This window comes from Acomys minous (genome assembly GCF_964271855.1).
Source record: "Acomys minous genome assembly, chromosome: 3".
NCBI classification, from domain to species: Eukaryota; Metazoa; Chordata; class Mammalia; order Rodentia; family Muridae; genus Acomys; species Acomys minous.
Genome location: NC_140485.1, coordinates 64,758,118 through 64,829,693, shown reverse-complemented (window position 1 = coordinate 64,829,693; position 71,576 = coordinate 64,758,118). Strand labels below are relative to the sequence as shown.

The window sequence follows — 71,576 nt, the reverse complement described above, 5'->3', positions numbered from 1 at the left end:
TGTGCTTTGTAATCCCAGGACTCTGGAGGCAAAGGCAAATGGATCTCTGTGAGTTCGAGGCCAGCCTGGTCTACAAAGTGAGTACAGGACAGCCAAGGATACACAGAGAGACCTTGTCTCGAAAGAAAAAAAAAAAGAAAGAAAGAAAAGAAAAGAAAAGAAAAGGCAAATGGTGCCCCAGTTCACCAAAATAACCCTGCTTATGAAATACCCCCCTCCCCCCCAGGCATTTCTTTTTTCTTTAGATAGGGTCTCACTCTGTTGGTCAGGCTGGCTTGGAAGTTCCTATGTGGCCAAGGCTGGGCTTGAACCTTAAATTCTCCTACCTAGGTTTTCTGAGAACTAGGATTACAAGCACTGGCTTCCATCTCCCCCTGCTTTGAAGGCTCTCCCTATACACCCCAGGAAGACCTCTAACTCACCCTGCCTCTGCCTCCAGGAGGCTGCACCCTGTAGCTTCTACACCCTTTTTGGAAATTCTGTGGATCTTGGGGCTCACAGATAGCTGAGAAGCACAGCACCCCCCACAGAACATTGTATCTAGGAGAATAGTTCAATCAAATCCATGCTTTCTGTTCCTGGGACTTGCCCTTCCTCTACATTCTCTCCTTCCCTAGGTAAATCTTCTCAGCGAGAGGTCTGTGGAGGTGGTTTGTTTTGTTTTGTTTCTCATCTCACTAATTTTCTAGGACTCTAGTAATTTTCTTTGTATCTTAGGTATGTAGAATTTAAAATTTCTGGAAATATTTAGCTCGCTCTCTCTCTCTCTCTCTCTCTCTCTCTCTCTCTCTCTCTTTTTCCCTGTAGGTAGTCAATGGGAATTACAACAACAATAACAAAAAAAAAAAAAAGAAAAAAAGAAAAAAAGAAAAAGAAAGAAAGAAAAAAAACCTCACCCACACGTAATAGGAAGTAAACACTCAGCCTTAGACACAGTTAAAAGCATTTGGTCTCAGCTGGGTGTGTCATCTGTGCTCCCAAGGCACGAGGGCAAGGATCTGTGCAAGTTCAAAGCCAGCCTGGTGTACATAGCGAGTTTCCAGGCTGTCCTGGCCTCAGCAGTGACACTGGTCTTTAGAAACAAACAAAGCAATCAGTCTCATAGAAGTGACTTAAACTCCGAATCCCTAAGGCTGTCTATGATCTCTGTAGAACATTCTATTTGGCTGAGGGGTATAAGTCAGTAGCTAGGAGAGCACGTGCTAGCATGCCAGAGGGCCTGGGGTTTGGTCTCCTGCATTGCAAAAACAGAACCAAAGGACACTATGCATGCAGAGCTCCTCACTGTGTGATTTTTTTTTTATTTATGTAGGTCTATATTATACATATATACATACATGTCACACACGTGAGTAAATACATACACAAAATACATATTCACACACAATGCATATAACATTTATGTTGGTTTTTGTTGTTGTTGTTGTTTTGGTTTGGTTTGGTTTTCTCGAGACAGGGTTTCTCTGTGTAGCCTTGGCTGTCCTGGACTCACTTTGTAGACCAGGCTGGCCTCGAACTCACTGTGATCCGCCTGCCTCTGCCTCCTGAGTGCTGGGATTACAGACGTGCGCCACCACGCCCAGCTACCTTTATGTTTTAATACACATATCCAGGGAAGTTATGAAGGAAGCTGATTTGGTATCCGACACACTAAAAGCACCTCGGTTTTGAGTAGGAAACCATACAATTTTGTTGATTCCAGCTCTTTAATTACATAAGAAGATTCTGGGGGCCGAGAGAAGCTGTCTGATTTGCCCCGGGGTTTTGGAGACTTCCCCCTTGGCCTGGGCATGCCATATAATTTTGCACTTAACCTCAAGGGCTTCTGTGTCCTCATTGTAAGACAGGCACCCAGGGAGCCTGGGACCTGAAGACAGTGAAATGTGCAGAGGTTTGAAAGCAAAGATTAGAGCAAATAAAAGGAGCATTTAGGATTGCAAACGGCTGGTGGAGACTAGAACGTGTGACCAGTGGATCAGTGTGTTTAGGCTCTGGACAGTCTTTAAGTGTCTTTCACTCTAAGGCTGAGCTATGGAAGATGAGGTTTCCTTCCCTATGGGCTCTGCACACTTTTCACCAGCCCCCCAATCTCAAGAGAATCTGATTTGACCTGCTTCCTTTCACCAGAGTGGTAGCAGGCACACACTACTCTGTTCCCAACTGCCAGCACCGTGAGCACTTCCTGCTTCCTCCAGCCCCCTCGGCTCAACCTCATATAGTTCCGGCTCTGCCAGAGTGCGGCTGTCCTCATTTTTGGAATTTCCTCTTCACTACTTATCATTTCAGGCTGTGCTGCGTTAGTGACTTATCCAGCAAAGGTTATTAAAATTGACTGCAGTTGCTGGGCGTGGTGGCGGACGCCTTTAATCCCAGCACTCGGGAGGCAGAGGCAGGCGGATCACTGTGAGTTCGAGGCCAGCCTGGTCTACAAAGTGAGTCCAGAATGGCCAAGGCTACACAGAGAAACCCTGTCTCGAAAAACCAAAAAAAAAAAAAAAAAAAAAAAAAAAAAAAAAAAAAATTGACTGCAGTCTCCAAAGAAAGGATAGTTTGTCAAACCTATGTCTTAAGATTAATTGGGGGCCGGGCGTGGTGGCGCACACCTTTAATCCCAGCACTTGGGAGGCAGAGGCAGGCGGATCGCTGTGAGTTCGAGGCCAGCCTGGTCTACAAAGTGAGTCCAGGACAGCCAAGGCTACACAGAGAAACCCTGTCTCGAAAAACCAAAAAAAAAAAAAAGACTAATTGGATACATTTTGAATGAATTTTGATTAATGCAAGATAATTTCAAAGGATCACATCTGACTGATCTTGGAAGAGGGAACTTTACAAGCACATTACAAACTTGCTGAGAACCAGGGTCCCACACACAGATCAATGGTTTCAGGTAGTTCTTAAGGAAGCAGACAGATTGTGCAATATTTTAATTCAGAAATAGTTGCCTATTCTGTGGATCCTATTTAAAAAAAAAAAAAAAGGAAGGCAGAGGCAGGTGGATCGCTGTGAGTTCAATGCCAGCTTGGTCTACAAAGTGAGTCCAGGACAGCCAAGGCTACACAGAGAAACCCTGTCTCAAAAAAACAAAAACAAAACAGAGCCCAGGAAGGGAATCTGTAAAATACAGCCTGCTGTTCCAACATATTCTTCCTTCCTCCTCCTCCTCCTCCCCCTCTTTCTCCTCCATTTTGTTTTTGTTTTTGTTTTTGAGACAAGATTTCTCTGTGTAGCCTTGGCTGTCCTGCACTCACTTTGTAGACCAGGCTGGCCTCGAACTCAGAGATCTGCCTGCCTCTGCCTCCCGAGTGTTTGGTGCCAAGCCTGATGGCCTGAGTTTGGTCCTCAGGACCCCCATGGTAGAAGGAAAAAACCAAGCTGTCCTCTGACCTCCACACAGACACAGTGGCACACATATGTTCTCACACATATACCACAGACACATATACTGCTAATAAATAAAAATTAAAACAACAAAAACCCCCAACTCATCCGTGAGGCTGCATCGAAGCCCTGGAATACTTAGGAAGCAAACGGAGGTGAAACAGGTCCTTCTCTCAGCCGTGTTTCTGTGAGTCTAAAAGCCACTGCACTTGTAGCTTTGAGAGAGTGTAGAGTGAGTGGCTGGTGCTTTGCCCATCAGGCCAGAGGGGCTACAGATGGTCTTCAACAGAAAGCAAGCAGCTGTCACTCAAAGACTCTAGCTCCTCGCCACCTAAGTGGCGGGGTAGATTGACTCAAGTAATACACACACATGTAAACTGCCGGGACTAAAAGAGCAGCGGAGCAAAGTACAGCAATTGCTTCCCTGAAGTCACGGGCAAAGGAACTCAACGCAACACCATTGATGAAGGAGTATTTTCAGTCTTCTGCTTCACGTATTAGGAAAGCCTCCTTCGGAAAGGAACAGGTTATTAATGAATGTCCAAACTACAAAAGGAGGTGGAGCCCGGAGCCTGGCCCTCCCAAGGCTTTAGAACCTCAAGGAACAATTGGGGGAAAACAATGTCTTTTCTAGAACGTACAGCGATGTTAGGCCCGGGACCTTGCCCATAAATGCCTCCCGTGCGTCAGAAGAATCCCAGTTAAAATTACACACACGGGTTGGAGAGATGGTTCCTGCTCTTCCAAAGGACCCGGGTTCAATTCCCAGCACCCACATGGCAACTCACAACTGTCATTAACTCCAAGATCTGACACTCTCATACTAAGGCACATTAAAATTAAATAAAATAAAAAATAAAATTACACACACACACACACAGAGAGAGAGAGAGAGAGAGAGAGTCCTGTAGTTGGAGGTGGCAGGAATGGGGGGCACGTCTCTTCGTAAGAGTGAGCATGGAGAAGAATTGACACAGCAGGACGCTGAGCCTCAAGCATTTTCCTCACAATCCCTTGACAGTATTTACTGCCAATCAGGTATGTGACTGCACTGGGCTTTAAGTTAAATCCCAGTGAGTTTGGTTTTCAAAACAGGATTTCTCTGTATAGCCCTGGCTGTCCTGGAATTCATTCTGTAGGCCAGGCTGGCCTCAAACTCAGAGATCCACATGCCTCTGCCTCTCCATTGCTGGGGTCAGAGGTGAGTGCCACCACGGCCCAGCACAATTTCATTGTTTTTGTTCTTAGAGACAGGCTCTCACTGTATCCTGGAACTCAAACCATAGACTTACTGGCCTAGACAATCAGAACTACCTGACTCTGTCTCCACAGTACAGCAGCATGCACCACCAAATCCAACACACCACACATAATTAAAAATAAGTATTAAAGAGTCTGGAGCCAGGTGTGGTGGTTCATGCCTTTAATCTCAGCACTTGGGAGGCAAAGGCAGGTGGATCTTTGTGAGTTCGAGGTCAGCCTGGTCTATAAAGTGAGTTCAGGACAGCCAAGGCTACACAAAGAAACCCTGTCTCGAAAAACGGAAGAAAAAAAAAAGTCTGGAGAGATGGCTCAAGGCTTAGGAGTGCTTGTAGAGGGCCTGGGTTGGATTCCCAGCACCCACTTGATGGCTCACAGCCATCTGTAACACCAGTTCCGGTGGACCAGGCGCCCTCTTCTGGCCTCTGTGGGCACTGCATGAGCATGGTGCGCCTAACCAAGCAGTCGAAACACCCACATACATAACGTCTATTTTTGTTTGTTTGTTTGTTTGTTTGTTTGTTTGAGAGAGACAGGGTTTCTCTGTGTCACCCTAACTGTCCTGGGCTCACTCTGTAGACCAGGCTGCCCTCGAACTCACAGTGTTCTGCCTGCCTCTGCCTCCTGAGTGCTGGGATTAAAGGTTTATGGCACGATGCTTGGCCCAAATTTAAATATTTTTAATAAAAACTTCACCCACACTTGCATCCCTTTCTGCTTCTATTTTTAAACTTGATACTATCGTCGTCATCATTGTTGTTGTTGGCTTTTGTGAGACAGGGCCATATTACATAGCTCTGATTGTGGACTCACGGTATAGCTAGGTGGCTATGAGTCTGTTCGCATGCGGGTGAGCCTTGAGTAAGGACATCCTGATTTTGCAAGGCCAGGTATTAAGTACCCTCATGGTTTTCTGCAGAGGACGCTTAATGCCTACTACATTGAGCAACAAGAAGGTAAAAAAAGCAGGGGGTTTGTTTTTTGCTTGTTTGTTTGTTTTGTGTTTGAACGGCATCTCTAGGTAGCCCTGGCTGGGTTATGACTAAACCAGCCTGGCTTTGAAGTCATTGGCAACCCTCTGCCTCTGCCTCTGCCTCCGCCTCCGCCTCCGCCTCAGGTGTGCTGGGTCTAAAGGCATGCGCCACCACACCCTGTCCTCCTTATTTTCTTTTTGAAATTGAATGTATTGGTTGATTGTATGTGTGGGGGGAGTGGGCGTGGAACTCTGAGAGTAACTTGTAGGAGTCACCTTCCACCACGTGGGATCCAGGGATAGAATTCTTCTTTGGGCCTGGCAGTTTGTGCCTTCAGGCACTGAGCCATTTTGCTGGCCTCTGTTACCGGTTTTTTTTTTGTTGTTGTTGTTGTTTGTTTGTTTGTTTTTTGTTTATTTTTTTCAATTCTTGCCAGCCATCTTTCTTAATTTTACTGGACTTCTCAAACAACCAGAGATTGCTTTTCTCGGTCAAAAGTACTGGTTGACTGTGTCACACTCTTTAGATTTTTAAATCGATAAATCCTATGCTCCTATTTATAGTTTCTATATAATAGGCGTATCTCTATGGCTTGGATTCCTACCCAACAACGCCCGATGGGGTAAAGGGGAGGGGAGGGGAGGGGAGGGGAGGGGCTGGGAAGAGGTGTTGGGGGGGCGGGTAGAGGTGAAGGGAGTCACTTCACAATCGCCTTCACTAGCGCCCTTTTCGTTTACACGAAGACCATATATAGATCTGACCTGAATAATTAAAAACATGAAGAAACGTCTTAAGATCCGGGAGTGCGCTCCGCTCGCGGTCGTCCTCACCCTGGGCCCAGGGCGCCGGACCGGGATGTGGAGGAGTCTAAGGATGCGGGAGCCGCAGGAAGAAACGCAAAGCCTAGGTCAGGCCGTCAGGGTCTTAGATGTTTTCTGCACTTTTTGCTCCCCCACCCACGGGTTTCCCCCGAGTGTGCAAGGCTGTCACGCTGCAACGCGCAGCCGCAGCACAGCGAGCAAGCGGTGTGGAGGGAGGGGACGGACCGGAGAGAGTTGTGAAGGAGGTTGGGGGGCGGGGGAGGGGGGGAGGCACCACGTGATTTTCTGGAACGCAGCCTCCTGGCTTCTTTATTTCGATATGGCAGTAAACTAATTTCCTCTCTCCAGAACGAGTTGGGTGAATGGAAGAACTAGTCGCGTTCCTCTGGAAAGGATCACTTTTGAGTTTCATGAAGGAATTTTAAGTTTTTTTATTTCCTTCCTCTCTCTGAAGAATCGCTCCGTGTTCAAATCAAACGATTTGTTTCTTTGTCTGAGAAACACTTTCAAGACGGGGATTTCCCTTTCAAAAGAAAGACTTCTTCAAAGTATTTTGTTTGTTTTTTGACTTTTGTTTTTGTTTTGTGTTTTGTTTTGTTTTGGTTTTTGTTTGTTTGTTTTTCCAGCAAAGCTTTTCTGAATGGTGTAAGGACCAGAGAGCTTGAAAAGTCACTTTACACAGGCTATCCCTAGAGGTTGTGGCGTGATAGCCAGACCACGATGGAATCCCAGGACCAGCAGATGCTACAGGAGGTGCTGAGCCTGAGCTCAATAGTCTACAACGGAGATAGCCAGGCTCCTGGCGTTCATTCAGAGAAATAAAGACGCTTCTATGGGACTGGTGATAGCTATTTTAAGTTCACTTTTGTTTGTTTTTTGACTTCTACAGAGGCCGTTGTGCTAGCCTATGCCTGAGAGGCTGAGTTAGGAGTGTTGAAAGTTCCAAGTCATCTTCAGCTACATAGTGAGTTTGAAAGCCGGCTTGGGCTACATGCGACACATATTCAATAAATAAGTAAAAACATATGTATTACATAATACATACAACCATGCAAGCCGGTGGTGGTGTATTTCCTGGTATGGCTGGCCAGGACACTCTCGGTTCATGGAGTTTCAGTTTAGCTCCACGAGGCAGCAGGGACGTGGGACCAGTCCCAACTCTTGACCAACCCTCCCACAGTTGGTCAAGATAGCAACAACTCAGAGCTCTCAGTGCTGAATGTGGTGTCTGAGGGGATCCTTAGCTTGTTTCAGAAGTGCCTGTCCAAACGGCTCTGGGGCTTCTCATGTAAAGCAGAGATAATAACACTTTAAGCTGTGTCGGTATTAGTTTTCAGCACTTAAAGGCAACAGTTTTTATTTCAAATGTTTAATGTGGCTTAGAATCCGAGCACTCTCCTTCCTCACAAATGTTATTGTTCTACTAGATCTGTTTGCTTTGTCAAGTGATGTCAAAGAAATTCCTTTCTTTGCACAAAGTGGTTTTTTGTTTGTTTGTTTTTGTTTTTTGTGGGGTTTTTAACTGTGGTTTTTTATTTTTTCTCCAAGACAGGGTCTCTCTGTGTAGCCTTGGCTGTCCTGGACTCACTTTGTAGACCAGGCTGGCCTCGAACTCACAGTGATCCATCTGCCTCTGGCTCCCAAGTGCTGGGATTAAAGGCGTGCACCACCACCGCCCAGCTCAGAGTGTTTTATTAAAGCAAGAGAAGGGATTGTAGGGCCGAAAGGAATCTTGTTTCAATGATTTTGAAAGGAAGGGAAAGGGTTGAACGAGTGAACAAGAACTGCCACATTTTGTACCATATTCATTCATAAATGAGTTAGGTGAAAGGGAACGAACAGTTTCATGGTCTTTTTGTTCATTTGTTTTCTTTGTTTTTATGAGACAGGCTTTCTCTTTGCAGGCCTGGCTGTCCTGGAACTGAGAGATCTGCCTGCCTCTGCCTCCTGAGCACTGACACCATGCCTGGTCTTTTCTTTAATAATAATAATGATAATAATAATAATAATAATAATAATAATAATAATAATAATAATAATAATAATAATAGCTTTTCGAGACAGGGTTTCTCTTGAAGTCCTAGCTGTCCTAGACTTGCTTTGTAGGCCAGGCAGGCTTCGAACTCACAGAGATACACCTGCCTCTGCCGCCCAAGTGCTAGAATTAAGGGCCTGTGCCACCATGCCCAGCATAAATTATTATTTTTTTTACTATTAAAATTTATTTAATTTAATCCGGGATTGGTGGCAGATGCCTTTAATCCCAGCACTCAGGAAGCAGAAGCAGGTGGATTGCTGTGAGTTCAAGGCTAGTCTGGTCTACAAAGTGAGTTCTAGGACATCCAAAGCTACACAGAGAAACCCTGTCTCAAACAAACAAACAAAAGCTTACCTTCTATTGCCGGGCGTGGTGGCGTACGCCTTTAATTCCAGCACTCGGGAGCCAGAGGCAGGCAGATCGCTGTGAGTTCGAGGCCAGCCTGGTCTTCAAAGTGAGTCCAGGACAGTCAACAGTCAAGGCTACACAGAGAAACCCTGTTTCGAAAAACCAAAAAAAAAGCTTACCTTCTATTTATATGCATCTTCGCATGTGTGTGAATACATATATGTCCCAGCAGGTATGTTAATAGTGCTGCGTCCTCTGGAACTGGAGTTACAAAGGGTTGAAGTTATCCTTTTATTACATATATATATTCCGCTGCCCCAGAGTCTCATATCAAACAAGCTGGCCTTGACCTCACTATGTAGCAGCTGGATGTCCTGCCTCTATTTCCTGAACACTGGGATTACAGATGTGCACCTCTCTGCCTGGTTATTGTGTTGCTGAGATGGACCCTGTGCAGGCAGTGCACCAACTGAGCAACATCCCCTACCCAAGAAAAGAAATATATTATATTTTACTTTTTCATGCTCTAGACTCTTTTGAGAGGCAGGAAAATGTGCCTTACCTTGCCCACTGTTGTAGCTCAGCATCCGTTTGATTGTTGGGAATGACAAAGGCAGAACTGTGGTCTGCATTTCGTTGATATGCAAGATAAAGTTAACCAGGAAGTCGGCAGGCTTGATAAATAAAACCTACAGAACATTTTAGCAGGGTGTGGTGTCATACACCTTAGTCCCAGCACTTGAGAGGCAGATGTAGGTGGGTCTCTGTGAATTTAAGGCCAGCCTGGTTTAAATAGGGAGTTCAAGACAGTCAGGGCTACACAGTGAGACCTTATTTAAACTAGCCAGCCAACTAACCAAACATCACAGTCAGTATATGGGTGTAGCCAGACTGTGCTTACAGCTGCCTTATACAATATGTATTTCTTTTTCTTTTATTTATCATCACCACCACTATCATTTTGTTTTCAAAACAGGGCTGTTCTATGTAGCCTTGGCCAACCTGAAACGTCCTCTGCAGACCATGCTAGCGTCGAATTCACAGAGCTCCACCTGCCTCCAACTCCCTAGTACTGGCATTAAAAGCGTGAGCCACCACAGCTGGCTGTGTGAAGGAAGGATTTTTATCTCCACTAGGTCAGAAACAGCTCATTTGTAGTCCTAGCCCTTAGGAGGCAGAGGCAGGAGGACCAGCACTTGTAGGCTATCCTCGACTTCATAGAAAGTTGGAGGCCTGCCTGGACTATAGGAGATCCTGTCTGAAAAGCAAGCAAGCAAGCAAACAAACAAACCAAAAACCTCAAAAAACACAAGCAGGGGGCTGGAGAGATGGCTCGCTCAGCAGGTCAGGAGTTCTTTTTGCTCTTGCCAGAGGACACAGGTTCAATTCCCAGCACTCACAGGGTGCTGTCCTCATGCCCTTCTGTGACACAAGTTCCAGGGGACACAAAGCCTCTTTCTGAACTCCATGGGTGTGAGGCACATGGATGGGGCATGCACACATGTACCTGCAGGCAAAATATTCATATACATGACATAAGTGACAAATCTTTTAAATATCTACGTTAACAGTGGTCAGAGTACTCCTCAGGCGTGTATGAGGAGTTCAGTCTCTGGCACCAGAAAACCCCAAGCAAACTAGACCAGTGGTTGAGGCATAATAGTAACTTGAAATTTCTTAGCTGAGGGCCAGAAAGACACCTCGGCAGCTAAGTTTGCCTCCCAAGCCTAATTGTCTTTGGAGGTCACATGAAACGAAAGGCAGGCTGGGTGTGGTGACGCACACCTGTGATCCCAGAGCTAGGGGAGGCAAAGGTAAGCAGATCACTGTGAGTTCGAGGCCAGCCTGATCTACACCGTGAGTCCAGGACAGCCAGGGCTCTGTTACACAGAGAAACCTTGTCTAGAAAAACCAAGACCAAAAGCAAAAAAAAAAAAAAAAAAAAAAAAAGGCAAGGTAGGCAGGGGTAGGGTGAGGGTGGGGCCACAGGCCCACAAGGTTGTCCTGTTACTCCCACATCTGGGCTGTGGCACATTCATGCTCAAGCGTATATGCTAACGATGCATTGTTAAAAAGCCGAGGTGAAATGAATGACGCAACCCGTATCGCTCCCCTCCTTTGCAGCCTGGTCCAGGGAGAAACTGAGACAGCTGAATAATTCAGATTCAAGATCACTTTCTTGAATGCTGTGTGTCTGCGGGACAGCAGCTTTGGCTGTGTCCGCCACTGTTCTCACAAAGCTTTGGACAGTGCTTGGCCTCAGGCATCCCTAGGGTACGGCGTGGTAATTGGTGTCTCTCCAAAGCCCCAGACGATGTCTCCTCTATCCATCCAAGCGATCAGGTACCTCCTTGAAAAGCTGGGGCATGCATTGCTTCCTGTCACGGACTGTTCAAACAATATTTTAAAGTGTGTCTCTGGTCTAGTGTGTGTAACGTCACAGCGAGCAGCTTGCCTAGCACTCCCTGGCTTGGCTCCTTACGAAGTGCAAAACACAAAAATGCAGATGTCTCAAGTAGAGTCCGGGTTTATGAGATTTTGACATGGGTGGGGCTTTGTGACAAAGAACTGATCTGTGTCCTTAGGTGGAACATAAGCTCGATAGCCAGGCATGGTGGCTTACGTCTAGGAGCCCAGATGCTCAGGAGCTGGAAACTGGAGGGTCCGCGACTCAGAGACCTGAGATCCTCTCTCAGAAACCAAAAAGGGCTAAACGAAACAGCTGGATTCACCGTTGACTTCTGAGTGCTGACAGTGGACCTGCCAAGACCTTAGCGTGAATGAATGCAGTGACCGTGCTTGTGGGGCATCGGGTGGAGGTAGGCATGACCTCCGGCTCTGTTCACATCAAAGAGTTCCCTTCGCTGTTGCAGGATCTTGCAGTTTTTTGTTTTGATTTTGGTTTTTTTGAGATGGGAGTTTCTCTGTTAGGCCTTGGCTGTCCTGGACTTGCTTTGTAAACCAGGCCAGCCTCGAACTCACAGAAATCTACCTGCTTCTGCCTCCAGAGTAGCTGGGATTAAAGGCGTGCGCCACCACTGCCCGGCTCGTTCATTGCAGGCTTTTGTAAACCAGTCTCTGTCGTGCCCTTCATCTGGGAGGCTGAAGTCCAGTTTCGTACAGAGAACCACACTCTGCAGTGGGGCGTGATGGGAGCAGCTCAGAGAACCTTTGCTCTCTACCTCCACTGAACTACTGTCATTAAAGCTTTTCAGATTTAGAGTCTGAAGCCTTGAGTCTGAGGATCTGCGGTTAATCCTTGCCTTCTCCTCACTGCTGTGTGACTTTGAACAACTTTGTTGACTACTCTGGGCTTTCATTTTCTCAGCTGTAAAATAAGCAAGCACGTGGGGCTTTAGGAGTTCTTGTAAAATTTTTTTTAATACTTAATTTTATGTTTGTCTATTGGTGCTTTGCCTGCATGTATGTATGTATGTATGTATGTATGTATGTATGTATGTGTGCCTGCTGCTCATGGAGGTCAGAAAAGGGCACTGGGCCTGGCATAGTGGCATACACCTTTAATCCCAGCACTCAGGAGGCAGAGGCAGATGGATCGCTGTGAGTTCGAGGCCAGCCTGGTCTACAAAGTGAGTCTAGGACAGCCAAGGCTACACAGAGAAACCCTGTCTCGAGAAACCAAAACCAACCAAACAAACAAACCAGAAGAGGGCACTGGATGCCCTGCAGTCGGAGTTATGAATGGTTATAAACTACCATGTCCATGCTGGGTATTGAATCTCCCAATCTCCGGGGCCCTTCGCAAAAGCAACAAGTGCTTGTTTTGTTTTCTTTTGCTTTGCTGAGGCAGGTGCCACCATGCCTTGGTACAGCAAGTGTTCTTAAACACTGAGACATCCCTCCAGATCAGTTCTTGTAGTATTTTTCAAAAATTATTTGAGTTTTTATTAGGTGCATGTGGGTATGTCTGTGGGAGGGCATGTGTACACATGGGTGCAGTACCCTCAGAGGCCAGGAGAGGGTGTGCGATTCCCTGCTTGAGTCTCCTGGACCTGGAGCTAGGCTGGGATCCTCTTGTCCACACTTCTCACAACACGAGTTCTGGTGCAGAAGCCACAGCTGATGTTTTAACATGGGTACTGGGGATTTGAACTCGGTCCTCAAGCTTGCATTTGCTCACCAAGACCTCTCCCCAGCTTGCTGTTGGCTTTTTTTTTTTTTCGAGACAGGGTTTCTCTGTGTAGCCTTGGCTGTCCTAGACTTGCTTTGTAGGCTCGGCTGGCCTTGAATTCACAACAATTGCCTGCCTCTGCCTCCCAAGTGCTAGGATTAAAGGTGTGATCCACTATACCTAGCTGCTGTTGGCTTTTTGAGATAAGGTTCAGCTGTGTAGACCAGGCTGGCCTCAACCTTGTGCCTTCAGAGTGCTAGAATTACTAACAGGTGCCACCACACCCAACCTGCTCTGGGGCTGTCTTAATGCAATCTACTCTAGACTGCCATCAACATAAGGGACTGATGTTTGTAAAGAACTCATTGTTACAGGTTATGGACTTTGGACCCAAAATTCGTATGCTGAAATCTAATCTCCAATGCGATGGTGCCTGTAGATAGAAGGCAATAGAGCAGCCAAGAGTGGGGTCCTCTTCAAAGGGTCTAACGTCCCCTCCTAGGCAGACAGACTGATGGTGCTGACCCCGGGCTGCAATCCCAGCAGCTGAGGAGGTAGATGCGGAAGAACCAAGAGTTCAACACCCTACTCAGCTACACAGTGAGTCTGAGGCCAGCCTGGGCTATATGAGGCCCTATCTTAGGTAGACAGTGATGATAAGGAAGGAAGCGGGGGAGGGGAAGATGGGGGAGAGTAGACCTAACTTGCTTTCTTTTTTCTTTCTTTCTTCTTCTTTTTTTTTTTTTTTTCTCCCTGAGACAGAGTTTCTCTGTGTGTCCTTGGCTGTCCTGGACTCCCTTTGTAGAACAGGTTGGCCTTGAACTCAGTGATCCGCTTGCCTCTGCCACCACGCCTAGCCCTAACTTGCTTTCTTTCTAGCCTACAGGGTTAGGGTTAGGGTTAGGGTTAGGGTTAGGGTTAGGGTTAGTGTCAGCTGGGTGCAACCTGGAAGAGGGTCCTTGAAGACCTTGTGTTTCCAGCCTCCATGGTGGTAAGAAAGAAATGCTGTTATAACGCTGTTATTAGCCCCCCCCCCCCTGTGGTAATGTATCAGTTTGAATCAAGGCTGGACTGTTTTATGACTGGTTCCCACTTCAATCACCACTCCCAGAATCCATCAAGATAGGGTGAATTCAGTCCGGAAATAGACCTCGCCCAATAATAAAGAAGGTTCACTTTAAAAGACAGCATGCCCCTTGCAAATCTCCTCTCCCCTTCTTCCCTTCCTCCTTCCCCCCTCCCCTCAGTCCTATCCCTCTGACTTTTCCTTTATTCAGCAATCTTTACACACTCCTGCCCAGGAGACAGCGGGAAAGGAATAAAAGAACAGCTGCGGATTAGCAGGCATAGGACCTGGGTTGGGCTCCCAGTGCCCGTATGGCAGGCAGCACACACCGATCTGTAAATGCCAGTCCCGGAGGTTCTAACATCTCTACGGCCTCTGTGGGCATCAGACATACATGTGGTTCACACACATACATGCAGGCAAGATATTCATCACATAAAAATAAACCATATATATGTTTTTAAAAATCACTATGTTTATTTGGGTCTATGAGGCAGGTTGCTCATTATAGCACATACGTGAAGGTCAGAGGTCAACTTGCAGGAGTCAGTTTTCTCCTTCTGTCATGTGGGTTTTGGGGGAAGAGTCCAGCTCAGGACCTCGGGTTTGGCAGCAAGTCCCTTTCCTTCTGAGCCTCTTTGCCGCTCCTCCTTTTCCACTCAGTCTCGCGGTTATTGTAGATGTGGCTTCAGAAGTGAGTCACACAAAACAGAAGACCGAATGAGTAGCTCAAGCCAAGGAAAGAAAAGGCAATTTTAAAAAAATGCATTGTACTGCTTTGCCCTGTAACAAGCAGGGTGGCTGGCATAGACAGCACATCCTCAGCGTGGTGGCTGTTAACAGTGAGAAGTTGTCCACCCTCAGGAAACCTCAGCCGGGCTGTCTCTCAGAGTGGAGTCACTGCAGTAGTGGAGTTGTGAGAATTATTATTCAGTTCTTTTTTTTTCAAGACAGGGTTTCTCTGTGTAGCCTTGGCTGTCCTAGACTCACTTTGTAGACCAAGCTAGCATCAAACTCATGGAGATCCACCTGCCTCTGCCTCCCGAGTGCTGGGATTAAAGGCTTGTGCCACCATGCCCAGCCCTATAATTCAGTTCTATTAATAAAATGTTTTTCAGTCACTCTGTGAATTCAAGTTGTTTCTGGGCTTTGAGAGGTTTTTGTTTAAAAAGAACAAAGCTAGCTTGGTGTGGTGGCGCACGCCTTTAATCCCAGCACTCAGGAGGCAGAGGCAGGAGGATCTCTGTGAGTTTGCGGCCAGCCTGGTCTACAAAGGGAGTACAGGACAGCCAAGGCCACACAGAGAACCCTTGTCTCGACAAAACCAAAGCAACAACAACAACAAAAACAAAACAAAAACCCAAAAGAAACAAAACAGAAAACCCAATAGAGTTGAACTTTATTTATTTATTTATAATTTTTTTGGTTTTTCTTTTCTTTTTTGTTTTTGTTTTCCGAGACAGGGTTTCTCTGTGTAGCCTTGGATATCCCGGACTCACTTTTGTAGACCAGGCTAGCCTCGAACTCACAGTGATCTGCTTGCCTCTGCCTCCCAAGTGCAGGGATTAAAAGTGTGCGCCACCACCACCCCCTGGCCTCAGAATTGAACTTTAAAGGTACATTACAATCCCCTGAGAGTCTATCTCCTACAGTATGTCTCCAAATATGTTTCTTAGAGTTTATTTATTTTTGTTTATTATTTATCTATTTTGGCTTGGTAGGCCATACATAGCTAGTTGATAGGGTCTACATAGTCAGTTCTAGGCCCATAAGTGTATACAGTGGGACCCTGTTTGAAAAAATAATTTAAAAATAAAGATTTTTAACTTTTCTGCTGTAGTAGGACACACCTTCAGTCCCAGACTGAGGAGACAAAGGAGGCAGACCTCTGTGTGTTTGAGTTTAGCCTTGTCTACATCATGAGTTCCAGTTCTGCCAAAGCTATACACTGAGACCCTGTCTCAAAATAGCACCCCCAAATTAAAAAGATATTAAATGTAGTGTATGCCTTTAATACCAGGACTGGGGAGGCAGAAGCAGGTGGATCCTTGTGAGTTTGAGGCCAGCCTAGTCTATAATGCGAGTGTAGGAAAGCCAAGGCTACACAGAGAAATCCTGTCTTGAAAAACAAACAAAACAAAAAAATATTAAATGTGTTTTTATGTGCATGTGTGTTTTGCCTGCAGGAATATTTGTGCATCTGTTGCTCAGGATGGCCAGAAGAGTGTGTCAGATCCCCTAGAACTGGACTCACAAGTGGCTGGGAGCCGGTGCTGGGACCTGGTTACAGGTGGCTGGGAGCTGGTGCTGGGACCTGAACCCAGGTCTTCTGCAAGGGCAGCCAGGGCTCTGCAACCAGCAAGCCACCTCTCCAGTATCTGCACAATTCTATTAATGGGGTGATTAGATGGCACCTTTAATCCCAGCACTTGGGAGGCAGAGGCAGGCAGATCACTGTGAGTTCGAGGCCAGCCTAGTCTACAAAGCAAGTCCAGGACAGCCAAGGCTACACAGAGAGACCCTGTCTCGGGGAAAAAACAAACAAAAACAAAAAACAAAACCAAAGCCCAAACCTTTAAATAAAAAAAAATAAAGAAAGAAAGAAAAGGAAAACAGTTGTGGAGCAGTGTGGGCTCCAGAGACAGCTCAGGCAGTAAAGGCACCTGTGCTACCATGTCTGCCACCTGATCTGACTGTGATCCCCACGAGAAGGAGAGGGCAGCCTGCTGAAGGTTGGCCTCTGATTTGCATCGCTCCCAACACACACACACACACACACACACACACACACACACACACACACACGTGAAACCTGTCTCAAATTATTTAATTATCATTCGTATTTTCTGTGTGTAGTGTGTGTGTGTGTGTGTGTGTGTGTGTGTGTGTGTGTGCGCACATGAGTGCCATATTTATTAGTTGAGAGCTCCAGGTGTGGAGGTGCACAGATACCTGTAATCCCAAGTACTGGAGAATGGAAGAATTAGGACTTTCGAGGGTAGCCCTGCTTTTTCTTTTTTCTTTTTCTTTTTCTTTTTTTCTTTTTTTTTAGTTTTTTGAAGACAGGGTTTCTCTGGGTAGCTTTGGCTTTCCTGGACTCGCTTTGTAGACCAGGCTGGTCTCAAACTCATAGTGATCTACCTGCCTCTGCCTCCCAAGTGCTGGCTTTAAAGGCGTGTGCACCAAGCTGGGCAGTAGCCCTGCTTTATAGCAAGGTTGAGGCCAACCTGAACACACACACACACACATACACACACACACACACATACACACACACACACACACACACACACACACACACACACACCCCAAATTGGATGAAGTAATGTCATGTGGCAGAACTGAACTGAAGCACACTACAGCTTTATCAGTCAGTGAATTTAATGAGAAAGAATTATTCAGGGGCAATTAATCGGTAAACTGTAGTATAAGTACATGCTTTATAATAACCTCAGGCTCTCCAAAATCCGGGACAGCAAGCCGAGGACTACCTGCACCTCCCATCAGGTTTTGTTCATCTTAGGTGGTGTTTAAACAGCCTGAAAGTAGTGGTCAGGCTTTCTAAGGCAAACCCTTACAGGGAAGCGCCACTTTCTGCCTTTCCTTGATAAAAACGTGCGCTCCGTGAAGGGCTTTGGTGAGACCAACAGCCTGCCCAGGCGCACTGCCTTGCCGGGGCTGGCCTGGCTCTCCGCCCCTTTACCTGTTTGGCCCCAGTAGGTGTTTAGAGTCGCCACAACCTTTTCAACCTGGAAACGCGCGCACTGCAGGTCTCTCTGTGGCAGCCTATTTCTCCCTTCTAGGTTTTTTTTGTTTGTTTGTTTTGGTTTTTTTTGTTTTTTTAAGACCTGATAGCTCGTACTTTGTTCTTCATGTTCAGAAAACCATGCAGGAGAGGTGGTGGCCAGGGACACTGAAATCCTGGCTCTGGAGCACGTGGGGTGGGGGAAGGGAAGAGTGACAGCCAGGAAGAGCAGGGGATTAGGGAACGACAGAAACAACGGGCGCCCAAAACATTTTTATGTTCTTTTCAGGGGGAAAGGATCTTGATTCTACTGCTTTTATTATTATTTTTTTTTTAAGTTGTCCCTTTCTATGTATAATTAGACTTCAGGATGTAGCTTGCTGCTGTCAGAGTAGCAGACAGTTTTAGACATGGCAGATTCTCTCTGAGATAAACACATTGCTTAGTTTCCTGAATAAGCGCAACCGCCCAGCGTCTAGCGCGACTCGAAGGTGGCCTGACCGGCCTTGCGGTATTTTCTTCTCCAACAGTAGGTGTTGGTACCAGCGTCTGCTTTTTCCCACAGCAATGCTACCAAACTCTGAATTTTGCTTTTATGAAGAGTGCAGCCCCCTTCCCGTTATTATTTAGTTTGCTTGTATGCTAGACTGCTGCTCTGCATTCTGATTTGAATGGAACTGTGCAGGAAAAAATGCAAATCCCTCTATTCAAATCCAAAAGAAAATAAATGGATTTTTTTTTAATGGCCTAAAGGATCTATTCATTACCAAATCATTTATCTTTTCAGGAAACACGGTTGATGTGTCCCATAAGCTGGAGTGCTGTCTTTATTTTCTTCATTTCTTCCCCTCCCTCCTTTGATACATTTGCTTGTTCTTTCAAATCTGCCTGAATCTCTGCAGATGGATACACCCCAGCTGGTTGTGTGCTAGGGTACCTGTATCCGGCAGAACAAGAATGTAATTAATATCATTGAACAGAAAGCAAAGCTTGTATAAAAGGCTTGGCCATACTCACAGTAAAAACACAATAATAGACAGACCTAAAATTTGGTAAGGTGACTTTACTTCTTTTTTCTTTCTTTTTTACAACAAGTGCAGCTTTGTTGTTGTTGTTGCTTTTTGGTTTGGTTTTGGTGTTTCTTTTGTTCTTTCTTTTCTTTTCTTTTCTTTTCTTTTTTTTTTTTTTGTTGTTTTTTCCAAGACAAGGTATCTCTGTTTAGCCTTGGCTGTCCTGATCTCGCTTTGTAGACCAGGCTGGCCTCTAACTCACAGCGATCTGCCTGCCTCTGCCGCCCTAGTGCTGGGATTAAAAGCCTGCGCCACCACGCTCAGCTTTCTTTTTTTTCTTTTTTTTTTTTTGTTTGTTTGTTTGTTTCTTCAAGACAGGGTCTCTTTGTGTTAGCCTTGGCTATCCTGGACTCACTTTGTAGACCAGGCTGGCCTCAAACTCAGTGATCTGCCTGCCTCTGCCTCCCAAGTGCTGGGATTAAAGGTGTGCGCCGCCGCCGCCGCCGCCGCCGCCGCCGCCGCCGCCGCCCCCCCCCCCCCTCCCCCCGGCTAGACAAGCATTCTCAAGCTCCAAGCTCCAAGCCGTTTCCCCAGAACCTCTTTGTCTTTTGAGACAGGGTCTCGCTGTCCTCCCACTCCAGGCAGCCGTCCTTTCCCAGCCTTCTGGGTGCCAGGATCCCAGGCATGAGCTATCATGGCCGCCTTCTTGCCAAAGCAAGATGGCTTTGGAGTGAAAAACAGTAATGGGGAGTACATGGTACTCGCTTTTGTATTTTCAGACATTCGCCACTCTCCATCAGAGTACATTTTAAAAATCATATGATTGCGTGGGAGTTACTCGTGTTTATGTGTAGTCACTGGGATTTCGGAGCAAAGTGAATGCATGCCTTTGTTCTCACGGGATTAAGCCCTGATGGGTAATCTGGTGTGGCTATGGCTGCGTTGTTTAAATCTCGCTAATTACAGCGCAATGTAGTCCGGTGGCAGGGAGGACAATTTAAATGCTCCCTGGAAGAAGGAGGAAATAGATGAAGCTAAGAAGTGTACAGTTTCTCAAACCTGTCCCCTAGGGCCACTTTAAAGGCTGCTTTGCAAAGGAGCTGTTTACACTGAAAACCTTAAACACCAGGCTTGTTTCTACACAGCAGCTGTTTTGGGGGGGGGAGAGGGGGAGAGATGTGGGGGGGGGGCAGGGAGGGGGCTATCCCGAGCTTCCTCCTATCAAGATCTGGTGTGATTGCTGCTCCAGATCACTCAGGAGGGAAGGGTCCGGAAGCAAGCAGACCCATCCTCAGCTTCTGGTTTGGAGGCGTCTGAGATAAAAGAAAGACAAAGAGAGGTCTGGAAAGAGTGGGGTAGGGGGTAGGAAGGAGAGGAGCTGAGAGGAGGAGGAGGAGGAGGAGGAGGAGGAGGAGGAGGAGGAGGGCTGACACATCCGTGTAGCACAAGGACCTGTGCTCAGATCCTTAGCATCAATGTAGGAAGCTGAGGAGTCAGTGTGTGCCTGCAGTGTGCTCCCCCAGAGCTGCTGGGGGCGGTGGAGACAGGAGGATGGCTGGGGCTCCCTGGCTAGGTGGTGGTCTAGCTTAGCTGGGTGAGCGCCAGTGTCAGTGAGTGACTTCAGCTCAAAACGCGGAGAGTAGAGTGATAGAGAAAGACACCTGGCATTGACTTCCGTACAACACACACACACACACACACACACACACACACACACACACACACACACACACCCGTACCCAGCAGGCCAGGCCACAGAACAAAAGTCAGAAATAAATCAGCATTTAATGAGGTGCCTTGTGAAGCGCTGTACTTCCTGTAAAGAGACCCTCTGGGATTAGACTAGAAGGGAAAACAGGGCCCTGATAAACAGTGTTTACCTCCACTGCTTCCTTTGCATTCTAGGGGTTGGCTCTGAACTTGTAATTGTCCTACACATCGTGATTTATTTGGGGGGAAATTCCTGGCTGGGGGTAGAGGGCACATCTAGGGCTTAGCATTGGGAGCCCAACAAACAGTAAGGACGTTGGGGTGTATTTAACGGAGGATGCTTTTGTAGCACCATAAATAAGATTGAGAAGAACTAAAAATAAATGAAAATCCCAGGACACTAAGCCTAAGGTTCGGATTGTTAGGAGGAAGCACAGATTCCCCCCCCCCAAATCATCTGTCATGTGGTTAAGTGGCATTACTAGGCTGTGGGGGTCAAAGGCAGCACCTCTGGAGGAAGGAAAGAGGTGACAGGAGAGTCAAGTGGCCAGTGCCAAGGGTGACTTGCTCATTTAATATGACAAAACAGCAATGCAGAAAACAGATTTTTTTTTTTAAATGGGAATGTGGTGAGAGCTGACTTTCACTTGTCTCCATGTTTCCAGGAAAATGTCCTGGCCTCCAAGCTCCTGTGGCTTTAAGCGAGAGGAGACATCCGAGAGGAAAATTGTGTTCCTTAGCTGTTAGGCTGGCGTGCAAATCCCAGGCAAACGAATTAAGCCTTTGGTGTTGCACCTCTGCTGTCTAGGCTGGAAGATGGGTTTACTAACCATTCAGTCTGGCTGCCTGCTGGGGGGATTAAAGTTGGTAAGGCTGGCTGAGCAACAACTGCACGTAGTGTAAGGCCGGAGATATCTGAGGCTAGAGGTGAAAAGTACTTGCCTAGTTTAGGCATCAGGACCTGGACTTAATTCCTAGCACTGCACACACACACACACACACACACACACACACACGCACACGCACGCGCACGCACACGCACACGCACATGCACACGCACACAGATCTGACATGACATCAAAGTTATATTTTAAATTATTCCTAGCAGGATATAGCGGCACATGCCTCTGATCCTAGCGCTTTGGAGCTGGAGACAGGAGGATCAGGAACTCAGTGTCATCACTGTTGTAGGCCAAGCTGGACTACATGACACCATTCAAAAAACCAAAACCAACAAACAAAATTCTTCTGTAACCTTCTATTTTGATTAGTTGTCTTTTTTGTTTTGTTTTGTTTTTGTTTGAGACAGGGCTTCTCTGTTTTTTTTTTTTAAATATTTTTATTTAGTTTTTAAATTTATGTACATTTGTGTGAGGGTGGTAGATCTTGGATTTACAGACAGTTGTGAGCTGCCATGTGGGTGCTGGGAATTGAACCGGGGACCTTTGGAAGAGCAGATGGTGCTCTTAACTACTGAGCCAACTCTCCAGCCCCAGTTTCTGTTTTAGTTCTGGCTGTCCTGGAACTCATTCTGTAGACCAGGCTGGCCTTGAACTCACATATATCTGCCTGCCTCTGCCTCCCAAGTGCTGGGATTAAAGGTGTGCATCACCACGCCTGGCTATTAATTGACTTTTTGCATGCTTGTTAGTAATGGCTTTCCTGTAAATTCACTCACGTGGAAGAAGTTTCTATGCTTTGGAAAACTCGGTATTTGGAATTTAATTCCTGTGAGCTGTGTGTGTGTGTCTGTGTATAGTCAGAGAACAAGTGTGAGGAGCTGGTTCTTTCCTTCCATGTGTGAGACCCAGGCATCAAACTCAGATTTTCAGGCTTGGCTCTGCCCAGCTTGTCTATAGGGGCTGGGGAATCCCCCATAGAACCTTATGCTGGCATGGAAAGCATGTTATCAATTGCCTCATCTCTCTGGCCCCGGGCTACTTAGTTTAATATTTATTTTTAATATTTTATTATTATTTAATAATATATTAAATGATATTTAAATTTAAATTATATTTTAAAATTAAAAATATTATTTAATACTATAACAAATTATAAGATATGATTTAATATATTATGTTATTATTTTATGTGTATGAGTATCTTGCTTGAATGTATGTCTTTGCACCATGTGTGTACCTCATGCCTGCAGTGGTCAGAGAGGGTCTCAGATTGCCTTGAACTGGAGTTGCAGTTGATTGTGAGCTGCCATGTGGGTGCTGGGAATTGAACTTGGGGTCCTTTGCAAGAACAAGCGCTCTTAACTGCTGAGCCTTTCTTCAGTCCCGGTTTACAGACTTGAGGCGAATACTTTAAGGCTGGTATTTGAGTTGACTGTGAAGACGACTCTTCTGGGTAAATCTTAGAACGCACAGGCTGAGGCTACTCTAGCCAGAGCCAGGCAGTAATAGGCATTTGACGCCTGTGCTTACCGACTTGGCAGGAATCCAGATCATCCTAGGTAAGAAGAAAAGGGAGGGGCTGGAGAGATGGCTCAGCCATTAAGAGCACTGGCTGCTTTTCCAGAGGTCCTGAGTTCAATTCCCCAGCAACCACGTAGTAGCTCACATCCATCTACAACGAGATCTGATGCCCTCTTCTGGCGTGCAGATGTACATGCAGATAGAGCATTCATATACATGAAATAAATAAATAAATAAATAGTAAAAAGAAAAGGGAGGCTGGAGAGATGGCTCAGCAGTTAAAAACAAGTATTTCGAGGTGGGTGGTGGTGTGGCATGTCTTTGACCCAGCAGAGGCAGATATATAGGGTGAGTTCCAGGACAGCCAGAGTTACACAGAGAAACTCTGTCTCAAAAAAAAAAAATGTGTGTGTGTATATATATATATTACGTATATCTTCACTGGAGCCACTGTAGACAATGACCATACCACTGTCTGTCTCTGTAGATATGCTCTGCACAGTTCATACTGCTGAAGCCACACAATGCATAGTTTGGGTGCGGCTTTATGTACCCACTGTGCTGTCTCAAAGACTTACTGCTGCTGTGCAGGCGGGACGGCCCAGTGGGGGAAGTGTGCTTCCAACCCAGCCCGATAACCTGAGTTTGGTCCTTGGTTTCCACATAATGGTGGAAGGAGAGACTCCTGCTTGCGTCTTCTGACCTCTGCAAGCAAACTGCGGCATCCCTCCCTGCACAGCCAAGAAAGAAATGCAATCGAGGAAGGGTGGATTTGTAGGCCCTCCTTCGGCAGCCTGACCTCATGCCAGTCCCTTTATCTCTGTGCCTCAGTGTCCTTCTTTCAGTAGGGACTAACAATGGTGTGTGTGTGTGTATGTGTGTGTGTGTGTGTGTGTGTGTGTGTCCCACCACATAAAATTATGTAGAACCTTCTAGAGCGCCTTTGCTGTTACTGAAGGAACTATTGTGCCGGCGAGGTATGTAGCTAACAGTGGGCTAGTGTTTCCTGTGTTTAAGGACTTTGCCCAGAGACTCTGGGGGTTTTGTCTTAAATTAAAAATTAGTCCCCCTCCCCCAGCAAAAGAGGCTTATTCCTTCCATAGCGACTGTCCATACTTCATCCCTTTATTGCCAAATAATCTCATTTCTTGTGTGCGCTTGTCCATGGGGGGGGGGACACCAGGGGGAGGGGGGGGACCAGGGGGAGGGCAGGGGGGGGCACGGGGGGGGACCAGGGGGAGGGCAAGGGGGGGGGCTATCTGGGCTCAGCTCAGGGCTCTTGCTTGTAAGGATTGAGGAGTCCAGGCTTTTGACTCTGTGGTGAGGAGTGCTGGTCAGGGAAGTTATAGACAAAACCCTGATTGTGGTAAAGTGAATGGAGACTTGAGGGACAACTTGGTGCTTCCCTGTTTGTGCCGTGGGAGAGAGGAGCTCAGAGGTGCAGGAGGGCACTGTGCCTGCTTCATTGTCTTGCCCAGCTTTGTACTAACACGGCTTTAACTCATCTCCTGGGTTTCAGATCTCCCTTAAGCATAGAAACGGTCACACTTATCCTCTCTTGCTCTCCGCCCTCCCATCCCCCACCTTCCCACCTTCCTACTCTTCCACCCTCCCGTGCCCTCTTCTTGTGTTTTTTGTTTTTGTTTTTTTTCGAGACAGGGCTTCCCTGTGTAGCCTTGGCTGTCCTGGACTCACTTTGTAGACCAGGCTGGCCTCGAACTCACAGCGATCTGCCTGCCTCTGCCTCCCGAGTCCTGGGATTAAAGGTGTGCGCCACCACCCGGCTACTATGCCCCCTTCTTACCCTCCCGTCCTCCCCTCCCCTGCTGGACCCAAGGCCTTGAGCATATCAGCCAAGCTCTGTGGGCGATCAACACCTCTGCTCAAGTGTCTCTTTTCCCTGTAAGAGTTGCATGTAACTTTCGCTCCCTTCCTTCCCCTCCCTCCCCTCTTCCTCCTTTCCTTCTTTTCTTTCTTCCTTCCTCCCTCCTTGGTTTTTTTGCTTTGTTTAGTTGGTTTATTTTGAATCAGTCTGTGTTTGCAGCACTGTCCACCCTGAAACTCACAGCCTAGGATTAAGGGTGTGCACCACCATTTTGGTTTGTTATGTTTTTTTTTTCAATCGTGAAAACCAAAACAAAACTTTATTTATATGTTCATGTGCATGTGGTGGTGGTTTAGGAGCATGGGATCTTCCTCCCTAAGTCTGACAGGAACCGCACTCCTGCATGGTCCGAGCCAGGCTAGCCAAAGTGCTTGAGATAGGAGTTTCCTCTGCTTTCTGTTTGTCTATCTGGATGGAGCGGCTCCCCTCTGCCTCTGTTCACCATGAGGTAAAGTCTTCTCTGTCATACGCTCACACATCCTGATGTTCTGTGCCTGCTCTCTGGGTTAAACAGCCCCAGACAGAACCCTCTCAACCGAACTGTGACTAACTACATGGCTGAAATGAAGAACTAGACCAGGAAAAAGCATTGGGTCCACAAAGAGATTTTTAACCATTAGTAGAGATTTCTCAAAAGATGAATCTGGCTGGGCATGGTGGTGCATGTCTTTAATCCCAGCATTTGGGAAGCAGAGGCAGGCGGATCACTGTGAGTTCGAGGCCAGCCTGGTCTACATAGGCTCAAAGCTGTCTCAAAAAAAAAAAAAAGAGAGAGAGATGAAACCAATGAAAGTTCTGACAAAGGTGGCTCTTTGATCAAAAGCACTTACTACTCAAGCCTGATTCTTTTTTTTTTTTTTTCTCCTTTGGTTTTTCGAGACAGAGTCTCTCTGTGTAGCCTTGGCTGTCCTGGACTCACTTTGTAGACCAGGCTGGCCTCAAACTCACAGCGATCCGCCTGCCTCTGCCTCCCAAGTGCTGGGATTAAAGGCGTGCGCTACCACGCCCAGCCCTCAAGCCTGATTCTTATGGTAGCAGGAAAGAACCAATTCCTGAGGGTTGGCCTCTGACCTCCACCTGTGATGTGCCTGCACATACACACAGGCTTTAAAAGATTTATTTTTTTGTTTTGTTTTGTTTTTTCGAGACAGGGTTTCTCTATGTAACCTTGACTATCCTGGACTCTTTGCAGACTAGGCTGTCCCCAGACCCACAGAGAATCTCCTGCCTCTGCCTCTCAAGTGCTGGGATTAAAGGTGTGAGCCACCAATGTCAGGCAAAAAAAAAAAAGGCCTTCTGTCTTTTTTTTTTTTTCAAGAGAGTCTGATATTCACAGCTGACAAGACTGTTTCGAAAATCAAAGTTCTGGCTGGGCAGTGGTAGAGCACGCCTGTAATCCCAACACTTGGGAGGCAGAGGCAGGCAGATTGCTGGGAGTTCGAGGTCAGCCAGGACAACCAAGTCTAAACAGAGAAACCCTATCTCAAAAAACAAACAAACAATAACAACAACAACAAATCCAAAATAAATAAAAAGGATAACTGAAGAATAGCCAGGTATGACCAAGATTGACCAAGATTTCTGTAATAGAAGGGGATCTGGGGCTTCCAGTTGTTTCCTGAAGTGACATGGAGACCACCTGGTTCTGGCAGGCTTGGGACTTCCCTGGTTTTAGCATTGAAATTCTCACATCCTAGGGAAAACCCCGAGCACTCAGCAAACTAGGCTTTTTGGTCACCTTACCAGGTTACCCTGAATGATCGACTGGGAATTCCAGAAAATTCTGATTTTTTTAAAAAAGAAAATTTATTTATTTATTTATTTTTAAAGTATGGAAAAGATTTTTACTGTAGACATAAGGAAAAAAGTAGACAAAGAGAAGAGTCCAGGCTGAACATGGGCAGCAAACTAAGCCAGACTGTGAGAGGAGAGACAAGGGGGAAGAGCAAGAGGGGAACAGCTGACCAACAGAAGCCAAGAGCAAGTTCTTTTTTTTTTTTTTTTTTTTTTTTTTTTTTTGGTTTTTCGAGACAGGGTTTCTCTGTGTAGCCTTGACTGTCCTGGACTCACTTTGTAGACCAGGCTGGCCTCGAACTCACAGTGATCCGCCTGCCTCTGCCTCCCCGAGTGCTGGGATTAAAGGCGTGCGCCACCTCGCCCGGCTCCCAAGAGCAAATTCTTATTGATTGACTCAGAGGTTTGTGTTGCCCAGACAGGGCTCAAAGTGGGTGGAGTCAGTTCTCTCCTTTCTGAAGGTTGATCTCATCAGGTTTAGTAGCAAACACTTTTACTTGGAGCCATCTTGACAGCCCTATGATTTATTGATTTACTTTCAATCATCTATCAATCTATCATCTATCTATCTATTTATCTATCTTATCTATCATCTATCTATCATCTCTCCACTCGTCTATCTGTCTATCTGAGATAAGGTCTCCCCTGGCTCCCCTAGCCTTGAACTTGATACAGAGTTGAGTATGGCTTTGAACTCCTGACCCTCTTGCTTCCCCCTGCAGCACGCACTGCCATGCCCCAGCTCTTCAAACTGTGTTTTTCAACCTTTCTTGGTACTCAAGCCAAAACCAGTTCCTTTTCCGGGTGTAGTTCTATTTAGAGACTTGAGGGTACACGGAGTAATTGCCCACACTCTAAGCTCGCCCAAGTTGGGCAAACTCTATTGCTTCATTTCTTTCCTGAAGGGTGTGTTTATTTGGGTTTTCAAATTCCTGACCAGATCACAACTAAAGACTCACTTTCTCTCTCATTATCAGCAGGTAGGGCCCAACATTAGATACTCAGCCCTTTGTTTTAGGGCACACTTTGTAAGCTTTTCTAAGATTACAGTTTAAGTGTAATCAATGGAGGGTAAAATTCTTTAGGGTGCTCAAAATATTTCAAGAATCTTAAATATTCTGTTTCCAGATGGGAGAACACAAGTTTCAATTCCAGGAGCCCAACCCTGCTGCTGCAGAGTGTACAACTTCCGGTAAAAGAAGGAACCGCGCCCTGCTTGCACTTTGCGTGTTCTTGAGCTGGGGCTTGCTTTCTTTGGGTTCTGAGGAGCTGTCAGTACTTTTCCCCTAAACTGCTCTGATGTGGGAGATGTGCTTCTACGGAACCAGCCATTCTGCTCCAGGAATGTGCTTGCTAGATACTGACCCCCTTCCTGGGTGAGAGTCCAGATTGGGTTTCTTCTGGGGAGGAGGACAGACTGTGTGTCTTTTACAAATTCCCCATCCTAAGCAGGCGGTGATAACCCTCATTGTGAGTGACCTATAGGCGCGTTTTCCCACTTGGTACCATAAATTACAGCCACGTCACTTCTGACCACAGAGGTGCAGTTCACAAGAACAGAATGTGGCTGTTTGAGGAGGGGAGGAGGGAGGGGGGAGAGAGGAGGGGGGAGGGGGAGGGCTGGGGGGGGATCACATTACACGCTCTTAACTTTTGACCAAGTCCCAGGCAGGGGAAGTTGACAAACCAACTCAGGGGTGTAGGGGGGTGCCTCTATTGTGTGTGCTAATTTTTTAAAAAGCAGGAACTATTTTGTATTTTATCTTTTAAAGCATAATATTAGGCATAAGAATGGGTTTTTATCGTGACATTTTCATACACGTATATAGTCACTGAAATGCCCATTTGCCCTCCGACCCCGACTCCTGGTAATGACTCCCTTCTTAACTAGTTCTCTTTTGCCTTCATGGGTTTTTTTGTTTGTTTGCTTTGTTTTTTAAGTATTTTTAGTGACTCAGTGCCTTCCATGGGGGTTACTTATAGGAGCACAAGTGAGGGATATATATATATATATATATATATGTATATATATATATATATATATATATATATATATATATATAGAGAGAGAGAGAGAGAGAGAGAGAGAGAGAGAGAGACAGGGTTTCTCTGTGTAGCCTTGCCTGTCCTGCACTCCCTTTGTAGATCAGGCTGGCCTCGAACTCACAGCGATCCGTCTGCCTCTGTCTCCCGAGTGCTGGGATTAAAGGCGTGCACCACCATGCCTGGCTACAAGTGAGGGTTATTACAGCGACATTCTAAATCACCGAAGACATTTTCCTTCATCCTCCTCGTTCCACGCCCAGCAACCATCCTCAGGAGATTTGTAGCCAAGCCGAACCTCTCCCCTCCTTGCTACTGACAACTGTGTATAAATCCCCAGGGAGGGGTGGAGCCTCATTAGCCCCTCCTCCACTGCGGTGTCTTTGAAGGTAGAGCTGGGACAAGATGAGTGACAGTTGGGGCAGGAGAGATGGCTCAGAGGTTAAGAGCACTAGCTGTCCTTCCAGAGGTCCTGAGTTCAATTCCCAGCCACCACATGGTGGCTCACAACCACCTATAATGAGATCTGGCACCTTCTTCTGGCATGCAGGTGTACATGCAGGAAGAACACTGTATACACAATAAATAAATAAATCTTAAAAAAAAAAAAGAGTGACAGTTGTTTTGAGCCAGTGTAAGAGACTCTGGTTCCTTACTTTGGCTAAAGCCAGGAGGCCCCGGTCCTTGGCACACTGGTCTCTCGCTGTTCTTCCTTGGAGAGTTGCATTTCATTATATCCAGGCTGCCTGTCTCTGTCACTACACCCCAAACGCTCTGCTCATTTTGTGAAGTAGCAGAACCCCTTATACTGTTTCGGAATTCATAGTCAACCTGACATTGTTCAGAGGCAAGAGCCCAGCATCCCAGGACCTCAGATGGTTTTTGTATTAAGTGTATCGTATAGCACACACTCTACACCTCTCCTTGCTACCTCCCTGCTCTGAAATGACCTTCTTCAAAAGTCATCATCACAGGTACTAGGGCAGTGATTTCCAGAAAGTGTTCTTGTCATGTTGATGTCAACCTAATGACATGTCATGAGTGTCTTTGTTCTCCAAAGATGGGTGCTCCCCAGGACTTGTGGGCAGAGAGCTGAAAGCGGGTTAGGACCTCTAGTTGGAGTCCATGGGAAGGTCTAGTTTTCCAGGGAGGAACGCTTTCTGATTCCGTGGTGCCCGCTCAGTGTTTTTGGTCTGGAATGCTCTGGTCCCCACTGCAGCACAAGCAGATGTCTGCAGTGCATCTCTGAGGTATTTATGATGCCGAGGGCGGGGGTGGAGGGGTGGGGGGGGGGGTTGTTTACAATCTCTTCATCTGGTTCTTCTGTGGCTCTGGAGCCAGGTACAGTGGCATAGACTTGCAATCTTGGCAACTGAGGAGCTGAGGCAGGAAGCTGGCTTACTTTAAACCGGTTTTCTGACAGCCCGCCTTTTTTTTTTTTTTTTAAATCTAGTTCATGCCATCCTGTCTCTTCAGCACTCTCCAGTGCCCAGAAAAGCATGTGGCAACTGGCTGCGTGAGGTGGGTTCCGTTGGGAGGATGCTTTACCTCCTCCGACCCACAGAGCCCTGCACCCCATCCCCAACCCTGCACAAATGGAGCCTGGTGTCACCCACGAGGCACTCTGAAGGCAGCGGGGGTTAGGAGTTCAAGGTCATCGTTGGTTCAGATTGTCTGAAGTCAACCTGGACCACATGAGACCCTGACACTTCGGTCCCTGCACCCCTGTCAAAAAAAAAAAAAAAAAAAAAAAAAAAAAGTAAAAACCCAGTGAAACAAAAGTCTGAATTAACACCACTGAGTCCTTCATTTCACTGATTCACCCTCGGTGTGGAGCCTCTTTAAAAGTTATGGCTGGGGTTGAGAGTTGAGAAACAGCTCCTTGGGTAAGAAGCACTTGCTGCTCTTTTGGAGGACCAGAGGGCAGTGAGTTACAGGTGAGACCTTGTCTCAAACCTATCAACAAGAGAGGAAGTGACAGTGGACTAGAAAACTGATGGTTACACAAAGGAGCTCTTGGAGATGGCCCAATGGTTTAGAGAATGCCCTGTTTTTGCAGAAGACCCAAGTTTAGTTCCCAGATTCCATAGGCAGCTCATAACCACCTGCAAACTCCACTCTGACACCCTCTTCTGGCCTCCTTGGGTACTGCACACACACGCACACATATACACACAGACACATGTATACATATACATATATATTTTTTGAGACTGTGTAACCCTGTCCTAGAACTCATTCTGTAAAACAGGATGTCCTCAAGCTCAGAGATCTGCTTGCCTCTGCCTCCTTAGTGCTGGGTTTAAAGTTGTGTGTTGCCAACTACCTGGCAGTGTACATGCAGACACACCTTCACCCATGATTAAAACAATTTTAAAAAGAAAGAAAAACAAGACACACCCTGTTGAGATATTTAACACAGGATAGCAATGTAGTTATGTGTTATAGTTATTGTCAGTCATTAGTAACTAGTATGTTGCCAGCTGCCATATGGTCATGATGTTATCAGGACCCTGGCTGGCTGAGAAAAATGAAGATGTGCATGCTGCATGAACTCTGACCTACAACACTGACAGTATATTTTCTAGAGCAATCTCGAAGCAGTCTTCCTCCAATGCAGCACCTTCTGTCACCCTCCAACCCTGGGTTCAGCTTCTCTATTAATTACTTTTTTTTTTTTTTATAGAAGGCCCCTCTTTGTAGTCCAGGCTGCCTTTGAACTTGCAGCTCTCCTCCTCCTCCAGCCTCCTGAGTGCTGGGACTACAGTTATGTACCACCACACCCATCTTGGACTTGGCTAAGAGTTATTGGCATCTTACATGTTCAATATTGATTTGTGTGCTAACTCTCTCCAACTATTGGTTTCAGGAGGATGGCGACTTGGCCATGGAGCTACTAGCCCATGCCTAGAAATAGTACCTGGCACACAGTAGGTGTTCACTAAAACCACACTGACCAACTGAACTATTGGCCCCGCTACCTCTCCTTTTCCACTCTTACTTACTCAGCCAGATCCACAGCTTGGGGACATAACCCCGGAAGTAGCAGGCAGTCCTGTCCCAGAGCCCTTTGGGTGGATGCCAGCCCCGTGCGAGAGCCACATACTTTCCAGGTGTTTGGAATGGCGGAACAGTGCAGGTGGCTGACTCACCGACTTCCAGCTCTGCCTTTCTGAGGATTTTGCCTGACACATGACCCCAATCCCCGAGGTCCAGAGCCAGCTCTGACTCATGCATGTTAAGGAAGGGCCCGGAAGGTCTCAGTGAGGACAGTGTGTGACCGTACAACCTTGTTTCAAAACAAACCAACCCCACCGGTTTGCTGGTGATGGCTTAGTGGCTTAGTGAGAAAATGTTGCCTTGTGCTGTCTGCTGGGTCAGCTGATTGCTGGTTTTGTCCTTCACACACTTCCCTGGAGACCTCAGTCTAGCTCTCTGCTTTTTGTTTTTGTTTTTGTTTTTGTTTTTGTCTCACCTTCTTTCTTCCCTTCCTATCCCTCCTCTGAATGCCAGCCTTTCTCCCTGCCCTCCCCAAGGGTGTGACAGTGACTGTCAATCAAGACAGTTCAGACAGCCTATTTAGGCACTTAGCAAAACTTGCATGCCTCCATAATAGGAAAATGAGCCCCTGAGCCCTTTCCTCAACCACTGGGGGTGCTGTGTCTGAGGTCAGAGGGTCTAAGATGACCACCCTGTGCGACTCAGGAGCGGGTGGCTATGCACTCTCATTTATGCAGGCTGGACATGAATTATTCATTTGAGCGCATCCCAGCTGTTGAGCTTGGATACCTTGCTGAACTGTGCTGGGGCCGGGGCATTATTCTCATTTCTAGGTTAAAGCAGCTAGGTCTATAGCAACAAACTCAGAAAGTGTGTCACAAGCCCAGCAACTATTCGCATGAATTTGCAGGGAGAGAGCGCAAGGGTCCTGGCTGTCACCGTATAGATTCTGACAGGCTCGGGTTGGCTGTGCAGGCTCCTCTGCGCACCGAGACAGACCACTTGATAAAAAGCGGCTAAAGGGAGGAAGTGTTTATTCCAGATTCCAGTCATGTGGATACGGCTGGTCATGGCAGGGCAGGCATGACAGTGGGGATAGCTGACGGCTGTGCCGGCGGGAGGGTGAAGCTACCAATTCACATTTCTGTAGATTAAGAAGCTAAGTTGAAACCCACATGGTGGCAGGAGAGAATTCACCAGAGAGAGCTGTCCTCTGACCTCCACACAAGGGCCTTGACCCAGGCATACCTACAGACATACACACATTCACAGATACACAGACACAGACACACACATACACACACACACACACACACACACACACACACACACACACACACACGCATGCACGCACATACACACGCACACTTAATTAATGTAGTAAAAATCTTTTAAAGGAGGTTGGAGAGATGGCTCAGCTGTTAAGAGCACTGTCTGCTCTTCCAGGGGTCCTGAGTTCAATTTCCAGCAACCACATGGTGGCTCACAACCGTCTATAATGAGATCTGATGCCCTCTTCTGGCCTGCAAGTGTACGTGCAGATAGTGCATTCATAAAATAAATCTTTTTAAAAGATTTATTTATTTATTTATTTATTTATTATGTATACAGTGCTCTCTAAAATAACTCCTTTTTTAAAAAGTCTTTTTAAAATGTGAAATTTGCTATAATATCAGGTGATACAAAAGGGCATTGGTTCTTCCCCTCAAAGTGACAATATGCTTCCCTGGCGGGAACTGATGCTTAGCGTTTGTCATATGCATTTCCAGGTTTATTCCACAGCCATGGGGGCCACCTCTGTGACGTGGGCTTGCTTCTATCTCCCACTGACGTCTCAAGAAGCCTGCTATGCTTGAATGCAGCCTCGTTCATTTTATTGCATCACAGTGCCCCTTTTAATTAATTAATCTGTGAGCTGGTGTCTCATGAGTGAATGTTTAAGATCACCTTAGATTGCCCGGCAGTGGTGGCGCACACCTTTAACCCCAGCACTCGGGAGGCAGAGGCAGGCGGATCACTGTGAGTTCGAGGCCAGCCTGGTCAACAATGGGAGTCCAGGATAGCCAAGGCTACACAGAGAAACCCTGTCTTGAAAAAGAAAAAACAAAACAAAACAAAACACAAAAAATAAACAAAAAGCACCTTAGATAAATGTGGACAGTAACTTTCCTTGGCCATTCTATCCTGTGTGCTGGAGCTGGGGGAAAGTAACACTGGGGAACACTGTATTTGTTCCTCTCCATAGCTGTGACCAAAGCATTTGACAGAGGCTTATTTTGGCTCCTGGTTTCATCATGGCTTCAAATAGCGCACACTGAGTGCCTCTCCAGCCCCGCCCCACCCCCACGTTTGCATGCTTGAGTCAGTGAACTGAAGCCAGCAGTAGAAGCCCTCTTGACTTCTTTTTTATTTATTATTATTGTTATTATTATGTTTTGGTTTTCAAGACAGAGTTTCTCTGTGTAGCCTTGGCTGCCCTACACTTGCTTCGTAGACCAGGCTGGCCTTGAACTTGCAACAATCTGTCTGCCTCTGCCTCCGTAGTGCTGGGATCAAAGGTGTGCGCCATCACCGCTTGGCTGACTTCTTTTCTATACAGGGTAAACAGTCTGCATATGTTCAGGGCACAGCCTCTGTTGGATCACTATTGACTTCCAAACCAAAATTCCAGTGTGTGACAGGGATGACATATGGCTCAGCTGACTGACACTGAAGTGCAGAAAGGCGCAACTTCGATAACTTCAGAGAGAGAGAGAGCCATTTATTTATTTGTATGGTTGTCTGTCTGTCTGTCTGTTTATTATATGGCTTTTTGAGGCAGGGTCTCTTTGTGTAGCCCTGGATGTCCTGGAACTCACTCTGTAGGGCAGGCTGGCCTCAAACTCACTGAGATCTGCCTCCCTCTGCCTCCTGAGTGCTGGGATTAAAGGTGTGCGCCACCACCGCCAGTTCAAAGAGCCATTTATGACTGAAGACTCCAATCCCATTGTTCTGGGGTTCAATTCTGTTTCTACCCTGAATTAACCCTGGCAAACGGCTCTCTTTTATGTGCCTCAGTTTCCTGGGGCATAATTACACCGAGTGCTTACACTGCTGTTGAAAGACTAGAGGCCAGTGGATGGGCTCAGTAAGAAAAGGTGCTCGCTGCCAAGCCCAATGACCTGAGTTCAATGCTCAGGGCCCTACATGGTGGAAGGTGAGAACTGACTTCTGCAAGTTGTCCTCTCGCCTCCATGGGATGCACACACATCGCTTCCCTCCCCTCAGGGCATACTTACCCCCACATAGACACACAAACAAATTTTTAAAAAACGAGAGACTGAGCCTAGTGGAGCATGCCTTTAGTCTCAGTGCTAGGGAGGCAGAGGCAGGTAGGTTTCTGGGCATTCAAAGCTGCCTTCTCTACTTATCCAGTTACAGGCCATCCAGGGATTTATAATGAACCTTGTTTAAAAAAGAAAATAGGTGCCAGGCGAGGTGGTGCACGCCTTTAATCCCAGCACCGGGGAGGTAGAGGCAGGTGGATGTTCTGCTCCTACAGTGGACCAGTGTTCAGTTCCCAAATCCCACACGGTGGCTCACCCCGTTCCAGGGGACTCAAAGCCCTCTTCTGACCCTGAAGGCACTAGGCAGGCCTGTAGTGCATACGTGCAGGCAAAACACTTAAACATATAAAGTAAATACATCTAAATAAACTAAAACGATTTGAGAGTGCCACTTCTACAGTGCCTGACACAAACTGGGTGTTGGCGCAGGTTTGCAGCCACAGCACTCCAGAGGGGAAGAACTGACAGCCACGAGATTAAGGGACTGTGACAAAATACTGGAAAAAAGCAACTTAAAGAAGGAAAGGGTTTATTTTGGCTCACAGTTGGAGGGAGCCTGGTCCGTCCTGGCAGGGAAGCGTATAGTGAGGTGGACAGCTCTGGTGTGGTGGTTGGAGTCAAGGACCTTGGTCTGAAATCAGGAAGTAGCTGTAGCTGAGCTTGCCTCGTGCGTACGAAGCTCTGTGTTCAGTTCTGCATAAAACCAACCAACAGCAGCAGCAGCAGCAGCAACAACAACAAACAAAAACCCAACCCTGCTGGTGCATACAAGTAACTGCAGTACTGAGGAGGCAGAGGCAAAAGGCCAGCCTCGGCTACTTAGGAAGTTTGAGGCCAGCCTAGGCTATCTGTGACCCTGTCTCAAAACAAACAACAACAACAACAACAAACAGAATAAAAATCAACCCCCAAAAGAAGTAAATTAAAAAATCCTATTTTACATACTATGAGGGATATAATAAAAAGGTAGAAATAATAAACAGTAATAAAGTCATAGAAAAATTGAAACTCCCACAGTGTTGTGAGGACCGTAGCGTGACCACCATGTTGAAAAGCAGTTGAGTAGGAACTCAAAAAACTGAAACAAAGAAAGTAGAGCCATAGTTCAGTGGTGGAACATTTGCATGGCAAAGTCCTGGGTTTGGTCACAACGAGTGAATGAATGAATGAATGAATGAATGAATGACGAACTCCCATAAGACACAGCCACTCCACAACTCAACACAAATTCAAGATGACTGAGTGCCTCTGTGCTTGCACAAGCCTTTGCGTATGCGTTCACATAGTTACTCATAAGAGACAGGAAGGCAGAAAGCATCCTAATGCTGCCAACTACTAGGTGGGTTAAAGAGGTAGATTATCCACTGAATAGAATATTACTTGGAAATAAAAAGGAGGGAAGAACTAACACAGGCTATGTTTAGTCTTGAGAACACAGCATTAGGACAAAGGCAGTCATGAAGTCTCGCCTATTACACAATTCCTTTTATGAAATGTTCAGAAGGGGCAGAGACGTAAGGACACACAGAGGATTAACGGTTGCCTAGGGCAAGGAAGGGAGGGGGTGAGAAAGGCTTACCATGCTGCAGCTCTCTCTCTCTCTGGGGTGAAGGGACTGTTCTTGAATTAGAAAAGGGTGCTGGTTTCACAATTTCCAGAACATTATACAGGGCCCATGCAACTGGGCACTTTAATTAAAAGGGTAAAATCGGGCTAGCAAGGTGCCTCCTTGAGTGAGGGCACCTGCCGCTAAGCCAGACTACCCGAATTTGGTTCTCAGCGCCCATGCACATAGTGGGAAGACAGAACCAATCCCTATACAGTCTCCTTAGACTCCCATGCTTGTGTCTTGGCTCGCATGCCCCAACTCCCCCACACAATGGATGTAATTTTAAAAGGGCACATGTTATTGCGTGCGAATTGTGCCTTACTTTTTAAAAAAGAGCAAGGGCAGAAGTGAAGAGATCTATTATGTGCTCCTCAGGAGCCTACTCACCTCAGGAGAGAGTCCAAACAGAAGGCACACATGCACACATGCACACATGCACACATGCACACCTGCATCTAAGAACAGGTGTCCTTACTCTTGGCACACCTGTGAGCTTGTTCCAAGCATGGTGGCTTACACCTGTTATCCTAGTCTTAGGCACTAAGGAAACAATAGCATCCAGAGTTCAAGGTTAGCCTTAGCTACATAGTGAAATCCAACTTACCCTGGCGTGCATGAGACTCTCAAGCAACAGGGACCAAAAGAAAGGGCTTGTGAGATGGCTCTTTGGGTAAGGGGGCTTGGGCCACAAGATTGGTGACTTGAGTTCAATTCCTGAAACCCATATAAAGGTGGAAAAAGAGAATTCAGTCCACAGGGTTAATCTTTGACCTCAACATGCATGCTGTGCATTTGTACTTTGCCACTATCGTGCATGCACATGTGCAGGCACATACACACACACACACAAACACACACACACACACACACACACACACAGCGACAATAAATTTTAAAATTGTAGAAACAACCCATATATTGTTCAAAGGGAAATAAATGAGGTCCAAAGGCAAGGGCTTGAGGTGAGATAACTTCTAGGCCCAGAATGCACGTCCATAAAGGTTCTATGGGAATATGGCCCAGCTGCCATCTTGATTCTGAAAGTCTGCCCTCTCAAACTGTTAGGCAACGAATTCCAGTTGTTTTAAGCTCCCTGATTGGTTGTAGTTTGCTATAGCATTTTGGCGAGGGAGTGCGGTGGGGGTGCGGGGGAATTAAGACAGAGGCAATAGTGAGGTTTTAAATTTATGTTTCAAGAGCAACAGGGAAGCAAGAAACCAGCGGGGAGATGGTTATGGTGTGGGTGGGAGGCGTGCTGGCTGGTTTTACGTCAACTTGACACAAGCTAGAGTCATGCAAGAGGAGAGACTCTCAATTGAGAAAATGCCTCCATGAGATCAGGCTGTGTGGCATTTTCTTGCATAGTGATTGACTGGGGAGGGCCCCAGCCATTGTGGGTGCTGCCTACTCTGGGCTGATGGTCCTGGGAAAGCATTATAAGAAAGCAGGCTGAGCAAGCCAGAGGGACCAAGCCAGCAGGCAGCACCTTCCATGGCCTCTGCGTTAGAACCTGCCTCCAGGTTCCTGTCCTGTTTGAGTGCCTGTCCTGACTTCCTTTGATGATGAATTGTGAGGGGGAAGCATAGTTGAATGAATGAAGCCTTTCCTCCCCAAGTTGCTTTGACCGTGGTGTTTCATCAAACAATAGAAACCCTGACTAGGACAGCAGGGAAGCAAGAATGAGCATAAGGAGACGCCTAGTCAGGGGTCCGCAGGGAGCCTAGTCAGGGCTTGATGTGGTTACTGAGGAAAGAGATGTTAGCAGCTTGGACCCAGATCACTGAGGGTGAAGACAGAGGCTGAATACACAGAACCTGGATCACTGAGAGGGACATAGGCATGCTGGCAGTGGCACACAAAATGTCATTCAGACAAACACAAAACTTTCAAAAAACTGAGGCAGGAGGATTGCTGTGAGTTTGAAGTAATCCTAGGCTACAGAGTGAGTTACAGGCTAGGGCTACATAAGGTTCCCTCTCTCTCAAAAAGCATATATATGTGTGTGTGTGTGTGTGTGTGTGTGTGTGTGTGTGTGTGTAATATATGCATGTAAGTGCAGGTATACTTGAAGGCAGAAGAGAGCTGGAGCTACAGGTGATTGTTAGCTGCATGATATCGGTGCTTGGAACCAAATCTAGGTTCTCTGACAGAACAGTACATGCTCTTAGCATCTGAACACCTCTCTGGCCCTGTCGATAACTTCATTTTAATTGTCATCTTGACACAATCTATAATCACCTGGACAGGCAGTCTCCATGAGGAATTGCCAAGATCAGGCTGGCCTGTGACACTGAGGTAGGAAGAGTCAGGCAAATCCGAGCCTTTCATGGGCTGGGCCCCGAACTGTGTAAAAGGGGACTGACCGAGCTGAGTGTAAGTGTGCCTGCACGTGACGCCCTCTTCTGTTCCGGTACCGTGGCTTGTTCTTTCAAGCTCCAGCAGCTGTGGCTTTCCCTGCTACCACAGACTGTAAGCTGAAGTGTGAGCTAAGGACACCCTCCTTCCCTGTGCTGGCTGCTCTTACGTCAACGTGACACAAGCTTGAGTGCTCTGAAAGGACGAAATCTCAGTTGAGAAAATGCCTCCCTGAGATCCAGCTGCAAGGCGTTTTCTTACTTAGTGATTGATGCGGGAGGGCCCCGCCCCGCCCATTGTGGGCGGGGCCACCCCTGGGCTGCCGATCCTGGGTTCTATTAGAAAGCAGGCAGAGCAAACCATGGGGAGCAAGCCAGTAAAGCAGCACCCTCCATGGCCTCTGCGTCAGCTCCTGCCTCTAGATTCCTGCCCTGTTTGAGCCCTGGCTTCTTTCGAAAACAAACAGTGAACAGTGATATGGAAGTGTAAGCCAAATAAAGCCTTTCCTTCTCAACTTGCTTTTGGTCACGGTGTTTCATTGGAGCAATAGAAACGTTAACTAAGTCATTTCCCCGGTTTTGTCAGGGTATTTCGTCATAGCAACAGTGAATGAAACTAGGGGAAATATATATATGTGTGTGTGTGTGTGTGTGTGTGTGTGTGTGTGTGTGTGTGCGCGCGCGCACGTGTGCTTGTGATAAGTGGATCATGTGCTAAGCCGTGCCTTTAATTTTACAGAACTACATCCTGGAAGTAGTACAAATTATCACGTGGAAGCAGCTCTCTGTTAGTGCCCGAAGCCTGAGGATGTCTCATATGAATTCGTCCTAACTGATTTCACCCACCCGTTCTTCATCTCCTCCTTCCCTCCTCTTTCTCTTATCTGCCTCCTCCTTTTCGTTTCCTTCCCTCACCCTTTACCTTTAAGAGTTTGTCTGTCTTTCTTTCTTTCTTTCTTTCTTTTTTCTTTTCTTTTTGACACAGGGTTTCTCTGTGTAACCCTGGCTGTCCTGGATTCCCTTTGTAGACCAGGCTGGCCTCGAACTCACAGAGATATGCCTATTTCTGTCTCCCGACCGAGTGCTGGGACTAAAGGTGTGTACCACCACACTCAGCTTTTTTTTTTTTTAACATTGCTTGGCTATGTATGTGCGTGTGTGAGAGTATAGGTGTGTGCATGCCACGGCACACGTGTGAAGGCCCGAGGCTTGCAGAACACAGAAGCATGAACTCTAATCACCCCTCGCTCTTTCAGTCTACCGTAGCTCATTCTCCTTTAAGACACGATCATCCAAGCAGGACATGACAAATGTCTTCAGTTATTCACTCACGTGCTCACCTCGTGCTGTAAGAGCTAAATAAACACCCCCCCTAAATTTAATAGTCTCCAGAAACATCTGGAGCATCTGCAGTACCACTCTCTTCTGCCTCAAACCTTCCACCCCACCACCACGCCCCCACATATTCAACACTGCCCCCTGTCGGCGCTGAACTGAAAATACCACAACCTCCTCACTTCCTATTCAGAGGAAGTGCTAAAATCCCCCATTATTTATTGATCCCGGCAGAGCGATAGAGTCCTTAAGCCTAATTACGTGCGGAATGGCCAGAGTGCTGGCAGAATGGCAAACTCCTTCCGCTAACGCACGGCATATGTTAGAGGGATTCAGCTAGCTCACATATCTGTCTGTACTGTTAATAGAGTAGGTTACATGCCAATTACTCAGGCATCCATCAGCCCCGCTGGGTACAATGGAGGCAGTGTTCACACACTTGACGGGTGCATTCCTTTTTCACATCAGAAGCAGCTGGGCCAGATAAAGACCGCTGAGCTTCAAGACTTAGTAGTGCGCTAGGATTGAGACGAGCTTGCCCCATCTACAAATTCCTGCAGGCATCTTTCACCTGGATTCTTCTGGGGGCGGGGGGGGCCTGGGGGGCGGCAGGAAGATTGTGCGGCTCACTAGTCTTCAGTCATTTCCTGCTCAGACTTGCTGTCTGTCTGGGTGGAGGTGTTGAGGAAGAAGGGAGAAACAAAGCCACAAACAGTCTCAGTGACAAAAGACACAGTAATAGGAGTGGGTAAATAGCTTTCAATAAAGGGAGGGTCCGCACACGCTCTGGTGCCCGATTTTTAGAAGCTTGAGTCTAAGGCACCGTCCCCCTAAGAGTTTGTCCTTGTGCGGGAGAGAGAAGTGCAGCTTGTCTCTCTTTTCTTCCTTTTGATGTTTCTTCTTCGTTCTTTCTCCGTCTGAGGCAAAGAGATGGGTTGGAAATCTTGCAGTATCATAGCGGGTGTGTGTGTGTGCTGTTTCTGGTAGTATTTTTAGCCAAATACGGAAGCCAAAATGTCTGGAACCTGCATAGAGAAAGCCCCTGCTCTCTTTTCAGAGTACCACACCCCCCCCCCCAATTATTGCTGGCAGAGAGCACCGCAGGGGAGACGGGAGTCAAAATGGCAGATGTTGGAGACGGGGTGGGGGTGGGGAAGCTGATAATCTGAGACTCTCCAGCGATTTCTTTCACGGTACCCATTCACTCTACTTCTCAGCCCTCGACCTCGGCTTGAAACAGTGGCTGTACGCTTGCCTAAAACTACACAGCCAAGTCTCAGCGCCACAGTAAACAAACAAAAAACTAGTGGATACTAGGACCAGACTCCCAGGGTTGCCTTGGCACCCTGCTGGCCGGTCCCCTCCCCCCCCCAAAAAAAATTACCCACAGCTATTAAGCAGGCAGATACAACATCCTAGCCATCATTTGTGTGTGATTTCAGCTCCGTGTCTTCTCCCTCCATCTCCCAGATGAAAATACAGTAATTAACTCCACGCGGAAGGGGGAGGGTCTCTCTCTCTCTCTCTCTCTCTCTCTCTCTCTCTCTCTCTTTCTTCCTCCTCCCTCCCTTTTAGGCTTGAAAAGAGATTCTAGCAGATAATTTGGCTGAACACCGAAAAGGGAGACGCAGCTTATAGCTGCCCATATAACGTGCTGGGTTGGTGAGGCTCTGAGGGCCGAGCTGGTTATTTCATGACGTGAAAAGCAGACATTTATCTGTTCCCATGGAGATGCAATTTCTACAAGTCAGTCAGGCGCTGGGAGGTCAGACAATAGCCGATAGGTCCCTTTTCCATCTTGAGAGACCCTCAATTCTGCTTATATTTGCTCATTTTACCTAAATTTAAAGGCGGCAGGATGGCTTCTCGAAAATACCTGTAAACTAAGCCATGACAATTTCAAATGATCCAACTGAGCTGGGGATCCTTGCTTCTGTAGTGAAGTTGGGGTGTGACCACCTCCCCCCACCCCCACCCCCAGTTTCAAATCCTCCAGCTATTGCGTCGCAATCCTTCTTTGCATAAATTTGGTTTCCAAACTTGATCCCACCCTCCCGGATAAAACAAGTTCATGAAGTGATAAATTAACTGTCGAACTTTCGCTCAAGCACGGTTGGGAGGGGGGAAGGCGGGGGGGGGGGGGGCTGCCAACAGAAGTACGTCCTGGAAACGCGCACCAGAAGAGAGCTCAGCCGGAACTGCTGTGGCGTCAATAAATTATAAACTGGGTTCTTGGTATTTCCTTGCCTGAAAAACTACACATGCAGAAGTGATCAGGGCTGTTCTGACCTTCTGTATTTGTTATCAAACCCAGAACACACAAATCGTGTTCACTCGCAAATTGTGTTTATTGCGGTAAATGCTTGGCGAAGTGTCTCTGAAACACACGGAGACTTTTTTTTTTCACAATCGGACAAGTGTCTTTCCCCCACCTTCCTTTCATCGTTTTTTTTTTTTTAAACGCATGCCTGAGGCAGAAGAAAATGGAACAGAGGGCTTCCAAGAGCTAATTGGGGAGGGAGAAGGCATTTACAGAGATCCTGTTTCTAAACGCTGTTTGCTAGTTCAGCCCCCACTGGAGAGGCACACGACCCGATGTGACCTAAAGCAGGATGGTGACGCAACAGAACGGCCCAGGCAAGACGGGATTTTATCTCTGAGCAACTTTATTCTTGTTAATGGAGCCACTCAAGTATTGCTCAAATGCCCAAGCCGGGAAAGCAAACAGGAGACAGTGTCCTGGTTTATAGTCCATAAGCTCCTCGGTCTTCGTCCTCTCCAGGAGCTAACAGAGAACAAAGACACCAACTGGGCCACCTTGAGACAGAGCGGAGAGGGAGAGGAAGAGGAAGAGCGCACACCGCCATTTGGAGCCGTCCCAGCCGTAGTGCTGCAGTGCGGAGCGGAAGGGGGCTGTTTCAACGTGGATGATGATGAATGGCGCTCCAGGTTTAGGAATACAGGAACAGAAATTCACCTGCGATGTACCAGAAGTGGATAAGGGGACGATTATTGTGGGTGGCATTTGCTTATGTTTGACTATTTTTTGAAAAATTGATAATTTTAGTTTAAGCACTTAAAAAAAGTGTATGTTTAACATCATTAGAAGGTTCAAACCGTACAAATTAAACTCACCACCTTAAGTGTGGATCTCACTGGAGATGCTAGTAACCACTTAACAGCATGATTCTTCTTTCCAGACACCTCCCTAAAATGCAGTCTTAAGTACCTCCCTGGTATCATTCAAACACACTGCTGTGGATTTTTTTTTTAAAAACCTTAAAAAAGAAAATGCCTATCATAAACACTTTTCAGTACACATATTTTAAAGACTGAGCTTTTAGCTTAAGGGGCGTGGTGGGGGGGTTGAGAATGGACCAGTTTGCTACTGGGGAATACACAAGTGTGACCTTCCCCTCCCCCATAACAGCGGATGCAGTGTTCTGTGCTCCTTTTCAGGGCCGTATAGATCACAGCAGTGTGCATCAGACACCTTGATTTTACACAAGTATGTTTTGCCTCCACGGTAGGAACACGTGATCATCTTAAACGATGGCAAGACATTTCCTCGAGTGCTCGCTCGTCCTTCGTGTTCCTCACATGTCCTTCTGGCCAGGCGGCTTCCAGCTTTTGCTTCTGAAAACTGCGCTGTGGCAAATTCTCTATGCTCTTGCATATGTTAAATGTTTTTCTGCTCACCCAGTGCCCCGTTTCTGAAGGGTTTCTCTGTTTCCCCACACCTGGCCTACTTTGTGTTAAGTGGCCGAGTACGATCATCACCCTATTGGACAGGCAGCGTGAATCTCTCCCTCCCACCCACCCACCTCCTCTGGCATTTGTTAGCCTGTTTGTTTCTTGAATTGCGTAGAGGAAAACCCAGGCACCCCCGATCTTCACCCCCTGCCACCTTCTTGTAGTTTTTAAATGTCTCCCTCCAGTGTGGGCACGAGAGAGAGACTCCAGAAAAACAAAGCAAGTGGCTGTCCCCTTGAGCTCTCCCCTTCTGCAGCCCCTGTCTGCTTTGCATGGAATAAATAATTTCTCCACGCTTTTCAACCTGTCCTCAGAGAAAAACAGAAGCCCCCACGAACAACTTAGGTGCAGCTTCCTGCACTCTCCGTGTGCAAGAGCAAAGCCGTTAGGATTTACAACAAAAGTGTGTCCTTGGGAAGAAGTGGGTGAGGAGGAGAGCAGACATCTCTGGGGGAGGAGTCTCATTTGATCAAACTACTGAAAAAAAAAAACTTAAAAAAAAATGAGTCCACACACCTCATGCTTGCCTCGGCTGGTGAAACTGTTGTGTCCTTTGTTTTCATGTGTGTATGGCAAATCTCTGTATTGTTCTGGGAAGGAGGAAATCTGAATGAAGGAGGAGGACCACTCCGTATGCCTCGAAACAAATGAGCTAATTGAAAATTTCAGTTCAGGAAGCAGAGAGCACAAAGTGAAAGGAGAATCCGGCCGGCCGCCAGTGAGGGCATCGAGAGCACCCAGGCGGCTGCCTCATCAGCCTAAGGTTAGGGTGGGCTGGGAAATAAACCTCACAGGCTTGTTTGTTGTTTATCTTCAGGATTCCCGGAGTTCTCCTCTCCTGCTGGTTTAAAAAAAAAAAAAAAAAAAAAAAGAGGTCTAGGAAGCCAGTCCTAGGGAAAGGGAGCTGTTTAGAGAGCCCCAGAGAGAACAGGCACTGATGTATATTTGACACAAAGAAACAGGAGACAGAGCCAAGGAGTAGGAAAGCCAGGCATAAACCAAGGGTCCCAGAAGAGTGGAAGTCATAGGAGCTTGCCTCTCCTCTGTTAACATTGCTTAGCAGAGTAGATAGATGTGCCTCTGTGTGTGTTTGTGTGTGTGTGGGCTTTATATATGCTGCCTCTGAGGTTGGATTTGTTGTGTTGCTAGGGTAAACACTCTATTGGAGACCTTGCTTCATGGCATAGCCTCAGAGGCTCCCTCCAGGTCAACATGACCCTCAGGACAAGATGGGGCTGCCCTGGGCCCTTCTATCCTATTTTGAGATTCGAAGTGGAGGAGCACGCACTTGTCAGGAACACAGCCGCGCCCTTCTCCTCAGGTGCCCAGGTGTATTTGGGTCATTTAGATATTTCTGCGCACATACTTCTCTTTTCCTCCCAAGGCTTGGAACCCAACTGCTTAGGAACGTGGGGAGGGGCATTGGAAGGAAGCCTGAAGGTAAGCTAAGACCACGCTGAAGTCATTGGTAATGGAAATCACTTCCTTTGGGCAGATCGCATCATGTCCCTACTGTGAACACGGCAATAACACCGAGGGACCCTGAAGAGATTTTGTGCTTTAAGTACAGGCCTGTAAAAATAAGTCCAGAATCTTGATTTATTTTCTGTGTACATGTGTGTGTTGTTGTGCCTGAGTGTGTGTCTGTATGTGCACCACTTGTGACCAAGAGGCTTCAGAGGTCAGAGGAGGGCATTGGATCCCCTGTAGGTGGAATACAAGCAGTTGTCAGCTGCCTGGTGTGGGTGCGGGGGATGGAGCTCAGAGGCTTTTGGAGAGCAGTGTACGCTCTTAACCTCTGAGCCCTCTCTTCAGCCGCCCTGAGCATTTGTTTGTTTGTTTGTTTGTTTGTTTGTCTGTTTGTAATCTTCATAAAGAATGGTCCCTTTTGGCTGCGGCGTGGTGGCACACGCCTTTAATCCCAGCACTTAGGAGGCAGAGGCAGGCAGATCACTGTGAGTTCAAGGCCAGGCTGGGCTACAAAGTGAGTCCAGAACAGCCAAGGCTACACAGAGAAACTCTGTCTTGAAAAACAAACAAACAAACAAACAAAGAATGGTACCTTTTTCATTCCCTGTCCTGAGCTGTCCTGGACTCACTTGTAGACCAGGCTGGCCTCGAACTCACAGCGATCCGCCTGCCTCTGCCTCCCGTGTGCTGGGATTAAAGGCGTGCGCCACCACGCCCGGCTTAATTCTGAATTCTTTTGGCCTGGAACTCACAGTGATCCATCCCTCTGCCTCTGCCTCTCCAGTGCTGGGATTAAAGGTGTGAGCCACCACACCTAGTTCTGAATTCTGAATACTCTTTGCTGTTTTTCCTGATAAACCTATACAACAGGTGTCATTAAAATTAAGCATGTATCTGTGTGTGCATGTGTGTGTGCGTGTGCGTGTGCCAAGGTTGGCAACAAAAGCCTTTACGGGAAGAATCAGCTCACCTGCCACCTGCCACCACTTCTCATTTTTCCTTTCTTTGTTTTTGTTCTGGGAGTCTGGGTCTTTATAACCCTGACTTTGAACTCATTGTGTAGCCCAAGCTGACCCTGAATTCCTGCACCTTCTGCCTCCACCTCCTCCCAAATGCTGAGATGACAGGCAAGCACCTTCATGCCTCCTAACACTTTTCTTCTCCTTCTTCTTCTCCTTCTTCTTCTTCTTCTTTTTCTTCTTCTCCTCCTCCTCCTCCTCCTCCTCCTCCTCCTCCTTCTTCTTTGGTTTTTGTTTTTTCCAGGCAGATTTTCTCTGTGCAGCCTTGGCTGTCCTGGACTCACTCTGTAGACCAGGCTGGCCTCAAACTCACAGAGATCCGCCTGGCTCTGCCTCCCTGAATTGCTGGAATTACAGGCCCGCCTGTACCACCACACCTGGCAGCATTTTCGTTTCCTGATAAGCATGGAGCCCGGGGTTCCAGGAGTCCCAGATCTTAGAGAATGAGTGTTCCTGACCCCAGATTCCATAAACCTTCCCCCATAGGAGGTCCATCCCCCACTGTTCAACTTTTCACTCAGTCAAACCTCATGTACCCTACCACGAGCTGGGGCGCACCTGGACTCTGGGAAGTAAAGTGTAAATAACACAGGCAACTTAGTGGTGAGTTAACAGGGTATTTTCAGAGGATGTGGGGAAGGGCTGGGGAGGAAACTGATGGGATGGAGAACAGTCAAAGTTGGAGGAACATTCTGGGGTGGAAGTTCATGAAAAAGATGTGGCCGATCAGCCTGGACGGTTGCTAAGATCCAGGCTCCCGAGGAAGACCCTTTAGAATTGAGACCAAAGGAGCAGAAGTCACATTTCCAGGGTGGAAAAGATCTGGGTATGTTGAAAAGTTGCACTGGTACCTTCTCTCCCTTGTTTCATTTCTTTTAAAAAATGTTTCTATTTAATTCTTTTAAAAATTGTTTTTAAAACTTTCACGTGTCAGCAGTTAAGAGCACTTGCTGTTCTTCTGGAAGCCCTGGAAGCCTGTTTTTATCACCCATGTCAGGTGGCTTATAACAAGCTGTAATGCCAGCTTCAAGGAAGACTATTTATTTATAAATATTTATTTTAAAAATAAAGTGAAGCCAGGTGATGGCAGTGCATACTTTAAAACCATCTTGAAAAATAAATAAATATTTTAAAAAATAAAAAAAAATAAAACGAAGAGTTACAGGCAATTAATGACTGAGAGACAGCAGTCAGTCAGTGTCCACTGGGACTAGCCCCTAGCAGCTTATCCAACACCAATCCATCAGTCCTGAAAATGTATATATGAGCCGGCAGTCTCGCTGTGTAGCTCTGGCTAGCCCTGAAACTTGTAGCACTCTTTCTGCTTCAGCCTCCTCAGTGCTAGGTGTACAGTGCATCCTAGTATCTCTGTATGTTTTTATGGATCAGCGTGTGTGTGTGTGTGTGTGTGTGTGTGTGTGTGTGTGTGTAAGGGGGGGCTTGTGGGAGGGTGAGAGAGGGGATAGTGTGTGTGTGTGTGTGTGTGTGTGTGTGAGAGAGAGAGAGAGAGAGAGAGAGAGAGAGAGAGAGAGAGAGAGAGAGAAGAGAGAGGAGGGTTGTATGGGGGGAAGTGTGTGTGAGGGTTATTGTGTATGTGAGAGAGAGGGGGTACTGTGTTATATAGGGGGGTTGTGTGTGTGTGAGGGGGTAGTGTGTGTGTGTGTGTGTGTGTGTGTGTGTGCGTGTGAGAGAGAGAGAGAGACAGAGACAGAGACCGAGACACCGAGAGACAGAGAGACAGAGACAGAGACAGAGACAGACAGACAGAGAGGGAATTATCTTAGGTTTCAAACAAGGAGGATAGGAGGATAAAGCTGGGCGGGGCGCAGTGGTACATCCCTTTAATGCCAGCAGAAGGATCACTGTGAGTTCGAGGCCAGCCTGGTCTACAAAGTGAGTCCAGGCCAGCCAAGGGCTACACACAGAAACCCTGTCTCAAAAACCCAAAACCAAAACCAAGGAGGATAATCTGAAGATGGCTCAGTAGATGGAAGCGCTTGCCGGCAGCTTGAGTTCAATCCCCAGGACCTCCAAGGTGAAAGGAGAGAGCGGAGGAGGAAGAGCTGACCTTAGAGCTCCACACACGTGCTATGGCATGTTCACACACACGTGCTATGGCATGTTCACACACGTGCTATGGCATGTTCACACACACATGCTATGGCATGTTCACACACACGTGCTATGGCATGTTCACACACAACAGAATAAGTTAAATTTACTTTTTTGTTTTGTTTTTGTTTTTTCGAGATAGGGTCTCTTTTTGTAGCCTTGGCTGTCCTGGACTCACTTTGTAGACCAGACTGGCCTCGAACTTACAGAGATCTGCCTGCCTCTGCCTCTGCCTCTTGAGTGCTGGGATTAAGGGTGTGTGCCACCACCACCGGGCTAAACTTAATTTTGTTAAAGCCAAAAATATTATCTGGCTCTTTGAAAAAAAAAAAAAGCCGAAGTCTGGATGAGCTGCCTCCTGCCCACCTCTCCATCGGGAACCAGCCAATGAGTTTAAGCAGAGGGGATAGAATCGGCAAAGAGGTGGGCAGTAGGCAGCTCCTTTCTGCCTGCCTCTGAATAAAGATAAGATGGGTCCTCACCAGGTGTCCTGAAACCACTGAGGGAGAGGGCTACATGTGATGTAGCAGGGAGGCCGCTCCCTGACCCAGTGTCACGGGGCCCTATCCCCACATTTGGGCGGTAGCCACTTTCCAGTTCCTGCAGCTGAACTCATCTTCCCAGATAGGAATCTTTGTGTTTGGCCTAATTATTCCTATCTTTGCATAAGAAGCCCAAGGTTCAGAGAGTGAAAAAGGAGCTGCCCAGGGCTGTGTGCACGAGGCCAGTTCCGGGCAGTTCTAAGTACAACACCTTGTTCCTGATCCCTGCCTCCCCCCCCCCCCCCCCTGCATAGTACAACAGGACCTTGACATTTGGGCCTCGTCTGAGTAGATAATGTCTGGGATCAAAGGAGAACGGCCACTAAGCATCACTGGGAACCCCTTCTGCTAGTTACTGCCTCTTTTCCCACTAGCAGACCCAGAACTGGGCAATGAGGGTCAAAGTACGTCATGGAGTCCTGGGTTCACTTTGTAGGAAGTTTCATCTGGGCTCCATGGAGCTGCAGTGAGGCCCAGGAGTCCACATCTAACTAGCTGGCGGGAGGCAGGCCTTCCTTCCACAGAACACGTTGTCACTGGCACCGTGCTGGGTCATAGGGTGACGAGCCTTCTCTGTGGTTCATAACTAGATTTCTGTGGTCATTTGGTCTATGTTTCAACTATTTAAACCTGGCCGGGTGTGGTGGCGCACGTACTCGGGAGGCAGAGGCAGGCGGATCACTGTGAGTTTGAGGCCAGCCTGGACTACAAAGCAAGTCTAGGACAGCCAAGATAACATAAAGAAACCCTGTCTTGAAAAAACAAAAATCAAAAAAACACAATCAACTTCTTAAATCTGCTGAGAAGAGCCATTCAAAGAATGTTTCAACAGTTGTATGATTCTGTGTTCTAATATAACGTTATTGACAAAAATAGATTATGGGCCAGATTTCTCAATGAATCGTAGCTTGCTACCACTTTGAATAGACCCATCATGATTCATTTCTCAACATTGCACATATCTTCAACAATTAAGATCCTGACTAGGATCAGCAGTGGTACACACCTTTAATCCCATGGTCTAGTTATAATCAGATTACCATAAAGTGAAGTCTTCAGGGGCTGGAGCTATGACTCTGTGGTTAAGAGCAAGCGCTCACAACTGTCCCTAACTCCAGCTCCAGGGGATCCTACGCCCTCTTCTGGCCTCCACAGGCAACTGCACTCATGTGCACATGGCCTACACAGACACATGCACACACACAGTTTAAAAAATAAAAAGAAACTGGGCGGTGCCTGCCTTTAATCCCAGAATTTGGGAGGCCGAGACAGGTGGATCTGTGAGTTCAAAACCAACCTGGCCTACAGAGCTAGTTCCAGCAAAACCAGGGCTACACAAAAACTCTATCTGAAACCAACTAACCAACCAACCAACCAAAAAAAAAAAAAAACCAAAAAAAACCAAAAACAAAAACCCAAAAAACAAATCTTAATCTCTGTCTAAAAAGTGCTACTTTTATAGACAAATACTCATAGTAAAACAGGCATGAAATAAATTCCCCTTAGCTGCTCTGGAATCTTCCTCATATCAGTCTGTTCCATTCAGCCAGCAGCTGGAGGTCACACCTGACCACGAGGAAGGGAGGAAGGTGTGCCGAAGGCAGGCCAGCATTCCAAAGCTGGAGCCAGTGAGCTCTGATTGGCTCGATGAAATCATTTTATGTATATGAGTGCTCTATTTGCAGGTACACCTATCCACCGGAAGAAGGCTTTAGAGGGTATTGATGGTTGTGAGCCACCATGTGGTTGCTGGGAATTGAACTCAGGACCTCTGGAAGAGCAGATGGTGCTCTTAACCGCTGAGCTATCTCTCCAGCCCCGGCTTGATGAAATCATAAACCACCAACCAGAGGCCGGCTGCAGACTCAAGGAATGATGCAGGAAGGTGGTAGGTGAGGGGTGGGTAGGCTTCTGGATTCCCTCATGTACCTGATGACACCAAATGTCTAGAGGCCTTCCAAGAAGTCAGTAAAGAGGCATTTCTTTTTTGCATAGGTATACTTGTGTGATGTGTGTTGCACATATGCATGTGTGCTTGTATGTGTGGGCCTGTGTGCGCACGTGTGCGCATGCCCATGGAGGTCAGAGGTTGACACATCAGGCATCTTCCTCCATTGCTCTTTTTTTTTTTTTTTTTTTTTTTGGTTTTTCGAGACAGGGTTTCTCTGTGTAGCCTTGACTGTCCTGGACTCACTTTGTAGTCCAGGCTAGCCTCGAACTCACGGTGATCCACCTGCCTCTGCCTCCCGAGTGCTGGGATTAAAGGCATGCGCCACCACGCCCGGCCCTCCATTGCTCTTGACCTTATTCAAGTAAGGGTTTCTCACCAGGTGTGATGGTGCATGCACCCAGGAGGCAGAGGCAGGCTGATCTCTGTGAGTCTGAGGCCAGCCTGGTCTACAGAATGAGTCCAGGACAGCGGATGATATTCAGAGAAACTCTATCTTAACCCACACACACACACACACACAAAATCAAGTAAGGGTTTTTCATTTGAACCCAGGACTTAGGTTAGTCTCCCTAGCCAATTTGCTCCATGGCTTCCTTGTCTTTGTCTCGCAAGCATCAGAGCTACAGGTAGCCTGCCACTCCCACTGAAGCATTTCTATGGGTGCTGATGATCTGACCGCCAGTCCTCATGTCAGTGTGGGCAAACCCTTTACCCTCCGAGCCACCTCTCCAGCTCTGAAGACTCATCTCTAGTGTCACCAGAGTCATTGGCTCACCACCAGCTTCTCCAATCAAAATGATTCCTGAATGGCAAGCAGCAGCCACCACAACAATCATTGCTGGGCCGCGGATGCACACGCACTTCTGTGCCTACCCCGTCCATCCACTCACTCCCCACAATCCTGGAAGGGTGAGCATCTACACCCCCACTCCCCCACCCCCCCCACCCCCACATGTAGCTATCACTGTTCAGAGAATTTGTTAGAAACACAAATGAAGTGACAGTAGCTTTTGTTCTGTGAGCTGGCAGCCTTGTGGCTTCCCATGTTTACGTCGTGTTCTTACTCACACATTTAGAGGTCAGACGGGAGGTCTACACAGAGTGAGAGCTGGCTTTGAATATAGTCTACTGCTCCAGAGCTGGGGATGTGGCCACGTAAGCTATGAAAGCTTTTGCTAGGCTCTGAGGAATCAAGTCACCGCTCCGGTGGAATATAAAAGGTGACTTGGGTGTTTGGTCCTTTGGCCTTGTCAGGATTGGGACATTAGCCCCAGGAAAAGTGGAGCTAATGATGGTGCTAAGTGGGTAAGACAGGCTCGTGGGACCTGGTCTCATGCCCGCACAAGCAATTGGTGTTTGCCATTCTTCTTATTTTGATTTCAAAGGCCAAATCCAGACACGGGGAGCTTAAAATGCTCCAAGACAGAGACAGAGCCCACGTAAAGACCAGCTACGTAACAGCACCACGCGCCTGCAAAGAAAACGGCCACAGTCCGGAGAGTCTTGGCCTTTTCTAGACTGCTAACACCTGCTAACAGTTCCAGCGTTACATGTGCATGAGAACATGGGGCCAGGCATGGTGGTGCAGCCTTTACTCTGTGCACTCAGGAGGCAGGAAGATCTCTGAGTTTGAGGTGAACCTGGTCTACGTAGCAAGTTCCAAGCCAGCCAGGGCTGCAACGTAGTGAGAACCTGTCTTAAAAACCAACCAACCCAACAGGCAGGTGTGGTGACGCACGCCTTTAATCCCAGTACTTGGGAGGCAGAGGCAGGCAGATTGCTGTGAGTTCGAGGCCAGTCTGGTCTACAAAGTGAATCTAGGAATGTCAAAATACAAACTATCAGATTTGGAATTTGTAAGAAGTGAAATTCAAGGGGACGTAGGGATGACTTAGTGGTTAAAATGCTTGTTGTCTTTCTGGAGGACCCATGTTCAGCTCCCAGCACCCCATCTTTTGGCTCACAGCTGCCTGTAACTCATGCTCCAGGAAACCTAATACCCTCTTCTGGCCTGTGCTGGCACCCTTACACTTGTGACACACACACACACACACACACACGCCTTTAAAAACTTTTTTTTTTGGGCCGGGCGTGGTGGCACACGCCTTTAATCCCAGCACTCAGGAGGCAGAGGCAGGCGGATCACTGTGAGTTCGAGGCCAGCCTGGTTTGCAAAGTGAGTCCAGGACAGCCAAGGCTACACAGAGAAACCCTGTCTCGAAAAACCAAAAACAAACAAACAAACAAACTTTTTTTTTAATGTTGGAATATTTTGCCTGCACGTTACATCCAGATGTACACTATGTACATCTATGTACATCTGGTGCCCAGAGGCCAGAGGAGGGTATCAGATTCCTTGGAACTGGACTATAGATGTGATCCACTATGTTGGTGCTCAGAATTGAATGAACCCAGGTCCTCTGGAAGAGCAGCCAGTGCTCTTAACCACTAAGCCATCTGTCTTTCCCATCTTTACTGCATGTTTTTAAAGACATTGCTTGTTAGTTTCTTGCAATGACCTTTGGAAAGATTTCTCTATTTTGTATGAGGGGGATGGGATGCAGGGCTCGGAGACTGGTCCAGGGTTACCCATCCCAGAGGTAGGGCTACGTTCAGTACTCAGATTTGTCTAGCCTGTTAAAATCAAGAACTCATGGCACACAGCTTTGTTCCAAAGTTAAAATTATGGTCTGGATGTACCATTCAAAAGACAAGGATGAAATCGCTAGCCTGGTGATTATGAATGGAATCTTCAACCTGAAACTTGTGAACGAAGGTGGGACACCCCACCCCCACCTTGGAACCTATGAATAGAAGCCTGGAGAAGGTTGTGAATGGAGCCCCCGGCCTGGAACTTGTGAGTGGAGCCTTTTACGGAAAAGTATCTTGATACACGTGGTCTGGTTAGGATGGGGTGCTTAGCCATCAGTTCCACAGTGGTATCACGTGAGAGGATGCTTTCCCCTCTCATCCTTTCAGAATTACTGAGTCCTCCAGAGTCTCCTTGAAGTGTGACATGGTATCTGGCCAATTGAACAGCAGACAGGTGACTTTATTATTGGCCTTCTGTGATGCTTGATGTCAAAACACTTGGGAAAGTGGGAAAATGAAGCCACTCTACCCACTAAGTTTGGGGGATAGAAAAAGATGTGAATAGCCGGGTGGTGGTGGTGCATGCCTTTAGTCCCAGCACTAGGGAGGTAGAGGCAGGTGAATCTCTGAGTTCGAGGCCAGCCTGGTCTAGAGAGTGAGTTCCAGGACAGCCAGGGCTACACAGAGAGATCCTGTCTGAAAGAAGGAAAGAAAGAAAGAAAGAAAGCAAAATAGAAAAAGGTGTGTGTATGCTCCCATACGTGTGTGTATGCACCTATCATGTGTGTGTGTGTGCACCCAGTATGTCAAGATTGGAGGACAATGCCAGGTCTCTTCCTTCTTCCTCTATAAGATCTCTTTCCTAGTCCCCTGAGACAGGATCTCACTCAACTGGGAACTACACTGGCAGCCATCTTCTCCCCAGCCCCTATCCTCAGCAAGCCCAAGCCATCCTCCTACCGTCCCCCCCAGCCCCTACTCCAACACTGGGGTTACAGGTGCAAATGATCACACCTGGCTTTTTACCTGAGTGCTGAGGATCCTGACTCAGGTGCTAACACTGGCAAAGCAAGCATTCTCACCCACTGAGCCATCTCCTCAACCCCGAAAGTTATTTTTCATAAGGATGCTATCCGTATCCATAGCCTTTTTCGCTGTTATGTACAAGTATGAATACACACACATATATATATATAACATGGTATGTATGTGTGTGTGTGTGTGTGTGTGTGTGTGTGTGTGTGTGTGTGTGTGTGTAAAACTCCTACTCCCGTCACTTTTTGGTAAGCACTTCACAAGTGTCTCCTTTTCCTTTTGCTTAGGGTGAATACAGATACATAAAACTTCACACGTAAAAGCTCTTCAGAGCCTGCGACTGCACTGAGAGACTTAAGAATGACTGACTCAGTCCAGCCTCTTCCCTGGAGATGTGGCAGAGAAAGGATGATTTCCTGTAAGTACGAACAAATCTGTCAATAACAGTGCAGGCCACGGCCCTGGACTGGACCCCCCAGCACCCCATAAACCAGCCACGGTGGTCCACACCTGTGATCTCAGTCCTCAGGAGGTGCAGGCAGGATCAGAAGTCAAGGTTGGGCTGGCCGCATGGCTCAGTGGGGTAAAGCTGTTTGCCGCTGAGCTGGAAGACTTGCATCCTGAGGCCCCACATGGTGGCAGTTGCCGCTGAGCTGGAAGACCTGCATCCTGAGGCCCCACAGGGTGGCTCGCAGAGCTGGAAGGCCTGCATCCTGAGGCCCCACAGGGTGGCAGGAGCGACTGGATCCTTGAGTTGTCCTCTGACCTCCATATGTGCACATGGCATGTGTGTGTGCCCCCAAATAAATACATGCAATAAACATTTAAAACAAATTAGCCGGGTGTGGTGACCCACGCCTTTAATCCCAGCACTCTGGAGGAAGAGGCAGGTACATCTCAGTGAGTGTGAAGCTAGCCTGGTCTATAAAGAGAGTTCCAGGACAGTCAGGGCTACACAGAGAAACCCTGTCTTGAAAAAAAAACAAAACAAAAACAAACAAACAAAAAAGCTAGAAGTTCAAGGTCATATTTGGCCTTGCAATGGGTTTCTGGTCAGCCCAGCATATGCATGCTGTGACAGATAAATGCCTGTATATTGGGGACAATAAGATCCATCTTTTTTCTTTTTTCTTTCTTCTTTTTTCCCCTTTTGGTTTTTTGAGACAGGGTTTCTCCATGTAGCCTTGACTGTCCTGGACTAGATTTTGTAGACCAGGCTGACCTCGAACTCACAGCGATTCGCCTGCCTCTGCCTCCCGAGTGCTGGGATTAAAGGTGTGCGCCACCACGCCTAGCCTAAAATCCATCTATTTAGAGGAACTGCAAAGGGGATATAAGAGTGAACTGACCTTCGGCCTAGTTCTGTGGAGAAAGGAATGTTCTTAAGGGGGCACCGCCCAGACCGTGGATGTCTGTCTTGAGTACATTGTTAATGCACTTTCAGACTCAGAAAGCTTCCTTTTCACGGTGACCTGGGGCCAGAGAATGGATCATCAGTTAAAAACACTTCTGGGGAAGCATGGTGGCGCAGGAGAGAGAGGCAGGGGGATCTCTGTGAGTTCAGGGATAGCCTGGTCTAGGACAGCCAAGGCTACACAGAGAAACTCTGTTTGAAAAAAACCAAACCAACCAAAACCAACCAACCAACCAACCAACCAACTAACACACCTCTGGGTTCTTGAGGTCAGGTCCCAGCACCCACATCCGGTAGCTTAAAACTGCCTGTTATTCCAAGTATACACCTACTTCTGGCTTCCTTGGGCACCCAAAACCAAACACACACAGATATACACATACGTAAAAGTAAATCTTTTTTTTTTTCTTCAAGACAGAGTTTCTTTGTGTAGCCTTGGCTGGCCTTGAACTCATAGCAATCTGTCTGGCTCTGCCTCCCTGAGTACTAGGATAACAGGTGTGTGCCATTGCGCCAGGCTCTTTTTTCTTTCTTTCTTTTTCTTTTTCTTTTCTGATAGAGGGTTGACAGGTCCTGAGAATGTGTGTTTTCTGACATGCTCCCAGGATCCCTGATGCTGTGTGTCACATACAGAAGCTGTGGTCCCCAGAGCAGCCTTGAGACTCAAGTTTCAGTATCCAGCTAGTCATTCAAACAGCAACTCCTATCCTTCTCTTGCGTGTTGAGTCGCTGTTTTCATCTCACTCTGGTTCCTTTGTCCCGACCGCTTTTCCCACAGTCACTCTTCAACAGGGAAGAAGAACTGAGTGCCCATCAAGGCGTGGACACATGGAGCCTTGGCCCCCAGGGGACCTTGACCACCTGTCATTTGTTCACCCAACACATCCATCCACCCACTCAAATATCAGATACTGACTGAGCTATTTGTGTTAGAGGAATTGATTGTGTGAGGCCTTGGGACACAGGGAAGAATGAGACACCTTCTAGTCTTTCCTGGGACAGGGAGCTTTTGAATACTGGCCAAGAGTGGCTCTATAAATGCAAATCCAGTCATCCCAACCCCCCCCCCCCCAACTCTCCACCCCCCACCCCCACCCCACTCCCTTCAATCAGGGATGGCTTCCCAGTGCTGGTGGGGAACGTGTTCGCTGTTCCCTGCTGCGAGGTGCCTTCTGCATGCCCCTCACTTCCGGCCGGCCCTGGCTCTCCCTTGAAACATTCACTATACCATTATTTAATTTTACTGATGTCCCTGGACTGGCCTGTGTGAGGCCCCTACTGCATTCGCAGCACTTTTGAAAAGTAATTTCTATAGTATTAACTCTTTGAACCCTCAGTTTTGTTATGAGGCTTGTCCTTTTTTTTGTTTTTTGTTTTTTGTTTTTTTGGTTGTTTTTTTTTTTCGAGACAGGGTCTCTCTGTGTAGCCTTGGCTGTCCTGGACTCACTTTGCACAGCGATCCACCTACCTCTGCCTCCCAAGTTCTGGGATTAAAGGCGTGTGCCACCACCGCCCGGCCTTTTTTTTTTTTGAGACAGGGTTTCTCTGTGTAGCTTTGGCTGTCCTGGACTCGCTTTATAGACCAGGCCAGACTCAAACTCAGAAATCTTCCTGCCTCTGCCTCCCTGAGTGCTGCGATTACATGCGTGTGCCACTGTGCCCAGCTGAGGCGTGTCCTATTAATACTCACTTACCAGGCAAGGAGGCACATGGGCGGTGAGTGGCAGAGCAGTGGTAGGAACTGGCTGTCTGCCTTCTGGGACACTTGTTGCACTGGAGTCGCCCAGTTGCCTGTCTATCTGCCTGGGCTCAGCTGCTTCCAAGTCAGAGGGCCAGGTCTTCATACGGATGGGTGAATGACAGCCTCGTTCCCTGGTGATGTTGGGATGGTGGGGAAGGACCTTGGTCCCCTCTGACTTCTTCCTGAGTCATCGCCAGTGAATCATGCGGCTTCTCTGCGGTTAGGTTCCCTCACTCACGAAGGCTGACTTCCCATCCTCCAGCTACTGTTTCCCTGGCCAGTGCTGATGATCTGGGGATCAAATGAAGGGGAAGGCACTTTACAAACCCCCAAACCTGAGGCGAATACAAGTGATGATTTTTATAACCATCCACATATTTCCTAACCATCAAAGCGTGTGTAATTGCCTTTCAAGACTTGATGCTGTTGCTCATTTGTTTCTGAAACAGGGTCCCAGATGGCTGAGGCTGGCCTTGAACTCGCCACGTAGCTGATTGTCTTGCCTCGCCCTCCCGAGTGAGTGCTGAGATTACAGCATTTATACTGTGCCTGGTTTATGCAGTGTTTGGGATCAATGCCAGGGCCTCCTGCATGCAAGCAAATATTCTACCAGCTGAACTATATCCTCAACCTGAAAATTGTTTTGACATTTAAGAACCTGTATTGTTATTAATTAAAAATATGCTTTATTTGTGAGTTACAATAATTGCTGACATGACAAGATATGCCCATAGGCCCAACAGTGGCATTGATGTTATGGGTGTAAGAAGAAAACATATGCCTGGAATTGTAAATCTGGCAAAGATTCCACGGTTGGGCAACTCGTGGCCTCAAAGGGTGGCCTACTAGTTTTGTTTTGCTAAATAAACATAGTACCAAATTGCTTCTGTAGTCTTGTTTTTTTTTGTTTTTGTTTTTCGAGACAGAATTTCTCTGTGTAGCCTTGGCTATCTTGGACTCACTTTGTAGACCAGGCTGGCCTCCCTCTGCCTCCTGGGTGCTGGGATTAAAGTCGTGTGCCACCACCACCCAGCTTAGATTTAAAAAAATTTTTTATTTACTAAGTATACAGTGTTGTTTCTCTCCCCCACCCCTACCCCCTTGTTTTTTTGAGACAGGGTTTCTCTGTGTAGCCTTGGCTGTCCTAGACTCACTTTGTAGACCAGGCTGGCTTTGAACTCACAGTGATCCACCTCCCTCTGCCTCCCAAGTGCTAAATATACAATGTTTTGCCTGCATGTATACTCGCAGGCCAGAAGAATGTATCAGATCTTATTATAGATGGTTGTGAGTCACCATGTGGTTGCTGGGACTTGAACTCAGGACCTTTGGAAGAGCAGGCAGTGCTCTTAACCTCTGAGCCATCTCTCCAGCCCCTCAAATTGCTTTCTAAGTGTTTATCTCTATGTCTATATCCTAGCAAAGCTCTCTTGTCAGAGAAGCGTCTTTATGAAGCAGACGGTGGTTAACACAGAAACTCACGGCTGGTGAAGGTGCGGAGGGTAAGTGTCTGTGGAGTGCTTAACCGCAGGTGGGACGCACACATCACTTCCTCTTCCCCCAAGGCCTGGCTGGGAAGATGGGGCAGGAAGACTGGGGAGGACCAGAGTGAAAACAGTGTCTCCCGGCTCTCACAGGGCTGCTGTGTCCGCGGCACACGCTCGCAGCAGCTGTGTTTTCCTGCAGGCCATCAAGCCAATTAACATTCCAGTACGGGGGAGGGGAGGGGAGGGGCCGGGCTGTTCTAGTTTCTTTTCGGTTGCTGTGATAAAACACTCAGAAGAAAAGCAACTCAGAGTCGGGGACAGGGGCTCAATTTGGCTTTTACACTTCCAGGTCACAGTCCTTCAGCGAGGGAGGTCAGGGCAGGAACAGAAGCAGAAGCCAAGAACAGAAGTGTTCCTCTGCTTACAGTCTCAACTTTACTCCTGCTCAGCCGGCTTTCTTGTTCAGCCTAGGAACACCTGGTCAGGGGATGGTACCGCCCACAGTGGGCTGTGGCCTCCTTCGGGTCCCTCTTCCCAGGTGACCCTAGGCTGTGTGCCAAATGGAAAACCAAACTAGTTAGGAGTTCACAAGCCCCCTTCCCCCCAGCTGAGGAGCTAGTGACAGTTGGTGGCTTATGGCAGAGGCGAGTCAGTATTCTTTACGTGTGTGTGTGTGTGTGTGTGTGTGTGTGTGTGTGTGTGTGGTGTTGGGTAGGTGGACCACACTCTAATGGATAGCCTCTCACATGTACATTTGGGTAGCACAAGTTGGTCTTGGTGAGTTATTAAAAAAAGGGGGGGGTATTGTAGGCACATCTGAAATTCTCAGGGAATAAAAATATTATATTAAAAAATAAACATATGGGCCGGGCGTGGTGGCGCACGCCTTTAATCCCAGCACTCGGGAGGCAGAGATAGGCGGATCGCTGTGAGTTCGAGGCCAGCCTGGACTACAAAGCGAGTCTAGGACAGCCAAGACTACACAGTGAAACCCTGTCTCGAAAAACCAAAAAAAAAAAAATAAACATATGAGCTCTTCCCTGTTCTGATTTGAATATGTAATGTCCTTCAATGTGTTAAAACCCCTTAAAAACACTAACACCCACCCACCAGGCTTGCTTTACTTACTTGGTAAACAAAGCTGGCTGAGGCTGAGTTCTCTGTCCTGGGCTGGGGTCCGGGTGGGTGTGGGTAGAAGGATGTGTGTGTGTGTGTGTGTGTGTGTGTGTATGCTTGTTTCTCTTTTATCAGAACATTACACAGGCTAAGATTCAACCTCTCCAAGCAAACACATGCACATAGACACAGAGCGACAGACCCAGACACACACACACACACACACACGCACACAAAGAGAGAGAGATACAGGCAAACAGACAGACAGACATAGATGCTGGCAGGCAGACCCACAGACAAAACACACAGCTTCCCCCACCCCCACCCTACACCTGCTCTCTGATTTCCTGTAGCTCTGTAGCTCCCTGTCTGCCTGTTATTTCTTCCATCTGGTCATTATGAACAGGTGACAAGGGGCAGCACACATACCAGGTTAGGAGAAGAGGATAAGCCTCCAACAGAGCATGGCTGAGCTGAGCAGTTTGTCACTGTGGCTCTGCCTCTGTCAGGGCAACGCTCCTTGTAAAGAATTTGCTCTCATTCTGCACGCTGATTTTAGGAGCGACATTGGTCCTGAGAAGCCAAAGCCACAGCTAACAGGAAGTCAGTATCATTTGTCCTTTGGGCACATGAATTAGAAGAAAAGATGCCTACAGTGCTGGAATCATTTCCTCCACTCAGGAGGGAGGCCACACCTCTCTGGTGAGTTCAAGGGCTTCCCCCAGAAGAGCTGAAGTTGCCTCTAAAGTAGACCATCTAGGTGACTTAAGGAGCAAGCCTTCACAGATAGCTCCGGAGAGTATCTAGGCAACAGGTGAGGCCAGCACCGTGAACCTTACCATAGACTGAAGCAATGGCCGGTGAGGGCAAGTGGTGTCTGAAAATCAACATGGAGCTGCGGGTATGTGTGTGTGTGTGGGGGGGGGTGGGGTGGGGGAGGGGGGCATGAGGGATGGAGAACTGGGAGGAGGAGGAGGTATAACCATTAACAAAGGAAGTGAGAGAGAAATGGGAGGGGCCTGTCAGGACAAGGGTGGCTTACTCTTTTCGGTCCTCTACACTTGAGTTGTTTTCTTTTCCTTGTGCCATCTACAATAAAGGCAAAGAAAATTAACTGCCAGAGATGCCCCCAAAGCCACTATTTAATCTACAGAAAACTCTTTAATGTTTTAAGAATATGAGTCCTCTGGGACAAAGACCTTCCTGGTCTGAGCTATTCCCGAATAAGCTGTTTGCAAGCTGGTTCAGACTTCTGCCTCTCCAAATAAGGTAAATGATATGAAATAGTGTGTAAAACTCCCCGCAACAAACAGGGGAAAATATTTAATTCTCTCTCCCCTCCTTCCCTCCCCTCTTAAGGTTCTTAACTTCAATGGTTGCTATTATGGATTTGTGTTTGTGTTTTTAAAGGAATAGGAAAATCACAAAGGCCCCATAGACCTTGGGTTTGTATTTAATATACACACCCTACTTAATGGCATTCAATCATGTATTTGAATATTAAAGGCAAAAAAATAAAAAAATCACAGTTAAAAACCAGCCCCTCGCCAAGCGGTGGTGGCATACACCTTTAATCCCAGCACTTGGGAGGCAGAGGCAGGTGGATCTCTGTGAGTTTGAGGTTAGCCTGGACTACATAGTGAGTTCCAGGACAGCCAGAGCCATTACACAGAGAAACCCTGTCTCAAAAAACAAAACAAAACAAAACAAAACAAAACAAAAAACAAAAAACCAAACAAACAAAAAACCAGACCCTCTCAGAACTGGGGAGCTGTCTTCCCTCAGCACCATTGGTTTGGGTTAACCTACTATAAAGCTATCTTGTTGCTTTCTAGCTTTTAGATTACCTTTTCTGTTTTGTTTTGCTTTTGCTTTTTTGGTCAGTTTTTTGATGCTACTGTTTGTCTGAGACAGAGTCTTCGATAGCCCAGGCTAGTTTGGAGTTTTCCATGTAGCCAAGGATAACCCTGAAATTCTGTTCTTCCTACCTCCAACTCTCCCAGTGTTGGGTTTACACAGCTGTCCCAGCATAGCAGGTTTTATGCAGGCTGGGGGCCAGAACCCAGCGCTTCCCACACGCCATCTATTGTTTTAAAAATTACAAGTATTATCTGTAGGCCCAGTTAGTAATTAATTGAGACACAGACACTTATTATATTTTAAAATAGCCTTGGTTAACCTGGGGGCAGGGCAGATATCAATCCTCTAAACTACCTCCCATAGTAGGGCATCAGGCATGGGATCCCTGCCTTAATCCCATGCCATCTGTTTCCAGTTACTTTTATTAGCTATCTCCTATCTATAATCCCATATACTTGTTCATGTTCTTCATCTGGGCCAGATTCTTCATCCACACCGGCCATGTGTTTTTCTTCCAGCTAACCCATGGTGGCCTTCCTCTTTTCACATTAGGTCCCCTCTTCTGGTGGCGGTTTTTCTTTTTCCCAGAATTTCTCTCTCTCTCCTAGCCCCACCTATCTCCTGCCCTGCCCAGGTGGGATGGCTTTTTATTAAATAAAAGTTGGGTCAGACGACACACAGTAATTAACATCAAAATACATCAGACCATCCCCCAACAGCCATCGAACATGCTACCAACAGCCACACCCCAGTCCCTGGATTATCTTTAATTGAAGTTGCATTACATTTATTTATTTATTTATTTATTTGTTAAAAAATATTTTATTTAGTTTTAATTTATGCGCATTGGTGTGAAAGTATCAGATGTTGGAGTTACAGAGAGTTGTGAGCTGCCATGTGGGTGCTGAGAATTGAACCCAGGTCCTTTGGAAGAGCAGGCAGTGCTCTTAACCACTGAGCCATCTCTCCAGCCCCTATTTATTTATTTATTTATTTATTTATTTATTTATATTTTCGAGATAGGTTTTCTCTGTGTACCCGTGGCTGTCCTGGACTCACTTTGTTGACCTTGAACTCACAGCAATCTTCCTGCCTCTGCCTCCAGAGTGCTGGGATTAAAGATGTGCACTACTGTACCTGGTCCCTTTTTTTTTTTTTTTGAATGTGAGGGTGTTTTTCTGTATATATGTCTGTATGTCATTTCTAGTACCTGATGACCGTGGAGGCCAGAAGACAGTGCTAGATTCCCTGGAGTTCAATGGTTGTGAGCTGCCATACGGGTGCCAGGAATTAAAACTGGGCCCTCTGGAAGAGCAGCTGTTGCCCCTAACCACTAAGCCATCTGTCCAGGTCTTTCTCAAGGTGTATTAGCTTCAGCTTTACTCTCACAACCACCCGTGACTCCAGCTCCAGGGAACTCTCTTGTGGACTCAGAAAGTGTTTATATTCACATGAGCATGGACAGCTCCCTCCAATTGACACACACACATAATAAGAACATTAAAAAGTAGATAGAAAAAAATATATTTTAAAGTAAAAAGAAGTGAGACTATTTCACACACACACACACACACACACACACACACACAATTTGAAAAACCTGGATGTGGTGGCACACACCATTGATTTCAGCACTTGAGAGGCAGAAGCAGGTGGGATCTCTGTGAGTTTGAGCCCAGCCTGGTCTGTAGGCTCAATTTTCTTTATTTTTATTTTTATTTTTGGTTTTTTGAGACAGGTTTCTCTGTGTAGCCTTGGCTGGCTCAATTTTCTTAACAAATATATTTTATTATGAACTTATTAAGCGAGGATACCTCACTTATAAGCTGGCTAACCTAAACAATAGGAAAAGAGGATTAAAGAATACAATAATGAAACCATAAGATATTAGTTCTGAGGAACAATTCTCCTGGCGTAATCAGCAGGATTTTTTCTGCTGGAACCTGGAGCAACCAGAACCCAGAACCTCAGCCAGAGCCCTGAAGCTTTCCCTCGAGCAGCTCTCTCTAGGAACATCTTGAAGAGAAGCAATGAACAGCCAAAACTATCCCAAGTCTCCAAAGCCTCTTGTTTTTGGCTCACATTTATACCTCCTCTCAGAATTTGTTCAAGGATGTTGTTTCATCTAGTTAATAACCAATCTCCCCGACATGGTGGTGCAACTTCTAAGGAGATAAACATCACCTGCTCCCTCACAAGTCTTTTCTCATCCTCCCTCCCCCCCCCCCCCCCCCCCCCCGTGATCTAAACAAAAACATGTTTATCTTGTCCTTCGCTAGTCTACAGAGCACATTCCAGGACAGACAAGGCTACCCAGAGAAACCATGTCTCAAAAAACAAACAAACAAAAACCCCAAACAAACTGAAAACAAAAAAAACAAACTAACCCCCCACCCCCACCCCAAAAAGGGCTTGATATACTGGTACAGGCTCAGCCCAAGTAGGGCCTTTGACTTGATCCTTAGTACTATGGCAAATAAATAAGTAAATAAACAAATAAACCCCAAATAAAACAAATGAAAATAAATGAATGAATAAATAAATAAGTAATAAAACCACCTTCTCATTGATAACACCTAGAAGAGGTGGGGCCAGGACACAGTCCGTTGATGGAATACTTGCTTAGTATGCACAGGCTCAGAGTGCTCACCTCCCAGAACAGAATGGAACAGAGATGGAGACACACGCCCGTGGACTCAGCATCCTGCCGGTAGAGGCAGGAAGACCAGAAGTTCGGAGTTATCCCTAAGTATGTAGAGAATCGTCGCAGTCCACCCTGAATGTGCCCACTCCTGTTGATATTGAAACTAAGCCAGGTGGGACCTGGACTGAAGAATTTGATGCTAGCCTGGGGTACATGAGATGCTCTCAAAACAAGAACAGCACAGAGAGAGAGAGAGAGAGAGAGAGAGAGAGAGAGAGAGAGGGGGAGGTGAGAGGCATTCGATAGGTGGCCTTATCTTTGTCAAATGGCCTTGTGGGGCTCTTGCAGGCAGGTGGAGTGTCGGCTGGGTGTCAGTGGACTTGACCCACACATACTCAGTGTATGCTGGGACTGCGCACACACTAGCTGTGAGGCTTCAGGCAAGATGCTACCCCCACCACCGCTGCCCAGGCCAGGGGTAAGGGCTGCACAACTGCAATCACTTTCCAACGACTTTGTAACTCAGGAAGGGCTATGGAAACAACAGCAAAGTAGAGGTGGAAGAGCCGATTTGGGTTTTCCCCCTCTGGTTGGGTCATAGACTTCCTGGAGACCGAGCAGCCATGTGGAGGCGCATCTGAAACGCTGCAGCCGGTGGACTATGGTGAAGACACAGGATTCTAGTCAGCACCTCAGGGGTTCACTTTCCGCGTAGTTCTTAGCACCGGACAATTCTGGTGTTTTAATTAGAGGTGGAATGGTGTGGTGACGCACTCACCTGTAAGCCCAGCACCTGGGAAGCTGAGGCGGGAGAATCAGGAGTTCAAGGCCAGCCTCAACTACACAGTGAGTCTGAGACCGACCTAAGTTACAAAGAGACCTGTCTCCAAAACCCAGAACAACCAACCAACAAGTTAATGGCTCTGTCTGTGTGTCTCTCCTGCTCTCTGTGAGGAAATGCTGGGTTTTGTTTGTTTGTTTTTCCAGGATGATTGCAAACTTCAGTTTCAAACTACATCTGTGTTGTGGCTACAAAGAGGCTGGAGGGTAGGATATACTAGTAAGAGCCTTTAATTGCTTGAATTGCTAGAAAACTCAGACCTCCCCGCCCCCAGCCCCGCCCCCAGCCCCACCCCCAGATGAATATTTGATCTCTCTGAGGGTTGTTTCCTTGGGCTTTTTTGTTTGATTGTTTTGTTTTGATTTGATTTGGCTGCACTTTCTCTTTCTGGGACATGGAAGGTGAAGGTCTAGTTTAAACCTGGAAGGTTGCCCTCTGTCAGTAAGGGCCTCTTGCTCTCTGCTTCTGCAGCCAGCCGAAGTATCCAAGCCCACTGCTGGCATTGTGCGCAGGCCAGGAGGCTGCCTCTGCGCTCTACTATTCATGGCTGTAGCAGTGAGGGACACTGGACTTTCTTTGTGTGGAGGGCTCAAGTTCCAGCATGGGCTACAGACTGCCTGGGCAAGGATCAGGAGCCACCTGCAGCATTCATTGTATTGCATGTGGTAAGGGGTCTTGGATTGCTGAAATGCACTTTAAAAGAGTCATGGAGGACCTCAGCACTTTCTTTCTTAGGTTCATGTGACCTTTTGTTTTCCATCACAGGTGCTCCTCAGCAAGGCTTGCGGATACACTCTGTACAGGAAGGAGGCGATGTAAGCCATGTGGAGTCACAAGTTTCCTCTTTATTAGAGGGAAAAAGAAATTCTGCAAGGACTGGGTGGTATTGGTGCACAACTTTAATTCTAGCACTGGGGACGCTGAGGCAGGCTGGTCTCTGTGACTTCAAGGCCAGCATTGTCTTCAAATGGAGTCCAGGACACTAAGGCTGTTATACAGTGAAACCCTGTCTCGAAGAATGGAAAGAAAAAAAAAAAAGAATGAAAGAAAAAGAAAAACTTAGGAGGCAGAGGCAGGCGGATTGCTGTGAGTTCGAGGCCAGCCTGGTCTACAAAGGTGCGTCCAGGACAGCCAAGGCTACACAGAGAGACCCTGTCTCAAAAACTAAAAAAAAAAAAAAAAAAAAAAAAAAAGAAAAGAAAAAGAAAAGAAAAAAGAAAAAAGGAAAAAAGTGACAGGAAAGCTGAGTTTGGTGAGGAGCATCTGCAATCTCAGTACCAGAGAGGATGTTCAGTTGGAGGCTAGCCTGGGCTACATAGCAAGACGCCCCCACCCCTACCCCCATCTCACAAAAGAAAACAAGTATCAGGAAGTCTTCTGTGCAGTGGGTACTGGCAGCCTGCACAACCATTTATATTTGTGTCCCCAAGGGAGGGCTTTGAAACGAGGCTTAAAATACTTGATCAAATAAAAGGAACCATGAAAACTGAAAAGCCAAACACCTCTAAGCTCTGATCCGATCAGGCTGGCAGGGTGGAGAATCTGCAGACACAGTAGTGAAAGCTGGTGTCTGCCAGAGCACCCCAGCCGCAGCTGCTGCCGCTGCCAGCCCTCCTCTGTGCCTTGGAAGGAAAGCACCCTTCCCTTCCCAGCTCTCCAGAGGGCTGTGGAGAGGCAGCTAATGGCATTAGAGTGAAGAAAGTTGTCCCTCTCTGGTAGTTTTAGTTTCCTCTTGAAGTCTTATATTTCTCTCTCTCTCCCTCCCTCTCTCTCTCTCTCTCTCTCTCCCTCCCTCCCTCCCTCCCTCCCTCTCTTTTTGGTTTTTTCAAGACAGGGTTTTTCTGTGTAGCCTTGGCTGTTCTAGAGTCATTTTGTAGACCAGGCTGTGTGTGGCCTTGAACTCCCAGCAATCTGCCTGCCTCTGCCTACTGAGTGCTGGGATCAAAGGCGTGCGCCACCACGCCCAGTTTATTTCTCATTTTTAAGCTTGTCTTCAAAGTTCTCTTCACATGCAAACGAAGAGAGGCTCCGGAATGAAAGGACTTCGATCTTTACCGCTGGAGTCTCCAGAGTGAGCCTGAGTGTTCTCAGGGCCGCTCTGTGGACCGCCGGATCCTTCAGCGGGTGGGTTTGCCTCCAAGGGGATTCTGTCCTCCGCCCAGTCTCTCTGCTCCGTTCTCAGTAGGTCCTATGGAGCCAGCTACCTCCAGCCTCAGTGTCTGTATCACTGTTCTTTTGTCGTGAAGAGACACCTTGACTGAGGCAACCCTTATAGAAGGAGGCCCTTCTTGGGGGCGTGCTTACAGTTGCGGAGTTCCTGATCATCAGGGCAGGAAGCAGACAGGCAGGCGGCGCTGGTGCAGTAGCTGAGAGCTGTACGTCCCGACCCGCACGCAGCCCACCTCCAGAGACACACCTCCTCCTCCAAGGCCACGCCTCCTTAGTCTTCCCAAACCGTGCATCAGCTGGGGCCTGAGTACGCTGGTATATAAGCTTACGGGGTCCATTCTCCTCAAAGCACAGCACTGAATCATCAGTGTTTCCCTGTCCTTCAAAGTAAGTCACTACATATTTTCAGGGCTTCTCCACAGAGTCCATAGAACTTTACTGTTCAGGTTTCCCCATCTGGGCTGTTATTGTTGCCATCCTTGGTGATGTGAGGAAGCTCTGTCCATCCACCCCATCCATCTATCTATCTGACCCCACATCCGTCCCCTCCCCCATCCATCCATCTATCCACCCACCCATCCACCTATTCTTTTTTTTTTTTTCTCGAGACAAGATTTCTCTGTGTAGTACTGCCTGTCCTAGACTTGCTTTGTAGACCAGGCTGGCCTCGAACTCACGGAGATCTGCCTGCCTCTGCCTCCCGAGTGCTGGGATTAAAGGCGTGAGCCACCATCACCTGGCCATTTTTTTTTTCATTCATACTGGGCACCTGCCACAGGCCAGGCCTGGTGCTTCAGAGTCCCTGTGCTTAGAGGGATTCATTTTTAGTAGGGAGGATAATGAGCTAAATAGGAAAAATAGAGGCCAGCAATTACTTTATAAATCAGTGGCAAATAGAATACCTGCACCAAGATAAAGAATACAACTATTAGGGCTGGAGAGATGGCTCAGAGGTTAAGAGCACTGCCTGCTCTTCCAGAGGTCCCAAGTTCGATTCCCAGCAACTACATGGTGGCTCACAACCATATATAATGGGATCTGGTGCCCTCTTCTGGCTTCGAGGTGTACATGCAGGCAGAGCGCTGTATAGGTAATAATAAACAAATCTTTTTAAAAAAGGATAAAAATCCTGGGCGGTTGGGGCGCATGCCTTTAATCCTAGCACTCAGGAGGCAGAGGCAGGTGGATCACTGTGAGTTCGAGGCCAGCCTAGTATACAAAGCAAGTCCAGGATAGCCAAGATTACACAGAGAAACCCTGTCTCAAAAAACCAAAAGAAAAAAAAGGATAAAAATATTGTTTATCTTTATTACTACTATGACAAAGTATTCCAGAGAAACAACCTAAATAAGAATTTGTGAGCTGGGCGGTGGTGGCGCACGCCTTTAATCCCAGCACTCGAGAGGCAGAGGCAGGCGGATCTCTGAGTTCGAGGTCAGCGAGTTTAGGACAACCAGGGCTGTTACACAGAGAAACCCTGTCTTGAACAAACAAAAACAAACAAACAAACAAACAAACAAACAAAGTGTGCAGCTCACAGTTCCATGGCTGGGAAGGAGCTTGGGATAGGGGTCACATCGCATCTACAGTCAGGAAGCATCTGTGTTCAGATGGCCTTCCCTTTTGATTCAGTTTCGGACTCCAGCGCATGATATGGTGCTCTCCACATTCAGGAAGGCTCCTCAGTTAACCCTGTCTAGGAACTCCTGCACCGACACATCGGGAGGCCTGCTTCCCAGCTGATTGTAGACCTTGTCAAGTTCACTATGGATATTAACCCTCACACCTGCCATTGTATTTACAATGTATTTATCCCAAGAGGGCAACTTTCAGGTAAGATTTGTTACATACAGGATACTAAGAACTAAGACTAAAATCGCTTCCGGTGGCAATGGCTGTGGCACCCAAGGATTAAATACAATGTAGAAGTATTGCAGCCCAGCCTGGTGGGGCAGGCCCACCGCCCCAGTGGCTCCACAGAGCCAAAGGACACGAGACCTCTTGAATGTGGTTCCTTGTGATTTTTAGGATCCTTCCTTCTTCCTCGAGCAGGTGACCTGGAGACAGTTCTAATATCTGTGAAGGAATGACGACGCAGCAATGGGGTAGATGAACTTGCCAGCCAGAGTGAGGGCAAGCAGGCAAAGGGCCTGTAGTGTTCTTAATAGGCTGGAGGCGGAGGTGGCTGCTTGTCACTTCCTTCTGTGCCTTTCTACACAGGGTCAAGAGGTTGGGTGTCATCTTGGGGACTGATTACCACACTGGCTACGGTTTGTTGCAGCACATCTCAGGCGCTACCGCTGAGCCACACCCCCAGGCCTTCTTTACTTTCCATCTTCAGACAGGGCTTCACTGCGCTGCCCAGGCTGAACTTGAACATCCTCTGGGGCCCAGCTTGGCCTCCTCAACCTGTGATTCTTTTGCCTCAGACTCCAAAATAGCTAGAAAGTTAGGCTTGCTTCACTCAGCCTGGCTAATGGGAGACAGACCTTGAGGAGAAGGTCAGCTTCGATGAGCAGCTTAGATGGTGTAAGAGATGATTGTTTTGCTTGGAGAGACACCCTGGGAATTGGCACAAATTCCCTTCAGGTGAGAGACAAGAGACCTGGCATTAGGTCAGCCTCTAGATTCGAATCTTGAGATTCAAATTAGCTGGGAGAATTGACTTTGATGGGCAGATACTGAGACCAAGTACATGTGCTTGTAGACTTTAGTAAACATGGAGGGATGGGCTCAGGCAAGAAACGTTATGCATCTAAATCCTTTGAGGATATTTGCTTAATCTGGTCATGGTGGTATACATTTGTCAGCCAGCACTTGGGAGTCTGAGGAATAGACATAAAGTTTCTGGCCACACGGTACATGTGTAAATGTATGCACATGTATATGTATGTATGTGCATATGCACACACACACACATATATATATATATGAATGCATGCATACATTATACATACATGATACATAGGCTGGGGGGAATAAGTCCATGGCAAGTACAAGCTTACTATGTACAAAAAGCCCCTTAAGTTCAATCTCTAGGATCAAATAAAACCCTAAACAGAAAACTTGATAGGCTTTTGAGATACTTCTGTGTCTAGAATATTCTTACTGACAAAGGACGTAATGTGTTGGCTGTTCCCACTCTGTTATTGCTGTTTGCTTTTTTGTGGACCCTGGGACTGAGGTAAGAGTCTGACGCTTGCAAGGCATACACCCTACCACTGAACTATATGCTCACCCCTTTCTATATTAAATGCTTTGAAGACCCCGGGGATCCCAGCCCCTTACTCTACGGTGCTCTGTTTCTGAGTGGCTGCTGAGCATGCGCATTCAGAACCAACAAGGATTGGCGAGCTCCGCCCGGTGATGAACATCTGGGATGCTAAGCCGGCAGACCTGATGTCCCTGCGACACTACAACCTCCTCTGCCTGCACGAGAACCACCAGATGAAGTACTATTTCTGTCATGGCCTCTTTTGGCCCCGTCTCTCTTACATTGCTGAGGATGAGAATGGGAAGATTTGGCACACGTCTTGGCCAAAACGGAAGAGGACCCAGATGAGGTTCCCCACGGACATA

The 71,576-nt window shown here is 47.2% G+C and overlaps 2 long non-coding RNA genes across 3 annotated transcripts; one reads left to right on the top strand and one right to left on the bottom strand.

Moving 5' to 3' along the window:
- Positions 1 to 42,899: 42,899 nt before the first annotated feature.
- On the bottom strand, positions 42,900 to 45,138 carry LOC311594062. The gene is made up of 2 exons (XR_014777939.1): positions 44,521 to 45,138; positions 42,900 to 43,228 (listed from the first exon to the last, which is right to left on the bottom strand). It is a non-coding gene; the product is annotated as an uncharacterized lncRNA (long non-coding RNA).
- Positions 45,139 to 51,406: 6,268 nt separating this feature from the next.
- LOC311594761 lies at positions 51,407 to 58,751 on the top strand. Of its 2 annotated transcripts, XR_014778207.1 has the most exons (5): positions 51,407 to 52,007; positions 52,175 to 52,253; positions 53,776 to 53,955; positions 55,013 to 55,143; positions 58,330 to 58,751. It is a non-coding gene; the product is annotated as an uncharacterized lncRNA (long non-coding RNA). The 2 variants fall into 2 exon arrangements; XR_014778206.1 differs by lacking the exon at positions 52,175 to 52,253 and having other exon boundaries at positions 53,763 to 53,955.
- The last annotated feature ends 12,825 nt before the right edge of the window (positions 58,752 to 71,576 follow it).